We start from the raw sequence: 57,752 nt of genomic DNA, 5'->3' as shown, positions 1-57,752 counted from the left end.
TTGTTTGTGATAGTTAATTCCATAGCTTAGGTTGTGGTTGTTGGTTATAGTGAAAGTTTAAAATTTTAGATTGGAGTAGTAGATTATCCAAGTGCAAACTATCTTAGTGGGGGATCGATTGACATTGTTTTCGCCAACATGGATAAGCAAAAGGACGTTCCGAAATATATCAAACTGTAGTTTGCAGTCGAATCTAATGATGACCTCATAGATGATCCCCTAATCAGAATCGTTGGAGATGAAGCCTTTGTGAAATTATAAATGGAGGAAAACTCAATGAAACCTTTTATTTGTAACTTGTAACAAACAAATTTGACATGTGTTCTTCTTCTTTCTTCACTCAATTATTTTCGGTCCTCCATTAATATATAATGGCATAAGTACACGTGTCCTCATTCTACTCGATTTTTCTTTACTTATGGTAAAAAGCTATAATGTCTTCATCAACGGTTGGCAGTTTGGACTTTGGCACATCAAATTCCTATCCACTCGACTTCAATTCATCGAAATATGATGAAGCGTGCAATTCGGTGATTCGCAATTAACAAGGTGCTCATGGTGAAGATCAGATTTATTAGGTATATTAATTGGAATACTAACAACCATGAGGCGCAGCATAGCCGGTCCGGCCTTGGGTTTGCTGCCCAGTGGTCACCCGCTCAATTCCCCTTGTGTCCAAAAAAAAAAAAAAAACTTTTATTTTTTAACAATACTATTTCGTTTAGTTTAAAGTTTGTACTAAATAGCTCTCAAATTAAATAAATCGAATCGAAAAGAAGGTGTGAATTTAAAATGTTTAGTTGCTCCAATGCCAATTGAAGAGGATTACAGGACACACTAAGGGTGAATTTCAGTGAAAGCATCATTCGATGAGGAGGATTACAGGACACACTAAGGGTGAATTTCAGTGAAAGCATCATTCGATGAGGATTGGGGATGAAAAAACTATAGTACGTTGAAGCAAGGCCCAAAATATCGCTGATATATCCGATATATATCATTTTTTTGGTACACCGACATCGATATATCCGATATATATCCACCGAATATTAAATCCTTTTTTTCCCTATATATATCGGAATTTCCGATATAAAACTTTATATCGCCGATATAACTGATATATGCGATATTTACGATATATATTGTTTCACTTTTTGACCACTTTTTTATATAAATATTTCCAATATATCTGATATATATATCGGGCGAGATAACTGATATATATGTGCACCATGTAATGAGAATATCGGAACAAGGGGGTCGTTGGTGGATTAGAGAGTTTGGAATAAAGTGAAAAAAAAAGGTTTCTACTTTAGCATCTCTTTTAGTCCATTCCCTTTGTCAGCAAACACCACTACTTCACAAAAAAAAAACATCTCTCCTCAACCTTCACACCAACTCATCACAGATTCATAAACCAAAGTCTAGTACTCAAATGAACTTTCAATAACCCACGGGGAAAAAGGATGGGGCATTTTCTGTACCCAGGTACTCATTTTCAGTTCTATTATTATTTGTTTTCTGCTTAGTTACTCATCTAGCTACAAAACCAATCTCTTCATTTTCGTTAAAGAGGTTTGCTAAAGATGTTAACTTTGATCATGAGATTACTTTATATGGTGATGCACAAGTTGTTAATGCTGGTATTGATGTTAATGTTACTCAATCTGAACTTGGGAGTGTTGGGTGAGTTGTTTATACCATTAGAGCTTCTTCTTTCCTTTTGTTGTGCTTAGCTAGCTACCTAGTGATTAGTGTTGATTGCTTTTACCAGAATATATTTGATCAGTGTTCTTTATTGGTATTGTTCGTCTTAGTTATCTTCCTACCTTTTGGACAAGTGTTTTGTAGTGGTTTTGATTGAGATTCGATTGATGTTACAAGGGTTAATCTGGCAGTGAAGATGACATCTACGGTAAAACAATGAAGAGGTCTAGGCGATTGTTTAGATAAATATATGCCGACTGAGGGTGGGTTGGGTTCAGTAGTGATAAATATAGAATCTTTTCTACCTTTTCTATTTCCAATCCTTTTTGTTATCAGTTTGATGGCAGTGCTTGCCTAAGGTGGTAGTATATGCCCAAAGTTACGGCAGATCAAAACAGTTTTTTTAATCGATTGTTGGTATTGGTATTCTGTGCTGAGTTGAGGAGTCTATATTCCAATGTTGCTGGCAATAAATTGTCATAGTATGGGTACTGACTCGACAGTTAAGGTAGTACTAGACCTCATAAGGGATCACTTTGATGGGGCATATGATAGGATCACAAAGAAAATTTAATTAGTTTCCTACAAAAATAATGTAGCTATTATGTTATATATAAATTAAGGTAGCTATTATGTTAAAATAAAAGAAATCTCATAAATTCATAAGAACTAAATTGATCTACATTGAGAAAATGAATAAACCTACGTCGAGAAAATGAATGATAAATTGAGAATGTTGGACTTTTATGTTGTTATATGCATAGCTCGATCACTATTGTTTACCTTTCAGTGTATGTCTATCCTTTTTTATATAGTTCAAATTGGATTGGGTTGTACCGTTGTACTATTTGACTATTTGGAGAGTAGACACTTTTTTAAATGTATGTCTTACATTTTGATTAATTAGTTATATTTGTCTACGTACAGCATTTCAACGTGTTCGAAAAAACTGTTTCGTAGTTACATATTTGTCTAAGAGAAAAATGGTTAGGAAACCGGATATTGGTTGGTCTCATGACGTATCGTTGGATAACAACAAGGGGAAGTTTAAATGCAATTACTACCAACTAGAATTTCATAGTGGTGGGGTCAGTCGCCTAAAACAACACTTATTTGGGGTTGGTAACCAAGTGGCAAGGTGTAAGGAAGTCCCCGGACATGTAAGAATTGCAATGCAAGACCTACTTCAGGATGGCACAAATAAAACACTTAAAAGACGGCAGCGTGAAACTCGAGTCAAGGAGACAATGTGCGCGAATTTGGACGATGATTCCAATGATTCTGACGCAGAAGAAGAAGCAGGAGCATATGAAGGGAGGGGTGGGGAGTTTCAGGGAATGCAACATGCACGAAGAAACTCTGTAGTTGACCAATGGGAAGAAAGACAGCTAGAAAGGGCAGGAGAACAGGCAAAAAAAATTTGGCATCGTACTACTTTTGTGTCAGGAAGTGGCTCTGGATCAAGCAACAAAGGAAAGGGATTCATGGGTTTTCAGAGGTCCAAAACAATGAGACAAGAAACAATTGATCCATATACTATTAGACAAGCGGGACACGACCAACCTAGTGTCAAAGACGTGGGTAAAATGAAGACATTTAGGCAGAAGTTGGGTAGACGGATCAGTTCATGGTTCAATTTTGCCGGAGTACCTCCACATGCAATAACGACAAACAATCCATACTACCAACCAACTATTGATTTCATCACGAAATGTCCTATTGGAGTGAAAGGACCAACTGCTGAAGAGGTATTGGAAAAATATTTAAAATGGAAAATGATGATATCGACAAATTCGAAATGGAAATGGTAGAGAAGTATCCAACTTATGGATGCACCATCATGTGTGATGGTTGGTCTGGGACAAGAAAGACATCCCTCGTTAACTTTATGGTCTATTATGACGGGGAAACAATTTTCAAGAAGTCTTTCGATATCAGCATTGAGCTGAAAGATCACAAAATCGTCTTTAAGTTAATGAAAAAGGTTGTTGATGAGAGAGGTGCACCAAATGTGGTGCAGATAGTAACTGATCAAGGTTTTGCCTACAAAAAGGTTGGAAAATTGTTGATGAAGACACTAGGATATAATTTATTTTGGACACCGTGTGCTTGTCATTGCATAGACTTGATCTTAAAAGATATTGCCAAGTATCATTGGGTGGCGAAGTGTATCACCAAAGCTCATGCAGTTACAAAGTTCATTTACAATGCATCCAGGGTCTTAGCATTAATGAGGGAGACATGTGGTGGGGAAATAGTTAGATCTGCAGCAACTAGATTCGCCACAAACTACTTGTCTCTCAAAAGTTTCCAGCAGAAAAAGATATCGCTTAGGCAGATGTTCGTGGATCAAAGATATCTCGACACCCCATCGGCTAATTCTGTAGAGGGTATGATGGCTGTGGAGCAAGTCGCTCAAGAGCATTTCTGGAATGATGTTAACTATGTTGTACAAATTCTTGAACCTTTGTACAGATGCCTAAGGTTGTTGGATGGTGACAAGAAGCCAACAATTCCATATGTACAGCAAGCCTTTGAAGTAATGAGGGAGAAGATCTCTGAAATCCCTGGATATGGTTGGGTCCTTTATATTATCGACAAAAGATGGACAAAACAATTACTGCATATCCTACACACGGCTGGTGAGTTTACTTGATTTAGTTTGAGTTAATTAAATTATTTCTATTTCAAATATTCCTAAAAGTTATGTTTATTTCTACTAGCAATGTATCTGAACCCATAGTACCAATACACATTGAAGCTTGGATTCTCCGATCCCCACAAACAAGCAGTTATAAAAGTAGCAAAAGTGTTATTTAGTGATGGTCGCAAACAAACAAAAGCATTGCATCAGGTAAAAATAAGAATATTGATATTCTCAAGTTAGAATTTGAATTTTACATTTATGCTGGGTCACTAACACTTTGGTCTATTAGATGGTGTCGTTTCGGGATCGTGTTGGGGAATTTGGTACACCTGCAGCGCAGGCTGGAATAGCAATTTCACACCCTAGTAAATGAAATAATTTTTTCATACTCTCAATCACTCAAATGCATTGTCTATAGATAATTAATATGTGTTTTTTTTTTTTTTAAATAATGCAGCTGAATGGTGGGAGTTGTATGGTGGTGATACAGAAGAGCTAAGGGAGTTGGCGATCAAAATCCTTTCTCAAACATCTTCATCATCTGGGTGTGAGCACAATTGGAGCACATTCGGCCTAATTCACATGAAACTTAGGAACCATATTGGCACACCAAAATTGATGATGTTCGTGAAGGTCCACTACAACTTGCGTTTGAAGCAAAGACGTGCGCAAAATACAGATAATGATCAAATTATTGACCTCACCCAAGTATTTATGGATAGTGAACAAGTTGATCCATTGCCTGACTGGGTTATTGATAAAAATCTTTTAGCGCCTGTGTTGGATACGGAATCAGGTAGGCCTGACCCAGATGTTGAAGATATGGTCGACAGAGTAATAAGAAAAGATGGCGATGCGCCTAGTTTCAATTTGGGCCCCGAATTTGACACACCTCTCCAAACATAAAATAATTTGTCCGAGAACATATCTGGTGATGACGAGACACAAGAACCTGATACTGATGATGATGATAGTGGTGGTGGTGATGGTGACAACAATGGTGGTGGTGGTGGTGGTGGAGGTAATTTTAACGTTCAATTGCATGACTAAACTGATGAGGAAACTCCATTGGACCCATAAGTATATGAGGTTGCACCCAGAAACAATAGTGGTAGAGGAATTCTTAATGACAATTCCCAAAGAATGTATAAGCCAGGGCGTGGAAGTGTTGGTCAAAGAAGACAACAAGGACACATTATACGAAATGATGTTGATATTGATTCAATTTCTTCTAATTTTGAAGCAATGAGTATGAGTTTAGGGACACACGACCATGACAATGAAAGGGTATATGATAATGGTTGTGGATACAACCAATCAAGAGATAATGATTCTTCTAGTGGCATGATCAGTCACCCCGCGAGTAGTGTGTCATATGGTTCTTCATATAGATATTGGATGGGGGTTGATCAACAACCTTATGGCGCACCACAACCTGAACCAACATATGGACAACTCTATCCAAGTTATGAATCTGTTAGAATTGCACCTGGATTTGTTGCATTGCGCCCAATGTATACTTACACCAACACTCCTCGAATTGGAATCATGTTAGAATTTCCAACACAAAAATATGAGTGGCATGTTCGACAATTTCTCGATGGTGGGTATAACTCTGTATACACTTGGGTAGGGTATTGTGAAGCAGTTAGGATTCAAGAATCAGGTATGGAAGTTGACCAGCCACGTCACTCGTTTATGTATTGATGTAACTTATTTATCTTATTTTGTAATTTGAGACTTTGAGTACATTAGATTATGACATTGTGGTTAATTATTTGTCAATATTTTTTTATGGTTTTCTTGATAAATAAATGTTGCTATTATGTCCTCCGATATTTCTGATATTTCTAATATTTTAGATAGTTTGGACTGGTCACAAAAAAAAATGGATATATCCGATATATATCGGTTTTTGGGTACATCAAAATATTCACCGAATTCGATATTTTGGGCCTTGCGTTGAAGCAATTAGCAAAGTCCTAAGGAGATCTCACATTCATCATAGGCCAGCAAGGAAAGCTTGGAAACTTACCAATAATTGTGCTACAACTCTAGCAAGATCATCAAGAATGGGAATCAAGTGAATTATCTAGCAGATTGCTACCTATGTAGGAAAGTAATGGAAGACCTGAACCATTTACTTTTATTTGGTACTGCCCATATGCAAGATAACTGTGAGAGTGAACCTGCATCAAACTTCAGAACTAGAAACGAGTTCTGAAATATGCAACAAGCACTGAGAAACTGCAAGAACAATTAACTAGAAACTGTATGCCAGAGGACTGTTGCAGTAGTGTCACGTGTGGGGTGTTGCAGTGCTAGCTGGGGTGCTAGCTGGAATGGTGGTTATTTGCAGTGTTTGAGGAGTAAAGTATGGTTTCACTATTTAAGAATGAATAATTCAGTCTCATAGAATGCCAGAGGTATGTGAGAACTCAAGTAATTCAAGTTGCAAAGTATTCTAAAGTCAAATGTGGAGCAACAACCTGGAGAAAACTATTAATGAAGACTGGGGGAGGGGGCAGTTCACAAACACGATTTTTCTTAAATGAGGGAATGTCACTGGCACGCTCCAAGGAGGGAGTGCAATGCAACTTCATAAGGCACTTGTAATATTTTCCTTTTTCTTGTTTCACAATCATAACAACTGGAGGTTGAGTAACACCTTTCAATTCAAAACGAGAATCCTTATGGAATTGCAAAGGAAAAATAACAACATGCCATTAAGCATAATTACAATTGACTTAAATTACTAACTTGCGGTTCAGACTTGAGACCATTTGTATATAAAGGACGAGTTCCAAGTTGGATCACTTTTTTCTCAAAATTTGTTTAGAGTGAGAAGGAAGTTCATATGCTTATTAATGGTCGGATACGTGATGATGTTTCAACTTTCAACCAGATTCCTATATGTCTAACATCCTGTTTTCGGAAGGTGGCTATTACAGTATTACCATAAAATTGGTCATCTTCGTTTGAGACAACACAAAAGATGGCAGTCTGTAAAGGTGTGAATTAGTTTGGGCTTTACAAATGTGATTAAGGTGGAGGAGAAGGGTTAGTAGGTTGGAAAGACCGAGTTCGTTCTGAGTGAACTGCCTACGTATCAAGCTCTCACTTATGGGGGGAGAGTTGAATCAGGTTTGGCGTAGTTCAAGCATGGCGTATTTATAGTTGTTGAGCATGAAGATCTGCGTAACACGTGTACTACCCAGTACAGATGTGTGGTTGAGATCTGGGATGTGTGTAGGGTTGGTGTTAGTAGGAGCCTTGCAATGATGGGGAGTGGTTGCAGTAGTTCATATAATGCGGTGATGGGTTGTGCAAGTATGGCTCTGGTAATGATTGCATCTGGATAATGGGTGATGTCACCAAATGGAACATTCCATATGAGGGTGTGTGAGTTGAGCTACTATGGAGCGATCTCGTAGGACGAACATCTTAAATTGGGTGTGCGAGCTGATGATGTGAGTCGTTTTGAAGCGAACTGAGGTAGTGAGGCCGGTGCGGTGTTTCTATTTATGTTAGACATGTGTTCGATATTTCTGGATGATAATATTAGTCCCTCACACAGCCCCTTCTCATTAGGTCATTTTGTACATAGAAGCGATCTGATGAGAGAGAACAGTGGCGCGTGTTTAGCATATGTGAGGAGGCGAACAGACGTGATCAGAAATACCAACCGTGTTATGGAGGACGGTGTTTGTTGTATGACGAACTGATGTGAGATGTTATCAAGCATGTGGGAGATGCTGAGCAGTTGTGAGGAGACAAATCACTGCCTCGTTTTTCAGGATTTGAAAAGACAGCACTGTAGGGGTGTGGCGTATAGGGTTGAAGGGGTAAAACTTCTCGTAGCTCCAGGTTGAGGGTTGTTCCCAACTTGGACATCATGGATCTAGAGACCTTTAAGGTCGGTCAGAGTCAGCCACAAGCGCCTCAAGATCGTAGTTCGATAGTGAAGGTGAGGGTCCCGAGTAAGGCAAATGGGAAGTCTATTGTGGCTGATGACGATTTGGACCGGCAACTGGTGTATGTGGATGACCAGGGGGTGCAGCAAAAGGTCAAACGAACTGATGTGAGCTACCGGTCGAGTAAGATTACGGCCTGCATGATTGATCATATGGTGTTGGATGGCAACCGTAGGGAGCTGGATTCCAAGGACCTGGCGGAGAATCTTAGGCAAATGGACCTAGCTCATTGTTTGGTAAGTGATGCTTTATGGGGCTTACTTGTTAGTGCCTTTCTTGAACTTCAGGGATTTATTGTAGAGGCTAAGAAGCCTTTGAGCTTGAGTGAGCGTGTTAGCTTAAGAAAGTGTGTTGTTCGTGGAGAGCGTTCTAGCTAAGTTGAGCCTAGATTTGTAGGTCATAAATTAGTAAGAACAGTAGAGACTAAGAAGCCTATGAGCTCGAGTGAGCGTGTTAGCTTAAGAAAGCGTGTTGCTATCGGAGAGCGTTCTCGCTGAGTTGAGCCTAAAGTTGTAGGTCATCAACTAGTAAGAGTTTTAAAGGCTAAGAAGCCTATGAGCTCGAGTGAGCGTGTTAGCTTAAGAAAGCGTGTTGCTCGTGGAGAGCGTTCTCGCTGAGTTGAGCCTAGAGTTGTAGGCCATCAACTAGTAAGAACTATAGAGGCTAAGAAGCCTATGAGCTCGAGTGAGCGCATGGTGCTTGAAAGCGTTTGAACTCCTGAGAGTGTTTAGGTTTGTAGAGAGGGAGCTGTGCGTGTATTTGGAGTGTAATTAACATCTTTGATACTAAAGAGTCATGTATACATGGCAACAACAATAATAGTAAAAAACACAATGAAAATGAAAAAAAGAACTTTATTGATAAAACTTCTTTAAAGAGTAAGTGTTCTAGGGACATGGTAATGCTTGACCATCCTGTGTTTTGATCTAATAGGCTCCATTGCCAACAACTCGCTCTACTATGTAGGGGCCTTCCCATGTTGGTGCTTGTTTGGAGTCATCCGTAGTTTTTTTCAGGACTAAGTCGCTAGGCTGAAAAGATCAAGGATTGACACGCTTATTGTATGACTTTTTGAGAGTCTGATGATAAGATGCCACTCTAATGGTTGTTAGGTCACGTCGTTCTTCAAGTAAGTCAACCTCTCGAGTGAGAATGGAGTCATCCTATCCTGATTCGATGATCTCAGACCGAGTCGTGGTGACTGTCAGTTCGATAGGAATAACGGCCTCCATGCCGTAGCAAAGTGAGAATGGTGACTCATCTGTGCTAGAGCGAGCTGTAGTGCGGTGAGCCATAGGATGTTCTCCAACTAATTCGGCCATTGGCTCGTGTTCTTATCAATCTTCTTCTTCAAGTTTTTCAAAATAGCTTTGTTGTTGGCCTTAGCTTGGCCATTGCTTTGGGTGTATTGGGGAGTAGAGAATGCATGAACGATCTTCCACTTTGCCAGAAACTCCTTGACTATTTTGCCCTTGAACTGGGAACCATTGTCCATCACCAGTGTGTGGGGTAGACCAAATCTGGTGATGATGTGTGTCCAGATGAAGTTTCTGACGTGTGATTCTTTGACATGAGCTAAGGGGATCGCTTCCACCCACTTAGTAAAGTAATCAGTGGCAGCAAGGACGAATTGGAATCCGATGCTTTTCTGTGGGGTGAATGGTCTCATGATATCCATGCCCCACATGTGAAATGGCTAAGGGCTAGCGATGTTGATTAGTTTGCGAGCTGGCTGGATGATATTGTGGCCAAATGTTTGGCATTTGACACATTGTAGTACATACTTCTTGGCGTCGATCTGCATTCGTGGCCAGAAGTAACCTTAGGAGATCGCTTTGTGAGCCAAAGAGTGACCTCTAGCATGGTTTCTACATTCTCCCTCATAGATTTCTGCAAAAATCAACTAACCTTGTTCTAGGCTAATGCACCTCAAGTGAGGTCTGCCAGTGGATTTTCTGAAGAGTTTGTTGTTGATCAGGCAGTAACGACATGCCTAGTATTGAACTTGTCTGGCTGTGGTACAGTCCGCTGGTGTTGTCCCCTGTTGGAGGTACTCTATGATGGGTTGCATCCATGTTTGACTCATCTGAATGTCAGAGAGTGGGCATAGGTCGGTGACTTCCAAGACGTGCTCAGCATGGTAAGCAGGTTGGTCCGTTACTTCGATGAGTAATTGTCTAGGTGCGCAGTTCGGTGTTTGAGTAGCAAGATAGGCTAAACTGTCCGACATGGCTATTCTCGTCACGCAAGAAGTGGTGTATGGTGGCTGTCTTAAAAGAAGGAAGTAACTGATAGACAAACGTGAAGGTATTTAGAAAGGTTACCTTCATGGGTAGTATACTCTTTAGCAATCTGGCGAACAACTAGTTGTGAGTCACTAAAGACTTTAAGCTCTTGGACACCGAGCTGTATCGCCATTCTAAGCCCCATAATTAGAGCTTCGTACTCCACCTTATTGTTAGAGGTCGCAAAGTCGATGCGAACTGATTTCTCAACCATAGTGCCATCTGGTGACACTAGGACGACTCCGATCCCGCTTCAGCCGAAATTTCTAGAACCATCCATAAAGAGTGACCAGGCTGACTTGTCTTGATGTTTAGTGGATGGGATATCTGTTTCTGGCTCCCAGTTCAGGTCATCAACAAGAAAGTCTAGGATGGGATATATGTTTCTGACTTGTCTTGCTGTTTAGTTGTTAGCGTCTTGCTTGTGAAGTAGATCGGATTTTCTGTGTCGTGGTCGTCTTTGAAGAGGACCGAACTGATAGCGAAGTCAGATACTGTGAGGTAGAGCCCTAAAGTTTCACCTTATGTTGGCTTTGCCAGGACGGGGGGTGTTGTTAGTTATTCTTTGAGAGTAGAGAACGCTTGCTGGCATTGCTCGCTCCATGAGAACTGTTCGCCCTTTTTAAGAATAAATAGGAATGGTCGGCATTTATCTAACACTCTCAATATGAAGCGGTTTAGAGCTGCCACCATTCCTGACAGCTTCTGTATTTGCTTCTTTGTCGTTGGATCGGGCATATCCAAGAACACTCGAATCTGGTCTGGATTAGCTTCGATTCCTCGCTGTGAGACTTGATAACCCAGGAATTTCCTGGAGGACGCTCCAAAGAGGCATTTCTCTAGGTTGAGTTTCATTTGAGTTCGGCGTAATCTGGAGAATGCCTACTCAAGGTAACCTAAGTGGTCAACCGTTTTCTTGTTTTTGACCACCATATCGTCTATGTAGACTTCCATGGTGTCACCTAACATGTCCTGGAACATGTTAGTAACGATCCGCTGGTAGGTCGCTTCCGCGTTCTTGAGGCCGAATGGGAGGACGTTGTAGCAGTAGATCCCTTGCTCTGTGATGAATGAAGTTTTCTCTTGGTCTTCTGCTGTGAGTGGGATCTGGTTGTATCCACTGTATGCATCCATAAATGACAGGAGCTCGTGGCTGCAGGTCTAGTCCACAAGTCGGTCGATTCTTGGTAGGGGGAAACTATCTTTAGGTGTTTCTTGGTTGAGATTAGTGAAGTCTATGCAGAGACAAACTGTGCCGTTCTTTTTTGGGACTGCTACTATGCTAGCGATCCACTCTGGGTAGTCTACCTTTCTGATGAAGCCTACTTTTTTGAGTTTGTCGACCTCAACATTAATTGCTTTTTGAAATCTCAAGGATAGTTTCCTAGGTCGCTGATGAACTGGTTTAGCATTGGGGTTGACATTTAAATTATGACATACAATACTAGGATCTATACCGTATATCGATGTACGACCAAGAAAAAATGTCTTTATTCAATGATAAAAAGTTTACAAGCTATGCCTTGAGGGTAGGGTCAAGGTTAACCCCTACACAAACAAACTTGGGATCGTCTGCAGTTCCTAGGTTCACTTTCTCCTTTTCCTCATTCTGAACTGCTGCGCTAGAGGATGAAGTGATCTCAGCGGAAATGGTCTCGGGTGATGTGTTCTCGACTTGAGGAACGGAGATGTTTTTAGCAGGAGTTGGTGCGACCTCTAGGGTCTTGGAAACAGGGGCTAGGGCGACCTCTGGGGTCTTGGAAACAGGAGCTGGGGCAACCTCTGGAGGTTTGATAGCAGGACATGTGGCGAGCTCTAGGGTCTTGACCACTGGAGTGAGTTTCTTTAAAGAGCCCTTAGTGTTCTCCTTTGGCACTTTGGTGTTAACCTCATCGATGAAGTCTTTTGCCATCTTGGGGCAGGCGAGCTCTCCCGTGGTTTTGACTGAAACCCCAGCGGGCTTGTTCACTGAGAGGATCTGATTGCAATTGTAAGCTTCGAGCTGGTTGCTGCGAAGCTCCATCATACCTCGGGGGTCGGGAAAGCAGAGTACTTGATGGAGTGTTGATAGTATCGCTTGCATCTTGTGGAACCAGTGACGTCCTATGATGGCATTATAGGATGAACTAACATCCAAAACACTAAAACGTGTGTTGATGCTGACTTTGTCCTCTCGGGATCCAACGGAGACGGGGAGTATGATGTCACCAACTGGGTCAATCCATAGAGAGGGACAATTGGATCAATGAAGACCAACTTCGACAGGTTCATCTCTTTGATGGTCTGATAGAACAAGATGTCACAGGAGCTACCTGGGTCGATCAACATGCGTTTGACTGTCCAATTGCTGATTTTGACGTGGACAACTAGGGCATCATTATGGGGGAGGCAAACCTTGTAGAGGTCGACCTCAGTGAAAGTTATGTTTCCTGAACTGCGACTTGAAGTGTGTAGGGCAGGCGCAGCCTGCGAGGAGAACTGGTAAACTTCCTGGAGAGCGCCTACTCGTCTCTGTTTTTCCCTAGTGGATGTAACATAATCGTCTTGGAAGGTGATCATGTTGATCGTCCTATCGTTGTCTCTGTTAGATGAGTGTTGACGACAGTCATGATAGGATCGGTCGCTGGGACATCCTCTTGGTTGAGAGCGAGCTTGGCCATGGTTGCGAGATGGAGATCTGCTACGCTCTCTGCGAACCATGAGCTTATGGCGCAGGTCGCCATCGGCTATATTGGTATAATACTTGATATGTCCCAATTCAATGAGGTTTTGGAGGTAGTGCTTGAGCCCCCAGCACTCTTTGGTGTCGTGACACTTAGCTCTATGAAAAGCGCAGTATGGCTTCCCTGGTTGAACTTCTGGTTGACATACCTCAGGTCGGTAATAAGCAGCTTTCTTGATCTTTTTCAGTATGTAACTGGGAGATCGGGTAAGTACAGTGAACTCACGGCTGCAGTACGTTCTGTCTCCTAATTTTTGTCTGTTCTATTAGAGTCGCTTCTTAGAAGGTGGAGCGTCATCAGAGATCGCTGCCACTTGTTGTTCTTCTGTTAGGCCTTCACGTTTCAGGCCTTCTTGTAGCTTGATATATTTGTCGACTCGAGCATACAGCTCAGCTAAAGTTTTGGATGTTCTTTCAAGAGCGATCTGGAGAGCGCTGTGTTGTGTACACGGCAGGCATTGGTGAATGCCAGTGTGGCAAATGACTCTTTGAGGCCGCTCTCCATGCATAGCAGTTCGGTTTTGAACCAACCTAAGAAGGAGCGGATGTCTTCATCTTTACCCAGTAAGAGCTGGAAAAGTGAATCTAGGTCAGTTTTTTACTGTTGTGGACGTACTGGCTAGCAAATAAATTGATGAGATTCTTGAAGTTCTTTATTGAGTCTAGCTCGAGTGAAAAGAACCAGTCGAGAGTGCCATCTTTAAGGCTTGCAGGAAACAAACGGCAGTGGAGATGGTCGAACTCCTGAGCACTATAGAGTGTGAGGCTCTGAATGTAACGAGCCGCGTGTTGACTGGGACATGTGCTACCATTGTACATTGTAAAGTGTGGTTGGATGATGTGCTCGTTACATTCAGAGTGAATGTGCTCGTTCATTGTGCGCTAAGCTCTAGATTTGAGCTCCGAGGTTTGCCATGCTTCGTGGGCTTAAGAGTTTTTCTTTTGTAAAGTGGTTTCTCAAGAAATCGAGACCACAGACGGCGCCAATGTAAAGGTGTGAATTAGTTTGGGCTTTACAAATGTGATTAAGGTGGAGGAGAAGGGGTTAGTAGATTGGAAAGACTGAGTTCGTTCTGAGCGAACTGCCTACGTATCAAGCTCTCACTTATGGGGGGAGAGTTGAATCAGGTCTGGCGTAGTTCAAGCATGGGGTATTTATAGTTGTTGAGCATGAAGATCTGCGTAACCACATATACTGGCCAGTACATATGTGTGGTTGAGATCTGGGATGTGTGTAGGGTTGGTGTTGGTAGGAGCCTTGCAATGATGGGGAGTGGTTGTAGTAGTTCGTATAATGCGGTGATGGGTTGTGCAAGTATGGCTATGGTAATGATTGCATCTAGATAATGGGTGATGTCACCAAATGGAACATTCCATATAAGGGTGTGCGAGTTGAGCTACTCTGGAGAGATCTCGTAGGACGAACATCTTAGATCGGGTGTGCGAGATGATGATGTGAGTCGTTCTGAAGCTGAACTGAGGTCGTGACGCCGGTGCGGTATTTCTATTTATGCTGGACATGTGTCTGATATTTCTGGATGATAATATTAGTCCCTCACACAGTCCCGACACTTTCAAACATTTACAATGAGATTCCTATTTGTTGATATACTTGCAAGTTTTCCCTCGTAAAAGAATTGCTACTTGCAACCAACAATTGCCAAGAAACAGGAAAGGAGAGAGAAATAAAGTTCTTTTAAGCCTCCTCATAAATGGCTATATTCATAAAATGAGCTTCTTATCAGAACGTGAGGAACTATGGGGAAAGCCAAATTTCCATATTGTATGCAGGAACAACAAACAGTGAGCATTTGCTAGTCAAATTTGCAAATGTTCAATAAATTTTTTTTTTTTTTAAATGAAAATGAAAGCAGATAGTGATCAGATTAGGATGTAAGTATCAAGCATCTGCTTCAGCCTTTAGCTATATACTTTCAAATCTAGGAAAATGGTGTTTGCAGTTTGCAACATAATTCATGCACAAGTTGATTGGGAAAGCAAGCATCCACTAGGAGCACTTCAAACACAATTTGTGGTAAGCCTCATTCTCCACGGTAACCTGGAAAATTAGGTTAAAAGAATACAATGACATAAAAATACCGTATATATGTGCCCAAATTCGACCAACTAAGAAACAGCTCTTTCTAGTCCCAAGATACACGAAGAAATATTTCTAAAATGCAACTGTCAGCCAAACCTCATATAAATGATTCCAATGCCTAATGTTCTGCCAATCTACTAAGGAAACTATCACCTTCAACCTCCTTATTTGTTTCTAGAGATTTTTTTTAAAAAATATTTTTATTATATACAATATAGTGCTCATTTATCAGGGATGTGAGAGAAATTACTTTTAGACTCTGGCGATGTGGAGAACTCACAAACAGCTTCTAGTTTCATTTATCTATTGGAGTTGTAACCAAACACCATGCATAATCATAGTGCTAATCAGTGGCAGAGCCACATGGTGGTTACATGGGGCATGTGCCCCAGGTGAACTTGATGGCAACAATCAGTTTGTAGTTATTGGCCTACTACCAATGTGTGTCAGTGACGCCATGGACTACTTCCACCCTCTAAGTCAAAGCACAGGTGAATTATCTAGTACAATTACCCAAAACGCATTTTAACCATGCTGTAATACATAAGCAACTTTGCACGTACTACTGTCAATTCACAGGCTAGTATTTCAAGTGAAGCATGTGTAAAGACTCAAAGATTCTTGGTATATATTATCCCCAATCTAATTTTACAACATTTTTCAATGGAAATGTAATACTTGATAGTTAGGTCATTAAAAAAAAAACCCTTACTTAGCTGTTTAGTGGCTTAATAATAAGCTTTTATTGTTAATATATGGTTAACCAAATCAAGGCATTTTTTTCCCAATAAGGTATCCAAGTGCCCCATGTGCCGGTGATTCCTAGCTCCGCCACTGGTGTTAATGAGACAAAAACACATTCAAGTAAAGCAGTTTGCAATGAGGTGACCTGGGTCCAAATTTACATTCTCAAGGTTGCATGAGTCTGTGAGCCGAGTTGAGAGAACCCAACAAGAACAGATAAATAAGTACAAAATGTACCAACACATGATCGATAAACTCATAAACACTTCAGGATTATAAAACAGGAAAAAAAGAAAAAAGAACTAGTTTCTCAATACAGGTTTCCAATAGTAGGATTACCAATATAGAACTCCTAAGTAAAAAAAAACTAGAAAAAACATCGATGTCCCTACCAACACTTTCCAATTTAGAGAAGTGGATAATGCTAGTTTGGGAATGTAGCAATTATGCATATCACGATGTAACAGCTAAGACAATTTTGAGGTTGTGAGCCCAAATCTAGGAATTAGTCAGGCCTATATGCTCTCTATGAAGGATGTTGTCCAAAATATCAAACTCACAATGTTAATGGGTCATCTGGAAGAAAGGATCTAGGAAAGAATGTGATTATCCTGGGAGACCCCTTGAACTTGAACAGCCTCAGAAATCCACAACTTAGCTAACTAGAAAAATACACGTTACATATACAATCAGTTGAGTAGCTGGTTTAAATAGGGAGAACTGGATAATATACTAGTTTATATCAAATTAATTCCAAACTCAAAACAATCAACTCAATTCTTTTTTCTTTTTTTAATGGATAACTCAATTGCCTGCAGTTGATAAATGTATATAAGAAAAAGGGAAATATACAATCTATTCATCTACCACACTTTTTAATCCCCCAGCTGATCCAATGTCAATTCTTAACAATGCAACTAACCCCCCCTAAAATATAATGGACAGTCTAATTACATTAGACTCCCCTAAGTCCAATTTTCATGATAAGCCAGACTGCCAAACCATATTCCAAAGGGTTCATTTGCCACCCAATTAGACTAACAAACATGGTGAAAAAACCAGCAACAAAGCAAAATAAAGCATCTGACTATCTAAGAAGAAAAATAAGTGCAAAGCTCTACCTTTCCTAGTGGAGAAGCCGATGTACCACAAGTAAGACACTGTTCTTGATTCCAAGAAAACATGCCAACGAACTTTGCAAGGTGGACTTGTCTTAAACACACAACATACGAGGAGTCAATACCACCAAATATGTCAGAGCATATGCCCAGTAAGATAATTTGCAATTAACACAGTGGCCTTTTAAAAATCTTGGTGTTCAGAGATTTATTCAAATTGCCTAAAGAGCTATCAGAATAAAAAACAAGAATAGCAACCATATTAGCACTTTTAACTTTTTAAGTCTCTTTCACTAAAAAGTGGAACTTATTTTATGACATTAAAAATTCTTACATGGAAGAAAAGGAACAACAGGATTTCCAAAGACACCAAGCAGAACCTTATTAAGAGTTTAATGGCTTTCCTGTTTAACTTTTCTAGGACAAATGCCATGCTCAGTGATCATAAATATAGAGATTAATATCCAGGTTACTCCGCGCCCCCGCAAGCCATTCAGCAATTGTTTGTAAGAACAATAACTGAACTTGAGTTGAAGTTCTCTTCACACGTAGATAGATATGTACCTGTGTAAAGTCTATGGAAGTTAAAATAAGCTGATGTACTTCATACTTTCATCTAATTCGACTGAAACTAGCAAATGGCTCCAGATTTGTTTTAGGTGCAGGATTCACCACCACTTCAGGAGTCCCAAAGATGTTCCAAAATCTTAGTGTTTCATCCCCAGCTGCAGATGCTACGATGCACCCATTTGGACTCTGAAAAGATGATTATAAATTCAACATAGGAAAAAGTTAACAACTATAGCTCATAATTCTATCCATAGCTAGTTAATTGCAAAAACATTAATTAGTACCTGAGTCATGAATAAAACCCTGAAAGTGTGACCAGTAAGCTCAGCCATCTTAACCATTGATGGGTACTTCCAAAGAGTTAACTGGTTGCGTAGGAATCCATGAGAGATCAGTAGTTCTCTCTCGTTTCTATTCCATAACAATGCACAGACTTGTGAACCAGTGTCGATTGAGTTCAAGCAAGCACTAGTGTGAGTATTCCAAAACCTAATGTGATAGTCACCAACACCTCCACCAGAAGCAAGCACGCTACTGTGAAATGGACACCAAGCAAGGGCCTTAACTGCAGCGGTGTGGTCATCGAGCCTATGTAGCCACTAAGTACAAGAATTTGAAGTGGCCATTGAGCAGTCCCTTATATGCAGAAGGTTATCATTCCCACCAGTAGCTAGTTGCTGACCAAAGGATGACCAATTCAGTCCGCAGACCTCCAGTTAGTGCCCTTCATATTTTTCAACAATGTGGTTGCTAATTCGCACATCGTTGTTAGTGATCACACCATCCATTCCCCCAGTGGATAAGATATGTTCATTCCAATCTAGAGACCCAACTCGTGAACTGTGTCCACCTCGCAGTGTCCTCATTCGTCTATTAGATATAACATCCCAAATATGGACTTCTGAATTGTTCAAGCCAACCGCAAGGGTATGTCCATCAGAAGCCCAGCGCAGACTTGTAATGGGACCATTTTCATCGTCAATGGTAAAGAGCTCAGTCATGGATGAATTAGAAGCATCCCACAAATAAACTGTGTTACCAAGACCAATAGTCAACACATTATTGCTTCCCCAATCCAACAAGTTCAAGTAATAATCGTCGCCTATATCAGGTGCAACAAGAGTCCTCTCGGAAGTCTGTAAACCATCAAATCATATCAGTACACATTATCAAAGCGATAACTAAACGAATGAAAGAGATAACTCACTTGAGGAATGTATCATTGTGGCTTAACTAAAGCCCCTTGATTAACCGAAGAAGTTGGTTTGGGAAAGAGAGTCTTGAAAACAGGTGGCTTGTTCTTAAATGCCAGAATCCTGGGTCTGTTCATGTTGAATAGCTCGGCCAAGCCCTTCCTATAAGCCTCTTTCCGTGGAGAACCCTCACCCTTAAGTTCATTCCCTTTCCTAGCCGTTGTAAGCACGTAGTCCGCATAGTCAAAATCCATTGCAGACCGGTTGGGTATAAATCTATCCAACTACAAACATTAAAATAAAAAACCTAATAATTAACATTGTATTGAATTTAGATTCCTAACACAAAACCCAATTTAGTATGGGCATTAAAATGCCTAAAAAACATAATTGTTAAAATCAAGAAACTTGAAAGTATATGGAACTTACATTTTCCATGGAAAGTTTTCTACGGGGAATGGTTTTGTGAAGTGGAGTTTTGGTATTGTGTAAAGAAACCGAAGAAGAAGTTTCTCCTGCATCATCCATAATGTCAATTAATCAAGAATTGAATATATATGTATGTAAAAATAATTTGAGAAATAAAGGAATGTTAGCGTAAAGAATTAAATCAAAGAGGTTAAGAGTGATTTGATGATGATGATGATGGAATTGAACAGCGTTGGTTTTTGGTTTCTGAGAAACAGAGCGTAGTGATGAGTGAGAGAGAGAGAGAGAGAAAAGATGAAAATGAGGTTGGAATTTAAATGTAACGGTTCAGTTTCGCAAAGATTTATTCATCCATTGACTGACACGACCCAAAATTACAGTTTACCGCCTCACTATTGCTTGACTACCAAGCATCGTATTTCCCGCTATTATTTTTTTTTTCTTACCAAAATAAATAAATTATACTAGACTTGTCAGTTTACTAAGTAAATTATAGCATCAAATTTCTAATATATTCTACCCAAAAAAATCCAATATCCCATCATTTAATTGTGCATTGTTTGTGTGAACTAAAAAAGAGTGTTCAACAACTGTTTGTGAGGTGTAACATGTAGTTTTAAGGTTTTAACAAGTGATTTTGGTTTCTCACCGTCACTTATGACTTATAGCTCTCATTTAATGCCCCTTCCGGCCTAATTACTTACCGCATCTAGATTTCATACTATTTTGTATTTAGTGCTCTCACTATAATATGTCCATGCATGTTCACTTACTAAGAAAATTGAAAATGGTATAGTTATTCCCTTTGCTTGTACTTCCACGGTTCCACCAACCATAACGTGGAACTCCCAACATATTTTGGATGATCCTAAACAATATTCTGGTCAGTTTGTTAATGTGATATTTTGTTTAGTAGTCGAAGAATTTGTAACAAGGGGTTACATTTTACAAACAAGAGAATTTTGAACATCCGATACATCACAATAGGTAACATGGTGAAAAGTTAACAACTAACATAGGAAAGCTAAAATTCTACAAACCAACAGTCGTTTTACAAAGAATGTATAAAGAAAGCAAGTTGTCAACACTTGCACTTTTAGTTGAAACTCCCATGTTTCCTAATCTTGTCATCCACTATCGCAGTATACCTACAATCCTACGAAGCTATTAAAAGTGTAAAGGAAAAATATATAACAATACGAGCCAATAATATTAAATAATAACTCTAACAAATAAAATAAAATTGGCACATTTAAAAATGATACAGATAGTCTCTTATAAAAGAAGTCTGCAGCCCCAGGTACATCTAATGAACAAATCAGATCATCTACTATAAGCATTGCTACCTTCTCCAGAACCTAAATATGAGCATGCAAAGATGATATATGTTCTAATCTGAGTCTCTAGAACGCAAGATAGCATAAAAAAAATCTACTCTCCAAACTATGTCCTGATCATCGAGAGAAAAGATTTGCGCTAAGCTTAAAGCATGATTATGTCAAAAACAGAAAAGTAAGAAAAGATTTGCAACTCACGACGCTAACTTCAAGATAACCATGACCACATAAACAGTTCTGGTCTTACAAGAGATAAACATGGAGTCAATTAATTTTTATTTATTCTATTTTTCTTCTTCTATGAAATGCTTAATGGTGTAGCTAACCTCGGTTATTTTTGCAAGAAACGAATCGGGAGAGAGAACCACTTCAGTTAGGTAGCATACGTGTTGTACTCGACTTTTGAGATGGAAAAACATAGCCACAAGCGGTAATCTAATGAGTTATGATCACATACAACAATCATATTTTTTTTAGATAATTTTCGAGATTTAATATGGTTTTTTTTAATATATATATATATATAAGCTCTTTGTGTTCCATAGGTGAGTCCAATGTTGTAATTTAACCAAAGATCTACAAATTTTAATGAAAAAAAAATTAATATGAAGGATAAAATTAAAGAGATTTGTTCTGATTTTGTAAAGAAGATGTATGAATCATAAAATAGTTGTGTCTAAATGAAATGGAAAGTTTCTTAGAGCATCTCTAGGTGGTAGTATAACCTGTGTTTTTCTTCAAATTTGAAGGAAAAGTTTGAAATTTCTCAGAATTCCATCTCTAGGTGGCCTCAAATCTGGTTGCATCACCTTCTTGTTCGCAAATTTGGCAATTTGGATGCGGATGCGGAGCAACATTGGTACGCGTGCCATTACAAATGTCGCCCCAATTTTTTTTTTGACTTTGACCAGCACCACGCGCCAGTGGTACTGTCGCGTACCACTCCTAATGTCGCGTGAGTTTTTTTTTTTTACTTTTGGAATGGTTGTGCACCACTCCTAATGTTGCGTCGGTTGTTTTGGAATTGTACATGGGCGACACTCCAACTGTCGCGCGACAGTGGTAATGTCGCGTGGGTTGTTTTTTGCTAATGGAATTTGCGACCACCTAGATCGAGTTGGTCGAAATTTGCGACCAGATTCTTCAAATTTTTTCTTCAAATTTGAAGAGTATACTACCACTACCTAGAGATACTCTTACCTTGACTAAAAGCTTGAGGCACAACAATGATTGTGCAATAATTGATGCTACTACGGGAGAATGAGCATTATGAGTATGATTTCGACTGCATACACATACATAATACCGATCAGTTTCAAGTTTTTTTTTTTTTTTTCGATAAAACTTAATTTTGTTTATAATAGTTCAAAATGCTACACATTACAAATTGCATATATATCTTACATAGCAAGTAGCTACTCGATCATACCCACCCCTAGAGTAACAAGAGTGTCCCACTTATATAGAGAGTCTATATAAGCCACTCTCCAGAAACTTGGACACACACTAACCCACTCGAACAACACTTTTTTTTCGCATAGTTCTCAACACAATCTTATATATCTCTTTCTACTTGTGCTCAAAGATCCTCATATTTCTCAACACTTGAAGTTTCAACAAAGAAGAAAGACTTAAATTTCTTAATTAAAAATAACAATCAAAATAAGTCTTCATTGAGTAAATAGATATTTACATTTGCTTTATGAGCTAACAACACCCTAACAGCTTCAACATTACTTCTTATGCTGCCCGTTGAAGGCGTTCCCAAAAGAGACCTCGCATCCACATTGAACCCTCATGAAATTAAGTCCATGAGTAAATCATTATCACCTATGAATACAATATCATGCAACTCAATGGCACCTAATTCCTCTTCATGCTCCATAGGTGCCTATAAAAGAATAGAAAAAATTGACTGAGAGAGAATTTTAAAATAATAGAATATTGATCATTTTGAAGTGTCCTTAACCATTTGTTCTAAAACCAAAAATGACTCACCGCTAAGCTTAAAGTATGATCATGTCTAAAAAAAAATCTAAAAAGATTTGCGACTCACGATGCTAACTTCAAGATAACCATGACCACATAAACAATTATAGTCTTAGAAGAGATGGATAAACACGGAGTCAATTCAATGTTTTTTATTATTATTTTTTCTTTTGCTATGAAATGCTTAATGGTGTAGCTAACCTCGGTTGATTTTTGCAAGAAACGAATCGGGAGAGAGATATACTTCGATCAGTTAGGTAGCATACATGTTGTACTCGACTTTTAAGATGAAAAAGCATAGCCGCAAGCGGTAATCTGATGAGTTATGATGACACATAACAATCAAATTTTTTTTAGACAATTTTGGGATTTAATATGGGTTATTTGTGTTCCATAGGTGGGTCCAATGTTGTAATATAGCCAAAGATCTAAAAAATTTAATGAAAAACAAAAATGAATAAGAAGGATAAAATTGAAGAGATTTGGAATGGGAGATCCTAGATCAACCACCATTGATGCCATCTAGTAATCGCTCACTTCAATTTCAATCTCATAATGTCATCTCCTCTCTTTTTCATTTTTACCTCCATTGTTATCATCGTGTTCTTTAATCTTCATGTTATTCCACCATTGATCTATCCAAAGGTTTATAAATGAAGAACAAAATTTAGACCATTGAATCTTTAGATCTTAAAATCAATGGTTCTGGATTTGTATGACAATATTGCAAATTTCGACTATGATCTCAAGATACCAACTAGAATTCCGATTTTCAACCAGTTGAAATCCTGAGATTCTGCAATCATGAGCTATCGTCATAATCAAGTGAGTGGAGCGAACGTTTTTGGGAGGGGTGGGGGGTACGTGGGACAAAAGGTAGTTTGGTAGGTTTCTGTCTGTCTGTCCTCACTTATCTCTCCCTCCTTCATTCCCTCTCCCTCCTTCATTCCCTCTCCCTCTCAACCAAACCCTAACTCTCTCTCTCTCCCCACCCACAAACCCATCTCTCCCTCTCTCTTCTCCACCTTCCGCTCACGCCCCCAGCTTAGCAGTTATCTAGTTCATAAATAAAGTTACTTGTGAGTAAATTAGACAAATTTCTAGGCTTCCACAAGTGTCCAACCCATCATGTGGGAATGACAGGCCTTTAATTGGCCCACGGAGGCCTTTATTAGACCAGATCCAAGTAAAAAGAGGCCCAATTGCAGTGAAATCCTCAAATTCGTCAGAAGAAAACAGAACGTTGCCCATTACTTCCCAATCCTTAAAGATCGTTTTTTGAATTCTGGGCATCAATCAAAATTGAAAATGCTTCAAATTCGATTAAGCAATAACAAAGGGGCATCAACAGAAGGAGGAACAACAATAGGTGGAAGTATTAGTGGAGGAGGAGGAAGTGGGAAAATATTATTACAAGGTGGTGGAGGAGGAGGTGCTGGTGGTGGTGAAATAGTAACAGTAGCATGTCCAGACCATCTTGTTCTTGCTGATTTACCTGTTGCTAAATCTATTGGCAATATTAATTTAAGTACTAGTATTACTACTACTGCTATTGCTTCTACTGTTAAAATTGTGGGGAGAAGATCTCGTAGACATCTTGGTGAACGTGTTCATTTCTGCGTTCGTTGTGATTTTCCTATAGCTATTTATGGCCGCTTGGTAAGTAATTGATACTTATTTATTACTTTTACATTCTGTGTATATGAATTGATACTTGTTTTGTTATTATTTTTGTAATGTCGAATGTTTAGGTTCATAATTAGTCTAATGAAATTGCATGAGACATGTCCTATTTGTTGGCACACCTCCTAGACCCTATATTAGTTCACTTAAATCCTTCTGATTGTGAATGCGGAATTGTGTATATCTATTATCAAGACTAAACGAGACCCTTACCATTAATAAAAACCTTACAGAGAATAATTTGAAGTCACCACGGAATTGTACACCATTGTTTTTGGGAAAACCAATATGATTGTGACATCATCTGTGATACAGTTAGTCAAAATTGTTCCAACTTAATTTTGGTAAGATTATTTGAGAGATATGCCAAAACCTGCTAATGCCGCGGATGCGGAGGTGGCGCATTAGGCGCAACAATTGTCACAATAGCTACTGGAAGTTACGCGAGTGCAATCGCAGATATCGCGACGTCAAACGGCACATTAGAAGCCACCAGTGCCGATATCAATCAAGACCATGTTATCTGCTTGTCTCCGTGTTATCTGCTTGCACCATGCTTGTCTAATAGAAGACGGCTGGAAGCATTTTGATTCTATGGTACACAATTATGATACAATCCCAGAAGTTGTTCACTATGCTTGTATGGTTGATTTACTTGGACGTAGGGGACTTTTAGATAAAGCTGCAAAGTTTATTGATTCAATGCCAATTGAACCAGATGCATCTGTCTGGAGAGCTCTGTTTGGTGCTTGTCATGTTTATTCTGAAGCCAAGCTAGCTAAAACAGTCTTCAGCAAGTATGTTGAATTAGAATCCAAGAATGTCGCAAATTATATAATCTTATCTAGTATATATGCTGCAGCAGGTCTTTGGAATTAAGCTTATTGATTCCTTCGATCATGGCAAATGGACATGTCTCCAAGTTTGTTGGGAGGGAAATAGTTCTCAGAGATACAAGTCGTTTCCATCATTTGTTAATGGTGTCTTCTCATGTAAGGACTCTTGATGAGGACAACAGAGACAAAAAAACTTCCAATGGCGTAAAGATTTTAAGGCATTGTCCATTACCTACCCAAAACTTGTATTAATTTGGATGTTTGAACTTGCTAGTCAGCTTGAGTTTCCTGATATTTCACTTGCCGGGTATGGCTCTTGGAAGAGCAGTAGGCGTTAGATTGGGTGTAAGTGGGTGGCTAAGATAACACCATTTGTAGCCCCTTATTAATTGAATAAATTAAAAGTAAAAGATAAATACCCTTGTTAAATTTATAGGGGTAAAATTGGTAATATAAAAAATATCAACGTTTGGGTAACAAAAAATTGACGGAGTGGGGGGCAATCACTAATGATTTTGAAAATGGGGGGTTTTCACAAAAGGGAGTACAAACTTTGGGGGGTTAAGTAAAAAAAGTCCATGAATAAATGACAAACACTTTGGGATCATTCACAGTAAACCCAAAATATATTTGTTTTCAAGTTTACCTCTTTTGAAATTACCACTTTGGATGTTCTAAGCAAGTGTTTCTTTATCCCAAGGAGAATTCCGAGTGGGGTCCCATATTGACGGGTTAGCTTGAGCTTTTCCTTCTATCACGCCTGGTCCATACCAAATCTTCTTGTCGTGTGGAATTCAGTTGTTGATAAATTACTTACGTCAACCTCCTTTATTCTAGTCACTAGTTCACGATTGATGTTTTCTTTTGTAATTTGGTTGTTGATCTGGTGTATCATCTTCTTCATCCACTATTACATTTGTAAAAAAGTTTGGTTCTCGTTATTCCATTTAACCAGAAAAAAACAGAGAGGATTCTTCCATTTTTTCACTGCTTTGATATTGTTCCGCAGTCGTTTTTTCACGTGGAGTTTAAACACAGTTGATAGGTTGATGCAGCTTGAGGTAATGGAATGCAAGGATATTCAGGGACAAAGAGTCCATAATCATGAATTTTGGGATGCTATTGTTTCCGGTACCGTTGGAAATGATCAATTATGTTGCTCTTGTTCCTGTGTAGTTATTTAACTGGTGATGTGAAGAAGTTAGTGGAGCTCATCTTTGGTCGGCCAAAACTTTTCTCTCTAGTCAGTGGCCGTTGGCTCGTTCTTTAGTTTAGGCTGTTGTTTAAGTGGACTGCAGAGGTGTGAGGAGTTCTGTCTAAAGTCTTGTTTAAGCACGCGGAGCTATTGTTGGGGAGGGAAAATATTGCGTGTTTGCGTGTGCGTGTGCGTGTGCGTTTCTTTCCAAGTTGAATATTACAGATTCATAGAGGACAATAAATTATCAAGATCGCAAGGTAATACATCTCCAACAAGTCATCGTGAATCCTCTAAGAATGAGGTTATGACACCCAGACCCGAACTAAAAAAATTACATAGAATATCTGATCTTTCTCCATTTATGTGGTACTCTGGCCAGTCATTATATCATTTTGGTTTTTCTGCATATCTTGTATGTATAGATCTGGTGATAGTTTACTTAAACTTAATTTTTTTTCCTTATCTGTAAAGTGAATTATTTATCAAAAAATAGTAGGTTGAGAAAACCTGCGAGTACAACAAAAAAAAAAAAAAAAAAAAAACATCCTCAGATATCTCACTGTACATGCTTACCAATCAAGTATTTCTATACATAATATGCATGAAACTTTAGTCTGAAGTTCATATAAAATACTAGTTTCTTTATCTGTGATTGGTGATATCTTTTTACATACTATATCGTTTGTCCTAGTAGGTCAGAAGCTCCAAATTTTATAATCAGAATGCACAAGATCCATTCTCACTTTAATACATATACTTGAATTTATTATTATCACTAGTTAATTCATAATTTGACAGTTTAATGCACTTGCAGAGCCCTTGCGAGCATGCATTTTGTCTAGACTGTGCTAGGAGTGATTCTAGCTGCTATATGTAAGTGTTTTAACTTACTCACTCGTAACTATTTTTGTTTTAACATAAAAACAATGTGCCTTTGGTTTGGAGTATCTATATGGTTTTAGTTATAATTGTAGTGGTTATATATGCCTTTTATGTTAGGCAGAGATAATTTAAAACTTAGGTGTTGCATGTAGTTTGTGGTATTTCTAGGGAAATTGGTTGCAATCTGCGTTGGTTATCTATGGATTATATGTTAGACAAAGAGTAAAAATATAAGCGTGCACATTTTTTTGTTACATGGTATTCTTCAACGCCTTGTGAATATTGGAAAATGTTTTGGACAATGAACATATTGTACGTAAGCTTGTTGTTTCTGAATTTATTGCTGTTTAAACTTGAATCAAATGGTCTTTTTCATATTATATTAAAACAGAATAAGTTTTTCCTGACTCTCAAAATGTCTGGGTTTCATTCAATCCACTTTCGTGGATTGTAGTATTGGGGAACTTTTGCCTAGTTATTTATATCTGCTAGTGTGTGCATTAGACTGGTTAAATAGCTGGAGCTTTTATTCTGTTATATCATGATACAGATGTGATGAGCGCATTCAAAAGATTCAGACTATCAAAATGATGGAAGGGATATTCATCTGTGCAGCCCCACATTGTCTCAAGTCCTTTCTGAAGAAGTCAGAATTTGAAACTCATATTCATGAGACACACGCTGACCTTCTTCAAAGTAATATAGAGAAAGAAGATGGCAACGAGTCGGACACTTTTAACATGCCAAGGCCTTCATCCATGGATTTTACTATGTCAAGGGCCTCATCTATCGATGCACATGCTAAACAGTCTATTGCTGCAGATTCTTCCACTGCCCGCACTCCAGCAAGGACTGCTTTCTCACCAAATTCAAATTCTCAACCCCATGATCTTGATGATAGAACTCGCCCCAGCCAACCCAGAGATCAGCCACCTCAGAAGTCACCAATTATACAACCAAAGCAACCCCCTTTTTATGCTCGACCCCCAAATTATCCACTGGACTTACAGTCAGAAAACATACCATCCCCTGTTTTTGATAGGGCAGGGCCTTATAATCGCTTCCATAACCAACAAAATTTCGACATGCAAGCCGGACCACACCAGCGCAGAGATTCTGACCAAAATCCAGACAAGCAACAAGGGATTATATCTGAATTGCCATCCTCAGAGTACCTTCAACATCCCCTTCAACAGCCTAATTTTGTGGTGCCTGTTAATACAAATCAACGTCTCGCTCCTCCTGCATATAATTTTTCACCTTTTCCTGCTGAGGGAGCTCACATGTTCTACAATGCTCGTTATGAGGCTATGCGACCAGATATGCCATCGGAGAGTGGCCGTGAACAGGGTTCATTGTTGGGTTTCCCACCAGCTCCAACTGGGGACGTTACTTCCTCGGACAGTTATCCTCGACCATGGAATATGGGTGCAGTTATGCCTTTTGAACAAATGCCAGCTGGTCAAGGAATGTCAGAAAGTTATGCAAACCAATTAGATGCTCAAGGTAGAGCTACTCTTTTCCAAGGTGATTATGGACAAGTGCCAGGAGTTATTCCTCCAACTCCAATGGGTAATATGGGATCAGAACCTTTGCAAGGCAGCAGTTCTTCAGATAACAGGGACGGGAAGGGAGTGTTAGCACCACAACCAAGGCCACCACCACCTCCACCACCACCTCGTCACCTTTCACAGTTCACACGAGGCAACTTCCCACATCCTGGAGATGCTGCCAGTCAGGAAGGACTGAGCTATGGGTGGCAACATGAAAAGCATGATGGGTATGGGGGTAGCCAGGACTAGAGAGACTGCAAGACTCTTTGTTACTTGGACTGGTTTTCTTGCTTCTGCTTTCTTCGTCCCTCTTTTAAGCGTTGTGCTGAGCTTGTGTAGTTGAAAAATGCCAAGTGAATATTCTAATGTTGAAAAATACCATGGACTTGGTCTGTATTAGTTTCCTAATTTATCTGGTCGTTCATGGTTGGGATATTGGGCACTGAGATTGCAATGTTAGTGTACAAGTTTTGCCCATTATTTTGTTGTTTTTGCCTGTTGTTTTGTTGTCTTTTGTTTTTCATTGCATTTGGATGGAACGGAATAACTATGTGGCCTCCCAAGGAAATCTTTGCCAGATGCCCCAGAACAATTAGCATTTGCCTTTGCAAACTCAGACAACAAAAGGCTGATTCACAATTCAAATCACATTAAAGGCCACATACCTTGACCTGAACGCTAAACATTGCTACTATGGCAGGGAGTAGAAGTTTGCCCGTTAAAGTGCCACTTCGGAAAATCGTGGAAGTGCCCGTTTGGATGCCAAATACATATAGATTTAGCAGACCAGAATATCCAGGCCACTTAACAGCAACAAAACAACAACACTAGGTCAGAAAACCCCTCAGTTTCTAATTTGTTAATGTAACTCTACCTAAATATTCTTGGTTGGTTACTCTGTTTCGATTTTTTTTTGGATAATACTCTGTTTCGATTGATTGAGTGTCAATTCACACTGTTTCAATACCTATGATTCATAGTTTTCACAAAGCACTGATTTATTAGTTAGTCTGTGTTAGTTGACATCTTTCTTAAGTGGACATGCAGATGTTTAGCCTCGGCTGACCAGTACTTTGATGAATCTGTATCACCTATTCCTATGTATACACATCGCCTACTCGCTTACTCAAGCCTTTACTTATTTCTATTTACTTTGAACTCTTTTACATCTTTTAGTGAGAGAATTTGTGAGCAAAAGGTTTCTCCAATTCTCTGATAGAAAAAGGCATAATCTCATATAGAGTAAAGACAGTTTTTTATTGTTAATATTATTATGTCCCTATCTTTTTAGAGTCATTCTAGGGTAACAGTATGTAGGCAGGCCGCAGGCCTCGTTTCAATACCGACATGCGTCCTAGAAAGGAAGACTAGGGCAGGCCTTGCCTCAATCCCGACGTGCATCCTTGAAATGATGATTAGGGCATGCCTCGTTTCATCTTCTTTGATGAAGGCGTCAACCTGAATTTTCACTGAAGAACGGTGTATATCATTTGTGGAACTCTTCCATGTTGACTCGTGGAATGGCTGTACTGCTGCAGAATGCACCATGTTTATTTTGTATAATATGAAGTTGCCATTTCTCAAGCTAAAAAATTTAAGATTAAGATTTACTCTCTGTTTCATGTTCGCCATGTTTTTTTTTGGGCTAAGTGAGGAGATTGTATTGATATGTAGAAATATACCGGAGTACATTTTACATTAGGTTAGTTGAAGGGGAGAAGGGGGAGAGGTGATAAATGAGTTTTTTGGAGAGCTTTTTAACACCCAGAACCCTAGTTTGATCTTAATATCCTCAATCTTTTCAACCCGGTCATCTCTGATAGAGAAAACAACATCCTAACTGAAATTCCTTCGGATTATGAGATTTGGAAGGTGGTGAAAAAGATGGGAGCTCTAAAGGCACCTTGCCCGGATGTTTCCAAAGTACTTTTTACCAGCAATGTTGGGACATAGTAGGAGAGACTATCACTGCTACTGTCAAAGATTTCTTCATTTTCAGGCAACTCAATCCATCCCTCAATGAAACTTTCATAGCTCTTATCCCAAAGATCCCCAACCCAGACAATATAGCTAAATTCAAACCTATTAGTTTGTATAACTTTACTTATAAAATAATATCCAAGCTGCGTGCTTGCCAACAGACTCAAGACCTATCTTCATAAATTTATTTCACCTTTCCAAGGAGCTTTTGTGAAAAGAATGTTTATTGGAGATAACATGCATAGGTCTAAATAGTGAGATTTTTCATAATTTTAATCAGATGAAAAAGAAAAAACAAGGGTGGATGGTAGTCAAAATGGACATGATGAAAGCTTATGATAGAGTGGAATGGGAGTTCATTTATCAGATTATGGAAAAGCTTGGTTTTTGTAGAAAATAGATTTACTTGATCAAAAAGTGTTTGGAAATAGTTTCTTTCAGAGTGCTTTTGAATGGGTCTTCTCTTAACACTATTCTTCCTAAGAGAGGCCTAAGACAGGGAGACCATTTATCTCCTTATTTGTTCATCCTAGTGTCTGAAGCTCTCTCTAGGATGATTATGAAAGCTGAATGTAAGGGGGATCTTTCTAGCTTTAAGGTTAATAGAAAGTCTCCTCCTATTTCCCACCTTCTCTATGTGGATGATCTTATTATGTATAGTAAAGCTATCTTGGGGGAAGTTGCTTGTTTAAAGACTATCTTAGAGAAGTATTGTGCTACCTCTGGGCAAAAAGTTAGTCTAGAAAAGTCTAGTGCTTTTTTCAGCAAGAATGTTCATGCTAGACACCAACGAATGTTGATAAGATTATGGAAAGTTAAAAGGCTAAATGTGAAGGATAAATATCTGGGGGGCCCTATGATAATAGGGGGAAGAAGACTGAGACCTTCTCCTACTTGGCGGACTCACTGCAAAGGAAACTTTCAAGATGGAAGGCAAAGGTTTTGTCTCAAGCAACAAGGACTACCCTGATTAAGAGTGTAGGACAAGCAGTGCCCATATATTATGTCATGGGTGTTTTTAAGTTACCAGTGAAAATTACTGATAGTTTGGACAAGATCAATAGGGATTTTTGGTGGAATGGGTCAAATGAATCAAATGCATTGCATACACTGAGCTGGGATAAGTTGTGTATATCAAAATGCAAAAGAGATGAATACAACCATGTTAGGGAAGCACTGCTGGAGATTACTGACAAATTCTGAGTCCATATAGGCCAGGTATTTCAATAGTAAATATACTTGGCATTGGGGGAGAAAAGAAACATATACTACAAAGGGTAAGAAATCTTATTTATGGAAGGGAGTTATCAAGGCTATGCAAGAAATAAAGGGGGGGTTTGGTTTGGAAGGTAGGGGATGGAGCTGCAATACCTATCCTCTATGAACCTTGGATTCTACATAATAATTCACCTATATACTTGGGAAATTAGGTGTTCCCAGGTTACAACCCTGACTTTCTGAGGGTGGATCAAATTATTGACACCTACAACTTAGAAGGGAATTGTGACAGGCTGGGAGAATTGGTTCCTGAGTCTATTTGTCAAAGAATTGCTTCAGAAAAGTTCAATCTGGAGACGAAGGATAAAGTTATTTGGTTTGGGGATCCTAAAGGTAGATATTATTCATCAAATCGACTTATAAACATCGACAAAATAGTATAAGTTGGGAGAATGCTCTAACTCTAATGTCAAGATTATCATGAAAATATGGAAGCTTAGGTTAGATGCAGGGGCCCAAAAATTTCTATGGAAAGCTTATGTGGGAGGACTACCTACTGAAAAATAGCTTGGAAACACAAGTTTAAGGGTAATCACTCTTGTAAGCTGTGCTAGAAGGCTATAAAAACAGATGATTATCTGTTGATCCATTGTGAATGGGCTAGACAACTCTGGTTTGGATCCCAAATAAAATTTGAAACGGATGTCTTGAAGGGATAGAATGTTGAAAGCCCGGATTGAACAGGTTTGTAAAGTGGAGTCTGAGAAAGGAGGATCAAGACCTCAAGTTTATAGGGCTCTACAGTATTATGATGCTTAAGGAGATATGGGAGAGTAGAAATGCCCTATGGTTTGAAAATATGGTTCCTTAGAATCTTTTGATTTATGAGAAAGTCAAAAAGAGGACCGCAAAGGTCCTCAAAGCTGTGTCTGAAGAAACAAATCATTCTAAAAGCAACCATGACAGTGGCCTAGTGTTTAGCTTTTTTGAAAATAGCATAGGGGATGTTTCTTATCATGATTGGCATAAGACTTTTTTTTATGGTGCTTATGACAGGATTACTGGAAGAGGAGCTGCTGCAGCTGTGTGTCAGGACAAAGAAGGGAAATTGATAGGGGCTGTATATAGAAGATTCAAGGCAGCAAATGCTTTGGAGTCATAATGTGTTGGAGCTGTTCTAAAAATCGGTCTAGGCGGTCTCTAGGCACTAGGCGGTGCCCAACTGACTCGCCTAAGCCCTAATCGTTTAAAAAATCGGTGAACCGACTAAGCCGGGTCTAAGGCAATCGATTTTTTTTTTTTTTTTTTTGAATGATTAAATGTCAAAAAATAAAGGCCCGTATAGGCTTAAGATTTGAATGAGTTTAAAAGACTTAAGTCTAATGTAAATTAGATGACACTATAACAAATAGTATGTTTTTATATGAAGTCAATATTCCTCAACTATTACGCATTTTTGTAATAAGTATCTTTGTTTGTGTTTATTTTTTGAGTTATGGTAAATGATTTTCTTCATTTTTTGTAGTATATGTGTGTATTACTATATATATTAGGAAAAAAAACCGCCTAGCGCTAAGCCCATCTAGGCAACCTTGCTAGAGGCCTAAGCGCTAGCTCTCCCACCCACCTACCGCCTAAGCGTTTTTAGAACACTGGTTGAGATAGCAGCTGAAATGATGAAAGGCCTATTGACATATCATGTGGTTATTTTGGGAGATAACAAATACCTTATGCAGATGCTCAGAAGCAAAGGAGTTGGAGCGGGATGGCAGTCCAAGGACTCTATCAGTAGGAGTGTTTCAGCTCTAAATTCTGTATTTTTGGATACTAATGTACAGTTTTGTTGGATTAAGAGAATGGACAATGCGAGGGCCCATACGCTATGTAAATGGGCTCAGAAATATGCAGGCATTGGACCTCCTCCTGTATGGGTCTATGACTCAATCAAACCTTTAGCAAACATCGAATATAAGCAGGTTTATTATCGAAAAAAAAGGGGAGAACATCACTGTAAATAGTATATCTTCCCTACTAGGTAGGTCCTATATACATTTATCAATCATATGCACAACACCCCTGTGTTAGTTTACAAATCTATATATTGGCATAAAAGACATTTCCCATCTGGTGACCCAATTGGGTCTCCCTTCAACAACAAAGCCACACTGCTAGACATTGTGAATGCATTACTGTGTCAGCTGATGTAATAGCTTCTCTTCTCTCCAAGTGATGGAGATCCTTAACTATTGTTTTATCTTTTTGCACTGCTTCTACCTCTGCTGCATCTGCTATGGTAACATATGAACATATCTGAGTTAAAGGCTTGTACTGCTTCACATGAATCGGATTCTACCCAGAGTTTTCTCCATCCCCTTGCCAATGTCGTTTCCACATTCTCCAGTATAGCCATACATTCTGCGAAGTAATTGGTATTGACACCAATTTTCCTCCATAGCACCAGATTAAAATCTCCATTAGAATTTCTAAAGGTTGCTCCAATAGATGCCGGACCTGGGTTTCCTCTTGCCGCACCATCACAATTAATTTTGATGGTGTCATGATTAGGCGCTTTTCAGAAGCAAGTTTTGATTTGAGGTGCTTTGGGAAGCTTCAAGCTTGATCTTAACTCACAATCTCCTCAATATTGCCTGATCAACTGAACTCTCCACTGTGCCTTTGGAGAGATGATGTTCGCTATGTCGAATGCTTTTCCAGACTTCTTGTAGAAATCCAAGCTCTCCTTCTTGTCTTCAGAGATCATTCTATTTCTATGATTCCACAACCCAACCAAGCCTCCAATGATAATTGCATTCCAAATGTGAGAAAGCAGGGTGCTTGTTTTATTCATTTTGGCTTTAGCTTGCTGTAAAGAGTTGAAGTGATGTTGAACATGAAACATGTTAGAGACCTAGTCGGCTAGTCCCATAGTTTCTTGGCACGTGAACATTCCCATAAAAGATGAGCGATTCTTCTATATTGTTTTGGCAGCAAAGACACATGGATGCAAGTCTAACACCCTTTCTCTGAGATGAAGTTTCAATCACTACAACCTTGTGAAATAGTTTCTAAGCCAGTGCTGCAGTTCTCGGGGAAATGTAGGAGATCCAAAGTATGGACGCCCAACTCACTTTATTAGCTTTTCTCCGCAATCAAAAGACAATTTACCCTTGAGGTCTTGAGTCCAAACAGCTAGATAATTGACAGTAACATCAAGCGCGGGGAGAGAATCACAATTAGCTCCAGTGACTACCCGGTGTCTACCATTAGTGAAAAATGTCATGATATATCAAGATATTTCGAAGTATTACGAAATTGACTGGTTTGATAAAATAGTTTTTACTTAAAAATCTCAACTAAACATGTTTATTCAAAACTTGTTTTAAAATAAATATTTTCCTAAAAAATGAGATCCAAACACCCACTAACATTTGTACTTCAAATTGATCTCAAACAAAATATGTTCAATTGATTTCAAACCAAATAAATCGAATCGAAAAAGAAGGTGTGAATTTAAACCGCTCAGCTGCTCCAATACCAATTGAAGAGTATTACAAGACACACACTAAGGGTGAATTACAGTGAAATCATCATTCGATGAGGGTTGGGGCCAAAAGAACTCTAGTACATTGAAGCAATTAGCAAAGTCCTAAGGAGATCTCACATTCATTCTAGGACCACAGGGAAAGCTTGGAAACTTATCAATAATTGTGCTGCAACTCTAGCAAGATTATCAAGAATGGGAATCAAGTTAATTAATTAGCTAGCAGATTGCTACTATACCTATGTAGGAAAGTAATGGAAGCTAGTCAGTTGTCCGCTTGATGGCCAATTCCGCATGACTAAAGTGCGTTATCATTGGATTAGAGAAAGTTATTGAAGAGAAGCAATTGTGCATTGAGAAAATCCATACCGACAAGAACGGGTCGGATATAATAGCCAAAGTTTTGCCGAAATGAAAGTTTGATGTTTGTTGTGCTACCACTGGAATGGTAGCACACTTCTTTTGTTGATTTGAGAATGCGTGGAGGTATCCCCCCTCATGGCTCGGGAGGGAGAGATTGTTAGGTGTTAGTCGCTCACCATGTTATATGAATTGGTTCTGACCTGTTCATAGAAGTTAAGAGGCAGATGCGCTCAGATATGCCTTGGAGAAGGGGCGCACGCGCACTAGTCTTGCTCAATAGAATTCTCCAGGATGTAACATCAGTACTGTTCGTGTGAAGAGAAGAAGGCGGGCACGCGCTCTCATATGCCTTGCCCAAGGGGCACACACGCCCTTGCTTGATAAAAAAAGTTAGTTTTTTTCTTTCTTTTCGCGAAACAAGTTACTGGAATTTGGTCAAGAAGGAGGCGCGCGCACCCTCCTATGCTTGTTCCAAAGGGTGCCCACGCCCTTGCCTTTACATACCGAGCTCCAATTTTTCTCCAGTGAATCAAAATTTCGCAGATGCGCTAAAATTTCAGATTACTATAAAACCAAAGTTTGGTTTTTAGTAACACAAGTCTTAAAAAGAAATCTAATTTTGAGAGCAACCAAAATTGAGAGAAAACCCTTGCAAAGAGATAAAGCTTATAAAGAGAAATTAGTGAAGAGAGATCTAGTAAGTTTGGAGAGACGTGAGAGGAGTGATTGTAATATTCCTTCCCATATTTATAAAATGATTTGCTCTTGTGGAAGTAAACATTATTAGCCGAACCACGTTACATCTTGTGTATTATCTTATTGTGGTAAGTTACTTTACATTACTATTGCTTGTTTGTGATAGTTAATTCCATAGCTTAGGGTTGTGGTTGTAGTAAAAGTTTAGATTTTTAGATTGGAGCAGTAGATTGTTACAGTGCAAGCTATCTTAGTGGGGATCGATTGGTATCGTTTTTCCCAATATGGATCAGCAAAAATACGTTCGGAAATATATCAAACTGTAGTTTGCACTCGAATCTATATGTTCGGATCAAACTGTAGTTTGCACTTGAATCTAATGATGACCTCATACATGATCCCCTAATCAGAATTGTTAGAGATGAAGCCTTTGTGAAATTATAAATGAAGGAAAACTCAATGAAACATTTTATTTGAAACTTGTGACAAACAAATTTGACATGTGTTCTTCTTCTTATTTTCGGTCTTCTCCATTAATATATAATAATGTACACGTGTCCTCATTCTACTAAGTTTTTCTTTACTTGTGGTAAAAAGCTGTAATGTCTTCGTCAACGGTTGGCAGTTTGGACTTTGGCACATCTAATTCCTATCCACTCGACTTCAACTCTCAACGAAATATGATGAAGCGCGCAATTCGGTGACCGCAGATAAGATTTATTAGGAATATTAATTGGAATACTAACAGCCATGAGGCGTAGCATAGCCGGTCCAGGTTTGCTCCTCAAAATTTAAATTGGTCCCTTTAAATAATTCAAAAGTGCAAAGAAATTGTAACATAAACAAAATTCACAACAATATATATAATATATCAATGTTCAACTTTACAAAGTTACAGTATTGATATTTGGACAAACTGTATATTCCGCCACAAATACAATTCCTGGTATCTGAATTCTTAACCATATCACATATTGACAAGAAGAAAAACTTATCACAAATACCAGTGAATTTTCACAAATACTCTATCACTAACAAATGCATCCCTTCACAGCTTTACTGTGATAAAAGACAAAAAACTTATACATATCGAAACATATAATAATTTGATTAAATACACAGCTCCAAAACCTTCTCTCATATACACAAAGTCCTTGGACAGAAAAGACAGCCTTTCGAGTTCCTTTAATTGAGAAAAGAGTTCTCTTATTCTTTTTTGATTAACTCAATAAGATAAGAGCCTTATCTCTTAATTTCCTTCTTGATCATTCTGTAATCAGCACACGGTAGTTTCGCCATGTATGTTGTCAAGAATGGCAATTACTCCAAACACAAAGGCTTGGTCACATCCTGCTGGTTGCACCACCACATGATATAGATCCTTGCATAATATCATTTCTTCTAAGTCATTACTTACTCCGACCTACATTTATTTAACAAAAGAAGTATCCCAAAAGTAAGAATCATATTAGATCACTTACGGAGTTACGGAATAGTAAATATTTTCATTCAGTTTCGGAATGGTAGTTTATGAAAATACTTTTTTTTCCAATGGATGAGCTACAATATTTACTTCTGAATCAATGATGGTACAAGCTCTCTCAGATAAAGACCCCTTCACTTCAAAATCCCAGTTGTTCTTGCCGGGTTCAACCTTGAGGCTCTTTTAAACTGAAAACCAGTTTTTCTACGCCTTCATTGTTAATCTTGTATCCTCTCCATTGTCGATTGATGCTTAATGCTTGAACAAGACCACTCTGAGTGCCAAAAAAAACATACCAAAAAAGTTAGTAAATAAAATGAGTACACCTGAATACAAGTGCACGAGTGTATGTATATACATCTAGGCATGTTTTATAGAGTTGTGTACGTGTATGTATCCACGATGACATCTTACCCTTCGATGGGCGATGTTCAGATCGACAAACAGGTAAACGTATGCATTACTACCCCAAGAATGCATCTTTTTTTTTTTCTACGTTGGATATAACATTATAACCTCAGTTCAAAAATAAAAGGAATGTAAGTTATTCAATGTGCAAGATTTTCACTTTTATTAAAAAAAAAAAAAAAAGACATCGCATATCGTAAGTATATCTTTAAAAGAAATTATCACAACAGATAGTAAACCGATAAAAATAAAAAGAATGCCACAAAATTATCCCACCCAGTAAAGAACAAGTTACCTTGTTGTATTGCATAATTTCTCCAAGACATGAAAGTCACAGTCATATATACCAATAGTTCTCATTACCATCAAAACACATGCAAGACCACAATCCCATGAATGAAGTTGGCCAATGTGTGGTAGCTATGATCATCATTAAAAACCTCACTTAAACTACTATTACGAATACAGATATAATTGATAAGCTTAAAACGATTATGTTAAACTCACTTTCACAAAGTGCGAACGGGGCAGAACAGCATCCTGATTCTTGTACATTGTAACAAAATCAGTATGACACCCATTCAATTCCCCTACTTCTTCTTTGAGAAACTTATTGAACAGCACATAAACCGGCCATATTTATCAGATACTCACGAACTCTAATTATTAATATACTTCACACCTGTTGCAGACATCGATAACAATATATCATTTCATATATATATATATCTTATATATAATGGGAAAACTAGCCACCGTTTATTAGTTCCCGTATCTTTGGTTTTAACCCAAACTTTTAAATCACAAGGGTACCCAAAAGTTTCACCTACAAAAATTTCTACACTTCACGTTTGATGGGTAAATTGATAATTTAAAATATTTCCAAAACTATAAAACTCAACGTGTTTAGAAAACAAGACACTTCACGTTTGATGGGTAAATTGATAATTTAAAATATTTCCAAAACTATAAAACTCAACGTGTTTAGAAAACAAGACACCGTTTCGCGGTTTCCCAATTAAAAAAAAAAAGTAAATCATTCGTTCGTCTTCTCCATTCCTGATATTCCCAATTTCCCAAATCAAAAGCCTCACTTTCTATATTTTCTAACATCCCAATTTTAAAGGTAGAGTTTTTGAAGACTCCATGTTCAGTTTAAAGAAAGTGCCTCTGTCTTCATTCTAACGGAATTGAGAAAAAGAGGCAACTCCCACTCCCAATATTTGTTTCTCATTGTTACGACTAAGAAGATCTTCTACCAAATCTTCAAATAACAAACTTCTGGAATTTTGGTTCCCAACTTTCTCTTCCTAATTCAAAGGTTCCATCTCCTTCTCATAATCTCTTTTCATTTTTATGTGGGCAGATTTGTAATGAATATATAGTAGTTGTTTTTGTTCCCAATTTTGCAATCGTTATATCGCTGTTTGTACAACTACTTATTCTTAATTAATCTTAACTTGCCAATTTGTTTTTTCTCCTCCGATAATTGATGAACTTTAATAACTTTTGGTAATGATTTTCTATAGATGTGCAATCTCTTACCTTTTTTCCTTTTCCATTTGTCCTTTACTTAATCATGAATTGTTTGATTAAATGCTTATGTCTTCTCCTCGTCTTTCAATTTTTAGGGTCATCAATGCTTGCGTTAACATATATGATTTTTTGTCATTTTATTCCCCCTATATTCTTAAAGAGTGGATAGTTTGCTATTTCATTTATTGCAGTACTGATAGATCATTAGCCAAGGATAATATGGTTAAATTGTCTTCTTCCTTATCATTTTATTCAGGTTTAATGATGCTTTGAGTTTGTGTGTAATTTGGACAACGAGGGATGCCGTGTTGAAAGACTTCTTACAAAGAAATCACCAATGGATTCCCATTGATTAGAGATAGAAATCGCTATCATAGCCATTTAAACCAAACTGAAGGTTTAACTCTGCTACAAATATGACTACTTTTCACATTAAATTGTTATTTTGAATTTTTATCAATGGGCTTCAATACTTCTTCTGCCATAAAAATTTAGTATTGTTTCTTCTTATGTCGCCCGATTTCATGTGAGTGAGTAACTAACTTATGGCTATTTGACATACTTTTTTTCCGAAAGGATCAATTTATCCGGTGTAATTGTTAAGAGAGATGACTAAGAGTGAAGATTCGGTAGTCTGGATGGAATGCTGCATATTTTATGCATCTACCGAGGATGTTATGAGATATGTTGCGGCAGTAGCTACTAGCTGCTTCTGGCCTCTCGTTCCCCACGTTCTTCTAACATGTTTTTCAATTAAAGATGACAATAGCCAATTTCAGAAATTTCAACGCCGGTTCACAAGGGTATTAAAAGGCTCCTCACCTCCTGCTTTCGAAGTCAAGAAAGCGGCATATAATCCCAAAGTTTTGAGTAGCCTGAAGCGTCAGTGGGCATGGTTTCAGTTGCATGCCATGGTATGCTAATCTCTTTCTTTGTTCTTCTTCTGATCAAGTAGTTGACGTGAATTCTGCTTAAATTTTCACTTATTACACTTTGTAGTACAACAGAATCAATCATTAATGATCGTTTGTGTTAATGAAATCGGAACTTAAATATCAAAGTGTTAATCTTCTTTATGGAAACTCCCCGACAAATTTGATGGCATACTATTTATCAATCTCTTAAAAAGAGTAGCACTTTAGTCGGAAAAATGAATATGCAAAGGTGCCTTCCGTGAGAATTCATTTGTTGCAAACGAAAAATTCATTTACCTTTGTGTTTCTTATTTAGTCTCAGTGTGACTATCACTCGATTATCTATGTTCTCAGGTCACAGATCTGTAAAAGATCCTTCGAGGCACTTTGAGAGCATGGTAGTTCTTGGACTTCATCCTAATACCGATATCCGCACTTGAACAAAGAGATTCTTGGGAGAAGGTTCGAATTTTGATTCAAATTTCATTTAGGTTCATTTACCACTTCCTTTGGTAAACATAAATCGCTTGGTTACGTGGGTTTTTTTTATTTGTTGCCAATGATATGATGTCGCACCACATGAGGTTAGTTCAATTCTTATTGGTGTTGGTTTGTTTCCTCCCTGATTTATCGTTGTATTTCCTTTGGTTGATTTGAAAATGCCAGCTGGTCAAGGAATGTCAGAAAGTTATGCAAACCAATTAGATGCTCAAGGTAGAGCTACTCTTTCCAAGGTGATTATGGACAAGTGCCAGGAGTTATTCCTCCAACCCAATGGGTAATATGGGATCAGAACCTTTGCAAGGCAGCAGTTCTTCAGATAACAGGGACGGGAAGGGAGGTTAGCACCACAACCAAGGCCACCACCACCTCCACCACCACCTCGGCACCTTTCACAGTTCACACGAGGCAACTTCCCACATCCTGAGATGCTGCCAGTCAGGAAGGACTGAGCTATGGGTGGCAACATGAAAAAGCATGATGGGTATGGGGGTAGCCAGGACTAGAGAGACTGCAAGACTCTTTGTTACTTGACTGGTTTTCTTGCTTCTGCTTTCTTCGTCCCTCTTTTTAAGCGTTGTGCTGAGCTTGTGTAGTTGAAAAAAAAACAAGTGAATATTCTAATGTTGAAAAATACCATGGACTTGGTCTGTATTAGTTTCCTAATTTATCTGGTCGTTCATGGTTGGGATATTGGGCACTGAGATTGCAATGTTAGTGTACAAGTTTTGCCCATTATTTTGTTGTTTTGCCTGTTGTTTTGTTGTCTTTTGTTTTCATTGCATTTGGATGGAACGGAATAACTATGTGGCCTCCCAAGGAAATCTTTGCCAGATGCCCCAGAACAATTAGCATTTGCCTTTGCAAACTCAGACAACAAAAGGCTGATTCACAATTCAAATCACATTAAAGGCCACATACCTTGACCTGAACGCTAAACATTGCTACTATGGCAGGGGAGTAGAAGTTTGCCCGTTAAAGTGCCACTTCGGAAAAATCGTGGAAGTGCCCGTTTGGATGCCAAATACATATAGATTTAGCAGACCAGAATATCCAGGCCACTTAACAGCAACAAAACAACAACACTAGGTCAGAAAACCCCTCAGTTTCTAATTTGTTAATGTAACTCTACCTAAATATTCTTGGTTGGTTACTCTGTTTCGATTTTTTTTTGGATAATACTCTGTTTCGATTGATTGAGTGTCAATTCACACTGTTTCAATACCTATGATTCATAGTTTTCACAAAGCACTGATTTATTAGTTAGTCTGTGTTAGTTGACATCTTTCTTAAGTGGACATGCAGATGTTTAGCCTCGGCTGACCAGTACTTTGATGAATCTGTATCACCTATTCCTATGTATACACATCGCCTACTCGCTTACTCAAGCCTTTTTACTTATTTCTATTTACTTTGAACTCTTTTACATCTTTTAGTGAGAGAATTTGTGAGCAAAAGGTTTCTCCAATTCTCTGATAGAAAAAGGCATAATCTCATATAGAGTAAAGACAGTTTTTTATTGTTAATATTATTATGTCCCTATCTTTTTAGAGTCATTCTAGGGTAACAGTATGTAGGCAGGCCGCAGGCCTCGTTTCAATACCGACATGCGTCCTAGAAAGGAAGACTAGGGCAGGCCTTGCCTCAATCCCGACGTGCATCCTTGAAATGATGATTAGGGCATGCCTCGTTGAAGGCGTCAACCTGAATTTTCACTGAAGAACGGTGTATATCATTTGTGGAACTCTTCCATGTTGACTCGTGGAATGGCTGTACTGCTGCAGAATGCACCATGTTTATTTTGTATAATATGAAGTTGCCATTTCTCAAGCTAAAAAATTCAAGATTAAGATTTACTCTCTGTTTCATGTTCGCCATGTTTTTTTTTGGGCTAAGTGAGGAGATTGTATTGATATGTAGAAATATACCGGAGTACATTTTACATTAGGTTAGTTGAAGGGGAGAAGGGGGAGAGGTGATAAATGAGTTTTTTGGAGAGCTTTTTAACACCCTGAACCCTAGTTTGATCTTAATATCCTCAATCTTTTCAACCCGGTCATCTCTGATAGAGAAAACAACATCCTAACTGAAATTCCTTCGGATTATGAGATTTGGAAGGTGGTGAAAAAGATGGGAGCTCTAAAGGCACCTTGCCCGGATGTTTCCAAAGTACTTTTTACCAGCAATGTTGGGACATAGTAGGAGAGACTATCACTGCTACTGTCAAAGATTTCTTCATTTTCAGGCAACTCAATCCATCCCTCAATGAAACTTTCATAGCTCTTATCCCAAAGATCCCCAACCCAGACAATATAGCTAAATTCAAACCTATTAGCTTGTATAACTTTACTTATAAAATAATATCCAAGCTGCGTGCTTGCCAACAGACTCAAGACCTATCTTCATAAATTTATTTCACCTTTCCAAGGAGCTTTTGTGAAAAGAAGGTTTATTGGAGATAACATGCATAGGTCTAAATAGCGAGATTTTTCATAATTTTAATCAGATGAAAAAGAAAAAACAAGGGTGGATGGTAGTCAAAATGGACATGATGAAAGCTTATGATAGAGTGGAATGGGAGTTCATTTATCGATTATGGAAAAAGCTTGGTTTTGTAGAAAATAGATTTACTTGATCAAAAAGTGTTTGGAAATAGTTTCTTTTCGAGTGCTTTTGAATGGGTCTTCTTAACACTATTCTTCCTAAGAGAGGCCTAAGAGACAGGGAGACCATTTATCTCCTTATTTGTTCATCCTAGTGTCTCAAGCTCTCTCTGGGATGATTATGAAAGCTGAATGTAAGGGGGGATCTTTCTAGCTTTAAGGTTAATAGAAAGTCTCCTCCTATTTCCCACCTTCTCTATGTGGATGATCTTATTATGTATAGTAAAGCTATCTTGGGGAAGTTGCTTGTTTAAAGACTATCTTAGAGAAGTATTGTGCTACCTCCACGGGCAAAAGTTAGTCTAGAAAAGTCTAGTGCTTTTTTCAAAGAAGAATGTTCATGCTAGACACCAACGAATGTTGATAAGATTATGGAAAGTTAAAAGGCTAAATGTGAAGGATAAATATCTGGGGGGCCCTATGATAATAGGGGGGAAGAAGACTGAGACCTTCTCCTACTTGGCGGACTCACTGCAAAGGAAACTTTCAAGATGGAAGGCAAAGGTTTTGTCTCAAGCAACAAGGACTACCCTGATTAAGAGTGTAGGACAAGCAGTGCCCATATATGTCATGGGTGTTTTTAAGTTACCAGTGAAAATTACTGATAGTTTGGACAAGATCAATAGGGATTTTTGGTGGAATAGGTCAAATGAATCAAATGCATTGCATACACTGAGCTGGGATAAGTTGTGTATATCAAAATGCAAAAGAGATGAATACAACCATGTTAGGGAAGCAATCACTGAGATTACCGACAAATTCCCCGAGTCCATATAGGCCAGGTATTTCAATAGTAAATATACTTGGCATTGGGGGAGAAAAGAAACATATACTACAAAGGGTAAGAAATCTTATTTATGGAAGGGAGTTATCAAGGCTATGCAAGAAATAAAGGGGGGTTTGGTTTGGAAGGTAGGGGATGGAGCTGCAATACCTATCCTCTATGAACCTTGGATTCTACATAATAATTCACCTATATACTTGGGAAATTAGGTGTTCCCAGGTTACAACCCTGACTTTCTGAGGGTGGATCAAATTATTGACACCTACAACTTAGAAGGGAATTGTGACAGGCTGGGAGAATTGGTTCCTGAGTCTATTTGTCAAAGAATTGCTTCAGAAAAGTTCAATCTGGAGACGAAGGATAAAGTTATTTGGTTTGGGGATCCTAAAGGTAGATATTCTGTCAAATCAGCTTATAAACATCTGACAAAATAGTATAAGTTGGGAGAATGCTCTAACTCTAATGTCAAGATTATCATGAAAATATGGAAGCTTAGGTTAGATGCAGGGGCCCAAAAATTTCTATGGAAAGCTTATGTGGGAGGACTACCTACTGAAAAATAGCTTGGAAACACAAGTTTAAGGGTAATCACTCTTGTAAGCTGTGCTAGAAGGCTATAAAAACAGATGATTATCTGTTGATCCATTGTGAATGGGCTAGACAACTCTGGTTTGGATCCCAAATAAGGCTGAGAACAGATGTGCAGAAGGATAGAATGTTGAAAGCCTGGATTGAACAGTTTGTAAAGTGGAGTACAGAGAAGGAGGATCAAGACCTCAAGTTTATAGGGCTCTACAGTATTATGATGCTTAAGGAGATATGGGAGAGTAGAAATGCCCTATGGTTTGAAAATATGGTTCCTTAGAATCTTTTGATTTATGAGAAAGTCAAAAAGAGGACCGCAAAGGTCCTCAAAGCTGTGTCTGAAGAAACAAATCATTCTAAAAGCAACCATGACAGTGGCCTAGTGTTTAGCTTTTTTGAAAATAGCATAGGGGATGTTTCTTATCATGATTGGCATAAGACTTTTTTTATGGTGCTTATGACCAGATTATCGGAAGAGGAGCTCTGCCAAGGTATTGTGGTGTCGACAAAGAAGGGAAATTGATAGGGGCTGTATATAGAAGATTCAAGGCAGCAAATGCTTTGGAGTCATTATGTGTTGGAGCTGTTCTAAAAATCGGTCTAGGCGGTCTCTAGGCACTAGGCGGCGCCCAACTGACTCGCCTAAGCCCTAATCGTTTAAAAAATCGAGAACCGACTAGGGCGGTCTAAAAATCCGATTTTTTTTTTTTTTTGAATGATTAAATGTCAAAAAATAAAGGCCCGTATAGGCTTAAGATTTGAATGAGTTTAAAAGACTTAAGTCTAATGTAAATTAGATGACACTATAACAAATAGTATGTTTTTATATGAAGTCAATATTCCTCAACTATTACGCATTTTTATAATAAGTATCTTTGTTTGTGTTTATTTTTTGAGTTATGGTAAATGATTTTCTTCATTTTTTGTAGTATATGTGTGTATTACTATATATATTAGAAAAAAAAACCGCCTAGCGCTAAGCCCATCTAGGCACTGCCTAGAAGGCCTAGGCGCTAGGCGCTCTCCCACCTCCCGACTACCGCCTAGCGTTTTTTAGAACACTGGTTGAGATAGCAGCTGAAATGATGAAAGGCCTATTGACATATCATGTGGTTATTTTGGGAGATAACAAATACCTTATCTTGAGATGCTCGGCAAAGGAGTTGGAGCGGGATGGCAGTCCAAGGACTCTATCGATGAGGAGTGTTTCACTCTAAATTCTGTTTTTGGATACTAATGTACAGTTTGTTGGATTAAGAGAATGGACAATCACGAGGGCCCATACGCTTATGTAAATGGGCTCGAAATATCTGTGCATTGGACCTCCTCTGTATGGGTCTATGACTTCAATCAAACCTTTAGCAAACATCAATATAAGCGTGGTTTATTATCGAAAAAAGGGGAGAACATCATCAGAATAGTATATCTTCCCTACTAGGTAGGTCCTATATACATTTATCAATCATATGCACAACACCCACTGTGTTAGTTTACAAATCTATATATTGGCATAAAAGACATTTCCCATCCGGTGACCCAATTGGGTCTCCTTCAACAACAAAGCCACACCGCTAGACATTGTGAATGCATTATCGCGGTCACCGATGTAATAGCTTCTCTTCTCTCCAGTGATGGAGATCCTTAACTATTGTTTTATCTTTTGCAATCTTCTACCTCTGCTGCATCTGCTATGGTAACATATGAACATATCCGAAGTTAAAGGCTTGTCTTTGCTTCACATGAATCGGATTCTACCCGTGAGTTTTCTCCATCCCCTACCAATGTCGTTTCCACATTCTCCAAGATAGCCATACATTCTCATGGCAATTGGTATTGACACCAATTTTTCTCCATAGCACCGCATTAAAATCTCCATTAGAATTTCTAAAGGTTGCTCCAATAGATGCCGGACTGGGTTTCCTCTTGCCGCACCATCACAATTAATTTTGATGGTGTCATGATTAGGCTTTTCAGAAGCAAGTTTTGATTTGAGGTGCTTTGGGAAGCTTCAAGCTTGATCTTAACTCACAATCTCCTCAATATTGCCTAATCAACTGAACTCTCCACTATGCCTTTGGAGAGATGATGTTCGCTATGTCGAATGCTTTTCCAGACTTCTTGTTAGGGGTGTCTCTTTTTGCCGAATTTCCGATTTTTCCGAAATCCGACCCGAAATTGGTCTGGCTTTGGGTGTAGTTTTCATGGGCCGATTTTCCGATTTTCCGATTTCCGAAAATTCCGAAAAAAAATTGGATCGGATTTGGATATAATTCTAAAATCCGATCCGATCCGAAAATTCCGAAATTTCCGATATTATTGCCAATTTATTCTGAAAATATATACTTCTCTCAATATCCACTTGATTAGATCTCGACCGTTCATTCATTTTCTAGTTTTTTAGTTCCAAAAACAAAACAAAAACATAACCTAGCCGCTACTTCCCCACTTGAATTGGACCACTCTACTGTCATTACACCGTCTGCCATAACAACAATGATATGAAAAAAAAAATGTCATTTGAGTCATACAATGACTTCAGGACCAATCAAAGCCAAATTCCAATAGATAGAATATTATGTAAAAGCTACTTTTAGCCTAAGATCATAATCCATTATTTATGCATACACTTCACGCTTCAATTTCCACACACGAAAAAAGATTGAAACATTACAAAAATACCTGACCTCAAATCGGAATCTGCAATGCTTGCTATTGGTGGCTACATGTTCTTTTTCTCGTTTTTCTTGGATCACTTGTTTGAATAAAAATAGGTTTTCTCAAGAACAAGTCGCGTATTGTTGTTGGTACATTGGTGTTGTGGACATGGTTTTCTCTTCTACAATGAACATTGGTATGATATTCCAAAAAATAATTGAAAGTAAAGAGATCTTTGAAAATTTACCAAGTATTCGAAATTTCGAGTTATTCGAAATTTCCGAAAAGTTCGAATTGGAAATATATTTTGAATCCGAAAAAAAATTGGATCGGATTTGGCTAGCATATTAGGTTCCGAAATTTTTTTGGAAAAATTCCGAAAGAGGTTAATCCGATCCGATCCGATCCGAAGTCACCCCTACTTCTTGTAGAAATCCAAGCTCTCCTTCTTGTCTTCAGAGATCATTCTATTTCTATGATTCCACAACCCAACCAAGCCTCCAATGATAATTGCATTCCAAATGTGAGAAAGCAGGGTGCTTGTTTTATTCATTTTGGCTTTAGCTTGCTGTAAAGAGTTGAAGTGATGTTGAACATGAAACATGTTAGAGACCTAGTCGGCTAGTCCCATAGTTTCTTGGCACGTGAACATTCCCATAAAAGATGAGCAATTCTTCTATATTGTTTTGGCAGCAAAGACACATGGATGCAAGTCTAACACCCTTTCTCTGAGATGAAGTTTCAATCACTACAACCTTGTGAAATAGTTTCTAAGCCAGTGCTGCAGTTCTCGGGGAAATGTAGGAGATCCAAAGTATGGACGCCCAACTCACTTTATTAGCTTTTCTCCGCAATCAAAAGACAATTTACCCTTGAGGTCTTCAGTCCAAACAGCTAGATAATTGACAGTAACATCAAGCGCGGGGAGAGAATCACAATTAGCTCCAGTGACTACCCGGTGTCTACCATTAGTGAAAAATGTCATGATATATCAAGATATTTCGAGAAGTATTACGAAATTGACTGGTTTGATAAAATAGTTTTTACGAAAAATCTCAACTAAACATGTTTATTCAAAACTTGTTTTTAAAATAAATATTTTCCTAAAAAATGAGATCCAAACACCCACTAACATTTGTACTTCAAATTGATCTCAAACAAAATATGTTCAATTGATTTCAAACCAAATAAATCGAATCGAAAAGAAGGTGTGAATTTAAACTGTTCAGTTGCTCCAATACCAATTGAAGAGTATTACAAGACACACACTAAGGGTGAATTACAGTGAAATCATCATTCGATGAGGGTTGGGGCCAAAAGAACTCTAGTACATTGAAGCAATTAGCAAAGTCCTAAGGAGATCTCACATTCATTCTAGGACCACAGGGAAAGCTTGGAAACTTATCAATAATTGTGCTGCAACTCTAGCAAGATTATCAAGAATGGGAATCAAGTTAATTAATTAGCTAGCAGATTGCTACTATACCTATGTAGGAAAGTAATGGAAGCTAGTCAGTTGTCCGCTTGATGGCCAATTCCGCATGACTAAAATGCGTTATCATTGGATTAGAGAAAGTTATCGAAGAGAAGCAATTGTGCATTGAGAAAATCCATACCGACAAGAACGGGTCGGATATAATAGCCAAAGTTTTGCCGAAATGAAAGTTTGATGTTTGTTGTGCTACCACTCCCTACCACTGGAATGGTAGCACACTTCTTCTGTTGATTTGAGAATGCGTGGAGGTATCCCCCCTCATGGCTCGGGAGGGAGAGATTGTTAGGTGTTAGTCGCCACCATGTTATATGAATTGGTTCCTCGACTTGCTCATAGAAGTTAAGAGGCGAATCTTTCGGATATGCCTTGGAGAAGGGCGACGCCGCAGCACTAGTCTTGCTCAATAGAATTCTCCAGGATGTAACATCAGTACTGATCGCTCGCGTGTGAAGAGAAGAAGGCGGGCACGCGCTCTCATATGCCTTGCCCAAGGGGCACACACGCCCTTGCTTGAGAAAAAAAGTTAGTTTTTTTCTTTCTTTTCGCGAAACAAGTTACTGGAATTTGGTCAAGAAGGAGGCGCGCGCACCCTCCTATGCTTGTTCCAAAGGGTGCCCACGCCCTTGCCTTTACATACCGAGCTCCAATTTTTCTCCAGTGAATCAAAATTTCGCAGATGCGCTAAAATTTCAGATTACTATAAAACCAAAGTTTGGTTTTTAGTAACACAAGTCTTAAAAAGAAATCTAATTTTGAGAGCAACCAAAATTGAGAGAAAACCCTTGCAAAGAGATAAAGCTTATAAAGAGAAATTAGTGAAGAGAGATCTAGTAAGTTTGGAGAGACGTGAGAGGAGTGATTGTAATATTCCTTCCCATATTTATAAAATGATTTGCTCTTGTGGAAGTAAACATTATTAAAATGAAACCACGCTACATCTTGTGTATTATCTTATTGTGGTAAGTTTACTTTACATTACTATTGCTTGTTTGTGATAGTTAATTCCATAGCTTAGGGTTGTGGTTGTAGTAAAAGTTTAGATTTTTAGATTGGAGCGATGGATTGTTACAGGTTGCAAAGCTATCTTGAGTGGGGATCGATTGGTATCGTTTTTCCAATATGGATCGAAAAATACGTTGGAAATATATCAAACTGTAGTTTGCACTCGAATCTATATGTTCGGATCAAACTGTAGTTTGCACTTGAATCTAATGATGACCTCATACATGATCCCCTAATCAGAATTGTTAGAGATGAAGCCTTTGTGAAATTATAAATGAAGGAAAACTCAATGAAACATTTTATTTGAAACTTGTGACAAACAAATTTGACATGTGTTCTTCTTCTTATTTTCGGTCTTCTCCATTAATATATAATAATATACACGTGTCCTCATTCTACTAAGTTTTTCTTTACTTGTGGTAAAAAGCTGTAATGTCTTCGTCAACGGTTGGCAGTTTGGACTTTGGCACATCTAATTCCTATCCACTCGACTTCAACTCTCAACGAAATATGATGAAGCGCGCAATTCGGTGACCGCAGATAAGATTTATTAGGAATATTAATTGGAATACTAACAGCCATGAGGCGTAGCATATCCGGTCCAGGTTTGCTCCTCAAAATTTAAATTGGTCCCTTTAAATAATTCAAAAGTGCAAAGAAATTGTAACATAAACAAAATTCACAACAATATATATAATATATCAATGTTCAACTTTACAAAGTTACAGTATTGATATTTGGACAAACTGTATATTCCGCCACAAATACAATTCCTGGTATCTGAATTCTTAACCATATCACATATTGACAAGAAGAAAAACTTATCACAAATACCAGTGAATTTTCACAAATACTCTATCACTAACAAATGCATCCCTTCACAGCTTTACTGTGATAAAAGACAAAAAACTTATACATATCGAAACATATAATAATTTGATTAAATACACAGCTCCAAAACCTTCTCTCATATACACAAAGTCCTTGGACAGAAAAGACAGCCTTTCGAGTTCCTTTAATTGAGAAAAGAGTTCTCTTATTCTTTTTGATTAACTCAATAAGATAAGAGCCTTATCTCTTAATTTCCTTCTTGATCATTCTGTAATCAGCACACGGTAGTTTCGCCATGTATGTTGTCAAGAATGGCAATTACTCCAAACACAAAGGCTTGGTCACATCCTGCTGGTTGCACCACCACATGATATAGATCCTTGCATAATATCATTTCTTCTAAGTCATTACTTACTCCGACCTACATTTATTTAACAAAAGAAGTATCCCAAAAGTAAGAATCATATTAGATCACTTACGGAGTTACGGAATAGTAAATATTTTCATTCAGTTTCGGAATGGTAGTTTATGAAAATACTTTTTTTTCCAATGGATGAGCTACAATATTTACTTCTGAATCAATGATGGTACAAGCTCTCTCAGATAAAGACCCCTTCACTTCAAAATCCCAGTTGTTCTTGCCGGGTTCAACCTTGAGGCTCTTTTAAACTGAAAACCAGTTTTTCTACGCCTTCATTGTTAATCTTGTATCCTCTCCATTGTCGATTGATGCTTAATGCTTGAACAAGACCACTCTGAGTGCCAAAAAAAACATACAAAAAAGTTAGTAAATAAAATGAGTACACCTGAATACAAGTGCACGAGTGTATGTATATACATCTAGGCATGTTTTATAGAGTTGTGTACGTGTATGTATCCACGATGACATCTTACCCTTCGATGGGCGATGTTCAGATCGACAAACAGGTAAACGTATGCATTACTACCCCAAGAATGCATCTTTTTTTTTCTACGTTGGATATAACATTATAACCTCAGTTCAAAAATAAAGGAATGTAAGTTATTCAATGTGCAAGATTTTCACTTTTATTAAAAAAAAAAAAGACATCGCATATCGTAAGTATATCTTTAAAAGAAATTATCACAACAGATAGTAAACCGATAAAAAATAAAAGAATGCCACAAAATTATCCCACCCAGTAAAGAACAAGTTACCTTGTTGTATTGCATAATTTCTCCAAGACATGAAAGTCACAGTCATATATACCAATAGTTCTCATTACCATCAAAACACATGCAAGACCACAATCCCATGAATGAAGTTGGCCAATGTGTGGTAGCTATGATCATCATTAAAAACCTCACTTAAACTACTATTACGAATACAGATATAATTGATAAGCTTAAAACGATTATGTTAAACTCACTTTCACAAAGTGCGAACGGGGCAGAACAGCATCCTGATTCTTGTACATTGTAACAAAATCAGTATGACACCCATTCAATTCCCCTACTTCTTCTTTGAGAAACTTATTGAACAGCACATAAACCGGCCATATTTATCAGATACTCACGAACTCTAATTATTAATATACTTCACACCTGTTGCAGACATCGATAACAATATATCATTTCATATATATATATATATATATATATAAAACGAATTGAATGAGAAAGAAAGGAAGAGAGAAAGAGACGTGATGTTGATTTGAAACTTTGTAACAAACAAAATTGACATGTGTTCTCATTCTCATTCTCCACTCAATTATATATATATGGCAACGAACTGTACTGCTGTACATGTGTCGCTTAACAAACAACTTACTCCTTGTAGGGGAGTGATATTCTCTATCCAGCACGCGCTTAACATGGTGGAACTAATACACCGACCTATGGTCTCAGGTCGCATCCATGAGCCAACATCGCCATACATGCCGGTCCGCGCAACATCATGCGAATCCACGCCGAGGCGATGGATACTGCACCCTATCCATAAGCAATCATGACCGAAGGTGTACTTGCACTCATCCCCGACCGCGGTCACATCGGTCACACGGCCGCAAGCTACTTCGCCGGACGCCACTCCTCATCATCACAGCGGACCTATGTAGATATTTCTCCGCGCGTGCTCCCATGATCCACACCCCCCACGCCAGACATCCTTTACGTGGAGGTTAGGATACACTCTCCGATCTCTATAAATACCTCTCCTATGAACTACGCCCGGACTTGATTCTACTCGACCCGGGAACCCGTAGTAAGATCGTAGGGCGATTAAGCTCTCAAAAACCGAACTTCGGTCTCACCCATCCAACCATACCAGTCCCCCAGAGACTGTTTGTAAGGGAATATCACATCACACATTTACATTGGCGCCGTCTGTGGTCTCGATTACTTGAGAAACCAAACCACTTTACAATCAGAAGCCAAAAATCAAAACAAAAGATTCTCAAGCCCACGAAGCATGGCAAGCCTCGAAGCTCAATTCCACACTTTGGCGGACCCGGCTAGGAACAATGAATGAACAAATTGCCCAACTCAGGCAAGAAAACGTCACATTACGTGCACAAGTTGATACACAGAGCCCACTAGCTGGCACCGCAGAAGACGACGTCATCAACGTCAGTCAACAGATCACCGAGCTAAACCAAAGGCTCGACAAGAATGCGGTCAAGAAAGATTCCACCCAGATAGTGCAGAAAATGCTGAAAACCTATCGTGCATCTCCATTTGCTGCTGAAGTACTTCACAAGGTCTCCCCTCCAGACTTTGTCCAACCACGGTTCCCACTGTATGACGGTCGCACATGCCCAGGCCAGCATATAGCACGATATGCTCAAAGCCTTGCACTCTACAAGCGCCCGAGTTTTGACCATCTCCGATCACGGGCTCTTTCCAAAGAAGCTTAAAGGCTGACCCACTCGATTGGTTCTTCTCCCTCGAGCGGACTCCATAAGAAGCTTTGAACGACTTTTACCGACCTCTTCGCGAGCGAAGCATTACCACAATGAGGCGCAAGAAGGGTGATCTCGATTCACTCTTCCATTTCGCTCGGGCAAGGAAGAAAAACCTACAGACTCCTTCTTAAAGGGTTCAAAACGGGAACTCTTGGACATGGAAAGCGGCCTCGAAGGAATCATTTGCCGCAGTGGCTTTCACAACCGCCGCCGCGCTTTTGCATGACACCGACCTAACCAGTCGCTCTTGAAAGACCAACCCGAAACGTTGGCGGTAAGCATGCGGCTTTCGAGTGGATAAATACATCAAGGCGCAAGAGGTTTTGCTAAAAGCGAAAAGAAGAAGAAGAAACGTAAAGGGAGAGGTTTCACGAAGTAGCATCATCCTCTAGGAAACGACCCGACAACAAGGGCAACCCTCCGGACCCAAACCAAGAAATGATCGAGAATTCGCCCGTGCTCACCGTGATCTCCTAGTTACATACTAGAAAAGATCAAAGCGAGCTCCATTCTACCGACCCGAGATAAAGGCGTGACGGATCGCCGCCCGGACCGGCCCCCTATCGCGCTTTTCACCGCGCCAATTGCCAATGGACCGGCGTGATCTTTGGGGGCTCAAACATTATTTGCGGGATCCGGGGTCGGGGCACATCAAGCGATACACCAATATACCGGACGGCGACTGCGCCACAAACCGATGGCCCGCCCGAATCGCAGCAAGTCCCCACCTCGAAGAGGCGTTAGAGGCCTCAAAACCGCCCTCACAGCCGGTAGAGGGCGTTCGAGAAACGCGTCCGTCAAAGATCGCCCGCCAACCATCAAGAGGGCGCGATGCATGTGAACCATCCACATGATCACACTACGGGGCGATTCCGCCTCCGAGTTAAGCGAAAAAAGGCGCCGGTCGGTGCCTCCATGAAGTGTACAACTTCTCTTCACAAAAGCGCGCACCAGCGCCATGCAGCTCAAGGCGAACGGGGAGACATCACCTTCTCGAGGGCCGACCTCAACAAGGTCGCCTCCGCGATAACGACGACGCAAGCTCTCGTGGTCCACGTCAAAATCGATGGACCGGACCGGCTGCCGAAGTTTTGATCGATCCCGCAGCTCTTGTGATATTTTGTTCTACCACACGATCCAAGAGATGAGCACATAAAGTCGGTCTTCATAGACCCCATCGCACCCTCTTCGATTCAACGGCTCGAGCCGATCCAATAGGCGACATCATACTCCCGGTCTCGGTGGGTTCCCTGAAGACAAAGTCGGCTTCAACCGCGCCCAAAGATCCTAGATACCAAGTCGTCCTACAACGCCATTCTAGGGCGGCGGTGGATACATCGGATCACCGGGCGTCACGATCGCGTTGAACCAAGTCATCCGTTTTCCGGCCCGAGGGGAATGATGGAACCGAAGCAACCCAGCTCGAGGCCCATCATTGTAACCCGATCATCGCGACAAACAAGATCCGCGGAACCTCCCATCTCCGCCGAAGAACGAGCCTACCCGGCTATACAATGGCCAAAGATTTAGTGGCTAAGGTGAGAGCTAAGCCGCTGAACAAAACGAGCGGGGGGCTCGACAAGAGTTTCCACTCACCAGCCCGAACCTCGACCACTACCAAAGCGGCGCGTACAACGATTACAAATCCTAGAGGTCGCCCCATTGGAAAGCATCACTTGGACAAGCAAAGTCTCGCGTGATACCACCACCACCTCCCCCAACGAGGAAGAATGGCGGGGAACTACCCGATTCTTGTTGTCCAACAACAAGAATTACTTCGACCTCGTTTGTCGTGACCACGATGGGCGTCCCAGTTCCTCCGGCTACTCCCCGCCCGGCGGTGAACCAACACCGAAGTCCGCAAAGAGTAATCCTCCGAGAACGCTCAAAACGCAAGACCAAGCACCGACTCAAGACAAGCGACAAGTGAACTCGGGAACCAAAGACGACCCTAAACTTCGTCTATGTGGGAGCCAACCTTGACCCCACACTTAAGGCTCAACTTGTAAATTTTACTGTCCATGAATAAAGATGTGTTAAAGCTTGGTGGTATATCGATGTGCGGTATAGACCCTAATGTTGCATGCCACCGGGTTAAACGTCAACCACGGTGCCAAACCGGTTCGACAAATGACCTAGAAAGATTGTCTCTACGCTTTCAAAAGCGGTCAACGATGAGGTTGATAAGCTCAAACAAGTAGGGTTCATCCATGAGGTTGACTACCCGTAGTGGGTCGCAAACATAGTGGCCGTTCCAAAGAAGAATGGTACCGATCCACTGTCGCGTCGACTTCACCAACGTCAATCAAGAAACTCCAAAGGCGACTTCCCCACGCCAGAATCGACCAACTAGTCGACCAAACTTGTGGGCACGAAACATTATCATTCATGGACGCCAGATAGTGGGTACAATCAGATACCACTAGCTGAAGAAGATCAGGAGAAGACATCGTTCATCACTGAGCAAGGAATTTATTGTTACAACGTTTGTAACGCCCGTATTTTTAAATACGTATTTTTCTATTTTATTAATTAATTAAATTTATTTATTTTCAAAATTAAATTCCGGATTGGACTCGGGATACGTGGGCCGGTTTTGGGCCGAAGTGCGTGTTGGCTTAGGTTTGGGACCCAAGTATATAAACACATTTTTTCTAGAAAATAGGGTTCAGAGAATAATAGAATATTAAAAATGGAGGCAGAGATAAAAAGCTGGTTTGCTAGAGCGTTGGAGCGCGACGAATCGGGCTAGGAGGATTCGTCGAGCTGTTCATACAGGTGAGTAGTTACGTTTTATTTTTATATCAAAACTAGAGTTTTACGCGTGAACAAAAAAACCTTTACTGCCGATTTCGATCAGTTTTCTACTTATGTGTTTTCTCTGTCGATACGTTTTAATTTTATTGAAAACTGTGGGAATCCGTTATTTAAACTGTGGAGGCTTATCGGGTTGTTACTGGCGGCTAAAGCCCCACAGTAATGAATCCTCCTCTGTCTTGTATGCATTACTGTGATACTGTGGGTATGTATATATTGTTATGAACGGTTTTGGTTGGTTGTCGGGGTAGAATCGGTGGGTTATTGATGGTGGGTGGAAGGTGGGTTGCCGATTGGGTTGTGTGTTGTGGTTGGGCGAGAATTTGTAAGAGCTTGGAGGCGTCAATGGCGTTAATGCCATTCTTTGTGACAATCGAGGGTGTCGCGTTTT

At 39.2% G+C, this 57,752-nt stretch overlaps 3 protein-coding genes and 1 pseudogene across 4 annotated transcripts; 2 read left to right on the top strand and 2 right to left on the bottom strand.

Moving 5' to 3' along the window:
- Positions 1–3,682: 3,682 nt before the first annotated feature.
- On the top strand, positions 3,683–5,260 carry LOC147493213 (uncharacterized). Its single transcript, XM_086567782.1, has 2 exons — positions 3,683–4,349; positions 4,812–5,260. The coding sequence occupies exons 1-2, from the start codon at positions 3,683–3,685 to the stop codon at positions 5,258–5,260; spliced, it is 1,116 nt and encodes a 371-aa protein (XP_086423908.1).
- A 12,529-nt stretch (positions 5,261–17,789) lies between these two features.
- LOC147493212 (cell division cycle 20.2, cofactor of APC complex-like) lies at positions 17,790–19,589 on the bottom strand (annotated as a pseudogene).
- A 4,434-nt stretch (positions 19,590–24,023) lies between these two features.
- Positions 24,024–29,464, top strand: LOC147493211 (E3 ubiquitin-protein ligase HAKAI homolog). 2 transcript variants are annotated; one of them, XM_086566457.1, is made up of 3 exons: positions 24,024–24,475; positions 27,348–27,406; positions 27,966–29,464. In XM_086566457.1, exons 1-3 carry the CDS (start codon positions 24,125–24,127, stop codon positions 29,215–29,217), a joined length of 1,662 nt encoding a protein of 553 aa, XP_086422583.1. In that variant the 5' UTR covers positions 24,024–24,124; the 3' UTR covers positions 29,218–29,464. The 2 variants fall into 2 exon arrangements, with proteins under 2 accessions (XP_086422583.1, XP_086422584.1); XM_086566458.1 differs by having other exon boundaries at positions 24,083–24,475; positions 27,332–27,406.
- Positions 29,465–51,690: 22,226 nt separating this feature from the next.
- On the bottom strand, positions 51,691–52,583 carry LOC147493210 (protein LURP-one-related 6-like). The gene is made up of 4 exons (XM_086567780.1): positions 52,518–52,583; positions 52,276–52,378; positions 52,162–52,181; positions 51,691–52,044 (listed from the first exon to the last, which is right to left on the bottom strand). Exons 1-4 carry the CDS (start codon positions 52,581–52,583, stop codon positions 51,898–51,900), a joined length of 336 nt encoding a protein of 111 aa, XP_086423906.1. The 3' UTR covers positions 51,691–51,897.
- Between the last annotated feature and the right edge of the window lie 5,169 nt (positions 52,584–57,752).

This window comes from Coptis chinensis, chromosome 6 (genome assembly GCF_015680905.1).
Source record: "Coptis chinensis isolate HL-2020 chromosome 6, ASM1568090v1, whole genome shotgun sequence".
In the NCBI taxonomy this organism is placed as follows: Eukaryota; Viridiplantae; Streptophyta; class Magnoliopsida; order Ranunculales; family Ranunculaceae; genus Coptis; species Coptis chinensis.
The sequence above is the reverse complement of the archived record's forward strand: the minus strand, read 5'-3'. Positions and strand labels throughout refer to the sequence as shown.

Excerpts from the sequence above, each read along its gene's own strand:
- LOC147493213 (XM_086567782.1), top strand. The coding sequence starts at position 3,683 with ATGAAAAAGGTTGTTGATGAGAGAGGTGCACCAAATGTGGTGCAGATA. Across the intron at positions 4,350-4,811 it reads GCATATCCTACACACGGCTG|CTGAATGGTGGGAGTTGTAT; the intron begins GTGAGTTTACTT and ends TAAATAATGCAG.
- LOC147493210 (XM_086567780.1), bottom strand. The coding sequence starts at position 52,583 with ATGCATTCTTGGGGTAGTAATGCATACGTTTACCTGTTTGTCGATCTG. Across the intron at positions 52,379-52,517 it reads TGAACATCGCCCATCGAAGG|AGTGGTCTTGTTCAAGCATT; the intron begins GTAAGATGTCAT and ends TTTGGCACTCAG. Across the intron at positions 52,182-52,275 it reads CAGTTTAAAAGAGCCTCAAG|CTCATCCATTGGAAAAAAAA; the intron begins GTTGAACCCGGC and ends TAAATATTGTAG.
- LOC147493211 (XM_086566457.1), top strand. The coding sequence starts at position 24,125 with ATGCTTCAAATTCGATTAAGCAATAACAAAGGGGCATCAACAGAAGGA. Across the intron at positions 24,476-27,347 it reads TAGCTATTTATGGCCGCTTG|AGCCCTTGCGAGCATGCATT; the intron begins GTAAGTAATTGA and ends ATGCACTTGCAG. Across the intron at positions 27,407-27,965 it reads AGTGATTCTAGCTGCTATAT|ATGTGATGAGCGCATTCAAA; the intron begins GTAAGTGTTTTA and ends ATCATGATACAG.